Below are 71054 nucleotides of genomic sequence, written 5' to 3' on the forward strand. Positions count from 1 at the left end.
ATTCGCCTAACTTGATCTATTTATATTTAATATATATTTAAATTTTAGAAAATATATTATACAATTTTGTTATTTACTTTTTTGCCCCTCTTCTTAAATAAAACATAAACCCTAAGTTCTTATCATATAGTTTTGTTTTGGTTTGGTGTTATGCTCAGGATTATTTGGTTAAAAATTGACTCTTATTATCCACTTTTAATGGTTTGGCTTCACGGGTAGCCATGTGGATTTTGCACAACAGAAGGAACCAAATGGAACACAATCTTCTGTTTTAAGGAAGAAAAACAATAGAGATAGGAGAAAGTAGTTTCATGTAACATGAGGAAACAGAAGCTCATTAAAACAAAGAGAATAAAGGAGTTGCAAAATAAGGTGTCTACACCTATTTATCGTATTTTCTCTTACATTTGGAACGTTTCAAATATAAAGGATTATTTATTTTAGTTGGGTTAGGTTGATTTTTTTTTTTTTGGGTTCCAAACCCACCACTCTGCCATATAATTTGATTTTGTTTTTGTTTTTTTATATGTATATAAAATCCAAACCTGTTACCTGTTCACCCAACTCGTTGAAATCATTCATGACCCTTTGGGTTTAATTGGATCAAACACATGGCTTGGGCTTGTGGGTTTAACAAGCCCTCCTAGTCCTATAATACTAAAAATCTAAGAGCTATCATACCATGAAAAGGGTTGACATAAGAGCACTATGATTAATGTTTATTGATTACAATTTTGAGTGGGTTTGATAATGCCTCAATCATGAAAAAAATGTAAAAGCATTTTCTTGCATTAGCAAGTATTGATTCAAGAATAGCTGTTAGGATAATGATGGAGCTCTCCTCATATCTCTCTCGATAAGAGCAAGAAGAGTTAGCACGTAGCAATAAGAAGGTTAAAGATGTTAGCTATGCAGGCTTCCAAGGAGGTCTAGATTCGGGATCTTCCTCTCCAAGCTGTGGACAGGGGTCATGGAGTAGGGCCATATCCTTCAAGGATAAGCTTGTTGGTGAAATACCTAGTGCTTTCACCTAGGCCTTTAATTTTGGTGATTGTATGGAAGACGATGAAGACTCAAATGAGGAAGTAGAGGTGCTCCGTGAAGGACTAGCTACTGTTAAGTTTTCTAAAGAATTCAAGCAACACATTCGCACTCCATGGTCCAAAGCAATCATTATCAAGGTCTATGGTAGAATGGTTGGGTTCAGCTTTCTACACAGTAGACTACTATCCATGTGGAAACCCGTTGGTAGGCTAGACTGTGTGGGTTTGGGGCATGACTTTTTCCTTGTGAGGCTGTCATTGAAAGAAGATTATGAAAATATCCTTAGGAAGGGTCCTTGGTTTATTGGTGAGCATTTCCTCTTTATTAGGCCATGGGAGCTGAATTTCTGACCAGCATCCACGAGTGTTACTTCAATAGCAGTATGGATAAGACTCAATGAGCTTCCAATTGAGTACTACAATGTGGAAGCTCTTCTTCAGATTGGGAAATCCATTGGCAAGTTCTCAGAATAGATACTTATACTACCTCTGAAGCTAAAGGAAGGTTTGCTAGGCTCTGTGTTCATATTGATATTGACAAACCTTTGATCACAGCAATTTTAATTGGAAAGTTTAAACAAACAGTATGCTATGAGGGTATTCAAAAGTTGTGCTTCTCTTGTGGAAGAATGGGTCATCGGAGGGAAAATTGCACGTACACAATCCGTCAATGTTCTTAAGTGCATGAGGTGGAAACGATGGTTGTTGGGGACAAAGGAGAACAGTCATGCAAAGAGCATGGTTTGGATAATGCCAAGTTAGGTGAGAGGTCCACCAAAGGCATGCAAGAAGACGTGCAAGACGGTAACCACGACACTATGTACGGGCCGTGGGTAGTGGTTGGCAGGAAAAAGAATGGGACAAAAACCCAAAGAAGTGGAAGGCCCCTCCTAGAATTGCCAACGACTACTCCAAGTAGATGCAAGGCATTCGTGGGAATGGAGTCAATGCTAGTACGGGCCTTGGCAAGGTGGAGACCAATATTGGGCCTAGCAGAGAAGCCAAATGGAAGTTGTCTCCTCCGAGAGTAATTAACAAAGCCCAATTGGCGAGCTCCCTTCAAACCATACAGACTGACACGCATGCTCAAGCCTAAATTCCTACGGATGTAAGCCCAAAGATATTAGACTTGGATAACATGGGTTTCCGGGTTGGAGATGAAGTGGTCCAGATTAAGCCCAACCTTAAAGCTTCAGTTAAGAGCAAAAAGGTCATTGCCCATGCCAGGGCATCCCAAGATTCTGTAATAGGCGCTATGGAGAAAGATCATAGTGGCTCCATAGTGCACTCCCAAAAGGAAAAAAGAACTCCTTTTTCAAGTGGTGACCAAGTTAACTATGATGGAGGAGGTAAGCCACGTTCAGGTGAAGAATCAAAACCAAGAGTTGCTTCTTAGTTTCAGCTCACAAGCATGCCCTGGCCAAAGGTGGGCTATAAATTTAAAGGGGATAGTAGTGGAAATTCCAAAGGTGGTGATCGTAGAAATTCGTGCAAATCTGATGCGAGTAATGGGGTGGTTCAACAGCAAATTACGAAGGGCATGGAAGTGGATATTCCCTCTGATAGTAGAAAGTGTGAGGAACGGAGGACTGCCATTAACAGACTCGGTATGGGCAAAGATGAGGAATCCATAGTGGCAATTCTGGCGGATGTACCGTTGATGGAAGAGGAGCGGCGAATGTATGGGAAACAATACTACAGATTTCAACAGTACCTATACTGTGTGAAGAGAGTCTTGCGGAATGTCTCTGAGAGCGAAGAATGCTAGAGAATCAACCAATCTCCACTTTCCTCATGGGAAACAAGAATACCACGAAGCAAATTCAAGTCTTTCAACCATATGTGATGTTCAGTTTGCTTGTAATGTCTCAAGAGATGGAGATGTGGGTGCTTCAGCACAATGTAACGTTAATTCCAGGGGAAAGACAGTCATTGGATATGCTGAAGCGGATAGGTTGGAATTTAAAGGAGGAGGCGAAGTTGATGCTTCCTATTGACGAGTGCCCCACACCCCAGCATCAGTTCATCATGAATATCATAGTATGGAATTATGGAGGCGCATTAGAGCCCTCCTTTCAGAGTCATATTCAAGAGCTGGTCCACAATCATAATCTGGCAATGCCAGTGGTCATGGAAACTAAGGTGGGTGGTGACAAGGCGAGGGAGATAACAAACAGATTGCCCTTTGATGGTGTTGTTCATACAGGCACTATTGGATACACTGGCAGGTTGTGGCTGCTCTGGAACTCAGATAGAGTGGAGATTACTCCTCTCATGAGCATGAAGCAGGAGATTCATGTGACAGTTAAGGTAAGAAACTCTAACCTAGACTGGTTATTTACTGTAGTGTATGCTAGTCGTAGAAGTGCTAAAAGACACATTTTGTGGAATAATCTTAATAAAGTTGTTGAACTTCATAATATGCCTTGGGTATTAGCTGGGGATTTTAATGAGCCTCTTCAGGCAGAAGTTAAATTTGGGGGAAGGGCTGTTAGTGTAAATAGATCCTTGTTGTTTAAGGAGTGCTTAGAAGCATGATTGACATTGGGTTTTCAAGGCCTCAGTTTACTTGGACTAACAAGAGGGAAGTTCAAGCTCTTATTCAGAAACGAATTGATAGTCTTTGTTAACCCTAGTTGGTGTCTTTTATATCCTGAAGCCAGGGTTGTGCACCTCACTAGGTGTCATTCAGATCATTGCTCGGTTATGCTCCAGGTGCTTCCTAGAGCCCCAAGGCAAGGGAATAGGCCTTTTAAATTCTAGACTTGCTGGTTGTCGGACCCTACTTTCCCTTATGTTGTTAGCCAGGCTTAGAGGCATCCGTATGCACTTGAAGAGGCTATAAAGCATTTCACTAGGGATGCCACCAATTGTAACAAGATGCAGTTTGGTAATATTTTTGCTAGGAAGAAGAACATCATGGCAAGGTTAAATGGCATTTGGCGTAAATTGTCATTTAGGCCATCCAATTTTCTGTTAAATATAGAGAATAATCTTCTGAAGGAGCTTGATATGGTGCTGAATCAGGAGGAGGAGCTTTGGGCTCTTAAGTCAAGAGTCAATTGGATGATACAATGTGACAGAAACACTGCCTTTTATCATGTATCAACCTTAGTTTGGAGAAAGAGAAACCAGATTGTGACAATTAAAGATGCAATGGAGGAATGGTTGTCGGAAGTGGATGAAGTCAAGGATTTTGTTAGGAATGGTTTTGACGACGTGTACACCACCTCGCCACTTAGTGCCAATAAGGCAGCACCTGAAAGGTCTCAATGCCAAGCTAGATTAACTAAGGTAGAGAAAATCAGCATTAGTGGAGCTGCCATGGAGGATGAGGTTAAATCTGCCTTATGGTCTCTTAAAGCATTTAAAGCACCAGGGTTGGATGGGCTACATGCGGGCTTTTTTCAGAGATTCTGGCTGATTGTAGGCAAGTCTGTTACTGAGGAAGTACAAAAGATTTTTATTGAGAGTAGAGTTCCGGAATACTTAAACAACACTCATATTGCCCTTATACCTAAGATTCAAGGCCCATAAACCCTAGGAAACTACAGACCTATAAGCTTGTATAACACAAGATACAAGATTGTAACCAAGATCATTGTTGTTAGGTTGAGACCTTACTTGGATAAGTTAATCTCTCCTCTTCAAGCAGTGTTTGTTCTGGGTAGGAAGGGAGTTGATAATGCCATAATAGCTCAAGAAATCATCCATACGCTAAGTAAGAAGAGAGGGAGAGCTGGGTATAAGGCATTGAAGATTGATTTGGAGAAGGCATATGACAAGCGAGAATGGAGCTTCATAAGGGAAACTCTTATTAGAGTTAACCTTCCTTCGGATCTCATTGACATCATTATGAGTTGTGTATCCATGGTGCCTACGTCGGTGCTATTTAATGGTGAAGCTCTTGACTCGATATACCCCTCAAGAGGGATAAGACAAGGAGATCCCTTATCACCGTACCTCTTCATTTTGTGCATGGACTTCCTTGGCCAACTAATTGAAGAGAAATGCAGTCAAAATCTTTGGTAGCTTGTTAAGGCCTCTCGAAATGGCCCGGCCTTTTCTCATTTGCTCTTTGTGGATGATCTTGTTTTCTTTGCCAAAGTAGATTATATTAATTGTTCAGCCATTAGAGATGTCCTTGATGACTTTTGTAACTTATCAAGCCAATCAGTGAGTGAAGCGAAATCTAGAGTCTATTTTTCACCTAATGTTGATAGAGACACTAAAGAGTCGCTTTGTGATATCCTTGGATTTGCATCCACTCCAAAACTTGGCAAGTACCTTGGATTTCCTATCAAATAGCCCAGAAAGTCTCCTCAAGGCTATAATTTCATCTTGGATAGGGTGAAGCAAAAACTAGCGGGTTGGAAAGCAAATATGCTTTCATTGGCCGGTTGATCAGTTCTTATACAAGCCTCCTCAACCATGATACCTGCCTATGTTATGTAGTGTACACAACTTCCTGGGAAAATACTTGAAGGCATTGACCGAGTTAATTGAAATTTTTTTTTGGGCTCCTCAGATTTAGTCAGGAAAATGCACTGGATTAGGTGGAAAAAGGTGACCAAAGCTAAAGAGGAAGGTGGTCTTGGACTGCAAACAGCAAAGGGGCGAAATATTGCACTATTGGCAAAGCTAAATTGGAGGCTGGCTACTGAAAAAGAAGCTTTATGGGCCAAAGCTTTAAGGCAGAAATACTGCAATCAGCGAAGGATGAATGCAGCCAATGCAGATAGACTGCCATGCTCTCATATTTAGATTGCGATAAAAAAAAGGAAAAGAGGTGTTTAATAGAGGAAGCATGTGGACAGTTGGGAGGGAGAGTAATTTGAGTTTTTGGTCAGGGAATTGGACAAAAAAAGGACCCCTTTGGTAGCAAATTTAAGGGCCTTTAACTCAAGAAGCAAATCAGTGGGTAATGAAGGATATTATGGTGGACTCGGGTTGGGATTGGGATCGAATCCCATTTGAATTCCCTATGGATATCAAGTTGATGATTCAAGCTACTCTTATAGCTATGACAGGTAGAGGTAGGGATAGGTTAGTGGATATGGAGAATCCAAGGGGTGTGTTTGATCTTAAAAGTGCCTATAGTATTGCTGAAAATTCTGGTCTTAGTCCTCCTTTTGCCATGGGTTGGATATGGAAAGCAAAAACCCTTCCAAAAATAAAGACCTTCCTTTGGAGGTATGCTCATGAGAGTATTGGAGTTAAGGCATGCCTGGTTAGAAGAGGGATGGGCGATGATGAGATTTGTCCTATTTGCAGAGTGGAGGTGGAATCAGTTATGCATGCCCTTAGAGATTGTGGTTGGGCTAAGGCCGTGTGGATGCAGTTGGGTGTTTATAACACTAACCAAGCCTTTTAAATGACATATTTGCAAGAGTGGCTTATGCTGAATGGGAAGATGAACCATAGCTTACTGGCTGGTCAACCCCCATGGAAGATGATCGACCCTTTTGCAATTTAGAATATATGGAAAAGCAGGAACAATGTTGTGTTTAATAGGAAGAACCCCAATCCAAGGTTGGCAACAGACATCATCGCGCAAACCAGGGAGTTTATGTACTGTGTATGCGTATATAGAGATCCAGCCTAATACATTATGAAGGAAGTTAGGTGGGAGAGACCGCCAGAAGGGTGGAGCAAACTGAACACAGTTGGTTTAGTCTTGGGCTAGGTTGCACGGACACACCATTTTTGGCATCGTTTTCGACACGTGTCGGACATCGGAACGGGGACGACGTGCCAAATTCGGGTGTCTGGCGGTGTCCTTTTTTTTTTTTTCTAACACGGCTCCGACACGGCATCGACGTGGTTCCGACGTGTCCGACACACCAGCAGTGAAAAAAAAAAAAATCACAGATTTTGACGGTGGACTTACCAATACCATTGATTTTGTGATAACCCTAAAATAATAAAGCAAGTTTAGAGTCTCTTAGACTGAAAGTTGAAACCACATCTCAAGTTCTTCTCAACCCACCCTTCCTCTGTCGCTGCCGCTGCCCTTTGTCCCTCGCCGGAGTTAGATCGAGCCAATCGGCGAGCTCCGACGTCGACGCCGTGCCCTCTGTCCTCTGTCCCTTCTGATCTCTCTCTCTCTTGGCGCGGACCGATCTCTTGATTCTCTTCTCTGTTCTCTCTCTGTTTTTTTTTTCTTTCCGATATTAATTTTGGTGAATGTACTATTACTTACTTATTTATAATGCATTTTGTTTTGTTTTTTTTTTTTTAACTGCTGCTGTGGCCTGTGGGTTCCCTCTGTCCTATTTATTTTATTTTTTTATATTAGTTATAACTTATAAATTTGTTTTTGTGTGTCCTACTATAGTTTTATTTATTTATTAAAGTTAAATATTGTAGGTGATTTTACTAAAATGAATACTGAAAGTGCTTGAAGATTTTATGTGTATTATTGTACTACTTTGGGTGTTAGTTTACTTATTTGTAGTTCTTACATAATTTAAATTCTAGACATAAACATATTTTATGTCTAAAAATATTAAAAAATATGCCTAAATATAAAATTTAATTAATTATTTAACCGCCGTGTCGTGTCCTTATTTTTCAAAAATTGCCGTATCCACGTGTTCGTGTCCGTGCAACATAGGTCTTGGGCAGCACGGGTCTAGCTGGGTGTGGGGGAATTGTGAAGAACAATCAAGGTGGCTGGGTTGCTGGGTTTTCTAGACGTATTGGGTAAACTAATAGCTTTGTGGCTGAGTTGTGGGGTCTGCGTGATGGGTTCATCATGTGCTGTAATTTAAATATTACTTCCATTATTGTTGAGCTTGATGCAAAAGCTATTGTTGATATCTTTCAAAATTCAGACTATGAGAATAACATAGTTTCCCCTATTTTGGATGACTGCAGATAGCAGATTTGCAGATTTCAATGATTCCAATTTAAGCACTATTTCAACGAAGCTAACCGGTGTGTCGATATTCTTGCTAGGATGGCTGCTGATAGGAATTTAGACTTTATTTCCTTTGAAAGTCCGCTTGTGGACTTTGTTAATGTGTTTGAAAAAGACTTTCATGGCATGTATATGACCAGGCTTTGCCTGGAACATGATGTAGCTGTTTAGTTTCTTTGCAATATATTGTCTATTTTACCAAAAAAAAAAAAAATCATGAAAAAAATGTCAAACAAACAAATAAATATCTCAATAAAAAAAAAAGTGAAACTTATATGCATTTAAATAATTTTATCAGTAGAATGAAAAGAAAGAGTATCCCCAATTGAAGTCCAAAAGAACAACAAAGAAATAAATAGTAACCGTGACTATGAGTATTTGTACATGTTTTGTCTAGTTTAGTTATTATAGTTTCTTTGTTCAACAATGAAATTAAATTTTAAATAAATAACAAAAATAATACAGATTTATCTATTTTGAGAATGAAACAAATGAATTATAAATGATATATTCCACGTAACAAAATTTCCATTTAAGTCAACTTTATCATTTCTTATATATTTATTTTTTTATTTTTATATGGCGGCCGATCTTAGATGTCCAAATCACAAACAAGTGTATTATTATAGCTTTAACCCTTGCGAGCGCACACACGCATGCTGAAAACTACTTTGGAACTCTTTCATTAACCATGGAACATTTTTCTTCTGTGACGAGTGCAAGAAAATAACTTCAAATTTGTCACCTCAAAAAAAATTAGAGTGGTGTTAAAGATAATATGAATTTTAGGTAGAAAAAGTTGTAATATTTTTGACATATACTAAGAAAGTAGAGTGATATTAAGGATATTATAAATTTTAGGTAGTAAAAGTTGTAATATATATGGTTTTTTTTTTTTTTTGAACTAAAAAATTGGATAGGGAGCAATTTGAGTTGGCATCTTTCACCTGAGCGTAACCATAATGACACCTAACCCGATGGGTCTTGGTCTACGGGAGCAAAAGATCCAAATAAGTCATAGCTGTGCACCCAGTCTTATTAAAAACGCTAATAAGCATGAACCGAGAGTATGAAGTTATTTCCCGAGTGCTTCACATTACAGGATTCAATCTTAGACTTTCACCTCCAAAAAGTTGTAATATTTTTGACATATTTAAAAAAATTATTGTATCATATTTTTGAAGGATTCTTCATAATGAGGTCCTCAAGAATTGTTCCAAGCGTGCAGAAATGAAATTCATAGACGTGGATTTGGGTTAACTTTTATTATTGGTTTGAGTTTTAGAGAGATTGCAAGCCGTCGACTATTAAAGCCAATTGTTTACGTGGAGAAGCACAAGTTCATAACTATAGCCTTTTCTATCCTTAATGATACATCTATCGGCGAAACGATCTCTGTCTTTCTCTTTCTCTGTCTCTGTCTCTGTGGCACGTGTTTCCAGTGGGCTTGAATTAAACAATCTTATGATTTCCGGTGGGCTTCATTTAAATTTTGACTTTTATTTGATAACATTACATGTTAACAACCCAAAGGAACATATAAATGCAGGTACAACAAACAGGAAAAAACTCATAAAATTTTGCATAGACAAAGTAGGTAAGCACGTACATGTACATGTTGGGGAGAGAAATATTTTAGGGAGACAGTTTAAGCTGTTAATATAACATATAGAGACACTGTTTAACCCAAAAGGTTTAAATCCAATGGGTATGAGTTCAATAACATTATATTAACTATTTATTTTTCTTATTAGTATTCAAGATGAGATTTCATTATTAAACCAACTAAACTACTCGCACACATATATATTCTAACAGTACAATCAAATACAATGTGGTGTATATGTGTGTGTGTGTTTTTTTTTTTTTAACAAATTGATAGCTAGGGGTGAATGAATAGAATCCTAAATGTTTTTTTTGAAAGCACTAAAATGCCAATTGAACTACAAGACTTTTAGAAAACATTAGAATGTCAATTGAACTACAAGACTTTTGGTCCCATTTATTTGATTCTATTTCAAAATACAATCTCTCTCTCTCTCTCTCTCTATATATATATATATATATATATATATATAAATTGATAAAAGAAACACGTGGGAGTATATTATTAGATGTGGACAGTTAAATAGGTCAAAGTAGCATTTGTTATAGTTAGCAAAAAAAGTTTACTTTTAGTTAAATGACCCGTGTGTTGAAACATACAATAAAGAAGTATGTGAGAGTATAAATGTGTGTGTGTATATATATATATATATATATATATATTTGACGCAGTATAAATGTATAATATTAGATTGTGGGAAGTTAACTAGTATTTATTCTAGTGAAAGTTTTTAATTGATTAAATGGTCTGCGTGTTTAAACATAAACATAAAGAAACACGTGGAGGGACAGGAACCAATAATCAATAATCAATGTATTGAAGTATTTTTTTTTTCGCTGAAATGTATTCAAGTATTCATGACAGCTACGTGTGTGTAATGGTATAACAAGTGAAAATTCTTAAGGGATTGGTCTCCATGAGATCATGAGTTTAAAACTCTTAATTGATATCTTGGACTCAGCCCAAGTCAATTTTTCATAAAATTAATTTGTGCGTGTGTGATGTGTAGATTATACATATTTGGGAGAATAAATCGTCTCTCGAAGAACTCCAGACACCCGTGCACGTAAAAAAAAATGAAATTATTTAGCATACTCAATATACATATTACATTTTTCTTTCATATAATAATAAAGGAAAATGCTAACGGATACCCTTAGAGTAATGGTTAACAATCCATTTAGAGAAAATTTATATGGGAAAAGGAAAAAAAAACAATTTAATATTTTGACAACTTTTTTCATTTCCTAAAGTGGTGCCTAAACTTTCTTAAAATGAGTTGTTAACCATTAACCCCCCCCCCCCTTTTTTTTGTTGATACAAGATAGAATTTCTACTCTAACCTAATCTAAGGATTTGTTTGGTTGGAGGGGTGGAAAAGCGAGAAGATAGAAAATGGTGGGAGGATGGAAAAGTGAGAGGATAGAAAAGATTTTAATTTCTTTCCTTTTTGTTTGGTTGGGAGTGGAAAAATAGAAGAATGAAAAATGTGAGTTTGTATAAATTTACTCATATACCATTGTTAAAAAATGATAGCCAATTAAAACAAAAAAGTGACAAACAACCAAAAAAAATCACCCAAATTATTAAAAAATAAAAATCATGTCCAAAAAAAAAATAATGTCTAGTTAAAACAAAGAAAAAAAAAAGAAAAAGAAGAAGAAGAAGGCAACGCCTAGGAAATCCAAAAAGAAAAAAAAAAAAGAAAAAAGAAAAAGCCAACGTCCAACCTAGGAAATGAAAAGAAAAAAGAAAAATAGGGAGGCAAAGTCCCACAGCACCCAAAAAAAAAAAAAAAGAGGAAGGAATTGGACGAATTTCCATGTGCAAAAGTACATAGGCAGTTTTGTCCGTTAAGTGGCCTCATTTTCTCTTTTTAGTTTTCTCTCCAATTTGGGAAAAAAACATTTAGTAGGGCAGGAGAGAAAACACCTGGGCCCCACTATTTATTTTCCTTCCTACCCACCCAACCAGACACACTCTAAAAAGTTTTCCTTCCCATTTTATCTTCAAAGTTTTCCGTTCACTATATTTTACCTCCAAACAAACATACCTTAAGTGTATATGTGTGTGAAACTCCCTTCTAGAGATTTGAACCCTGATTCTTATCTCCCACACCTCATACCCCACAAGTATTTATATTTGTAGAGTGACCATCGCACTAAAGGTGTGCGGTGGTGATTGTTAACCATTACCCTAAGAGTATTCGTTAGCATGACCTAATAATAAATCACATTTATAAGGCTTGTACAATAGAGACTACTCAAAATTATTCATTGGTGTATGAAATAATTTCTGCTTATACATTATTGTGGTAAAGGGTTAAAACTTGAGAAACCTAAATCCGGATAAGGGAAAGTAAGTATGAAGCTTAGGATTGAAGAAGAAATGGCCAAATTGGATATATTGTCTACGAAAACAAACCCACACGTGAAGGTTTAATTAAGACTAGAATTAAATGAAATGAAAAATATATATGAAATCAAAACAAAGTAAAGATGCTCTTTGGATATCTATGTTCACACTACTGTGTTCTAGTAGATGCTCCTTCTGATCCATTTCACACTTAAAAGTCAAATCAGATTAGCAATTAATTAATTTTTTTTATAGGAATTAGCATTCCATTTCTTCTTGAAATGAAAGGTAGACGGTGCTATTTGGTCAACCAACCACGCTATTAGATAGCCACGTCATAGCTGTCTTCATATAATCCTACGTGTGCACATCTTCTTTTACACGTAGTAGTGGTTTCTTGGAACCTAGATATATAGATAAAACTTCAATGAAACTCAAACACCTATATATATACCAAACCTCTCTATCTTTCAATCTCTTCACACAACAAAGAAATATACAAATTGGTTTTCATCACCAAAAGAATAGAAAGAAAAATTACAAATTTGTGAAAAACCCAAAATGGGAAACTGCTTGAGACGTGAATCTAGTTCAATGGTATGGGCTGGTGATGATTGGGGTTCCCTCAATTCTTCAAAGAACCACCATGATGCAATGATAGCTGAAGCTGATCATGACCATAAAGGCAACAACATGGAAAGGCATAGGCTTCTTGGTAACATGTCTTCCTCTTCTGCAAGTGCTGGTAATAATCATGCAAGAGAGGTGAAGATCAAGATTACAAAGAAGGAGCTGGAAGAGTTGGTAAACATGCAAGGTTTGTCTATGGAACAAGTTCTTGCTCGTTTAGCAGAAGCTGCTGATGATGGTAAATATGAGTTGGAACGTCAAAGGTCATGGAGGCCAGCCCTGCAAAGCATTCCAGAGGTTAATTAATAGCCAATTAAGCTCATCACTGTGCATATATGTCATTTTATGTAGAGGTTAGAATATCAATGTATTCAGTGGGTGAGAGGGAGAGGCATTTATTATTATTATTATTATTATTTTTTTTTTGAGAAGCTAGAGGCATGTAAATAGTTAAGTCTGTTGCATCTAACTTTCATTGTATATATATATATATTTTTTTTTCTGATAGGAATTTTCATTGTATGTTGAGATTTCAGGGATTCAATTCCTTAATTTACATTTAATTGGATTTGTATAAAACCAGTTTTTCACAATATGATGCATCTGAGAAAAAAAATTAGAATTTTCTTTTTCATTCGCTAATTATTAATTTCGAAAATCATAGGCAAACTGAAATTCAAAACTTAAAAGCATACAAATTTGTGTTTGATTCTTTTTTGCTGAGAATTGGTCTTTGATTCAGATTCCCAACGCGTCTATATAATTATTTTGACTTTCTCAATGACAACACAAGACATAGAAAATCTATAGGCATTAAAAAAGAAAAGGAAAGCAGAGAATCTACTTAAAGTGATTAAGTAAGATCTTCCACTCTTGTCTATCTTATATTAATTAAAGAATAAGAGGACAAATTAACTTTCATAAAGAAGAACAAGGGAACTTTTTGGTTTTTTTTTTTTTTAATTTAACACAATTCATGCTTACTTTTCTCATATCTTTAATTCAAATTCAGTGTAGTAGAAAAATATTCTCCCAAATACTTCAAGCTACCAGGTACCACCTTAAAATAATGCTCTTCATATAACTGTAAAAACTACTAAAATAATACAGTAATAATAATAATAAACCCAAATGAAAGTAGAATTAATGACACACTGGATATATCTTTATTTATTTATTTTATAGTTCATAATAAATAGCATCTAGAAAGCACATAGAATTCATTTGAGGGTGTAGTAACGTGTCAGACACAGGACACGCCTAGAACACTTTTGCACATATGTCCCAACTATGTCCTTTATTTTAGCAAAATTGTAGGACACAGTCTAGACATTTATCTTTTATTTATTTTTAGTTTAATCTTGAATGCTTATCTAGTTATTTTTTGTTTACTCTTTTAGATTTTTTTTTTTTGGTTCTCTTAGATCTTATTCTTTAGTTTTTGTATTCTAATTTATAAATATCATATATTAGTTATGAATTCACTTTATTATCCTTTATTGCTCTTAAATTGATACAAGTCTAGCATTATATGAAAAATAAATAAATGCTTCACAATATTTAAAAATAAACATAAAAATATTTAATAATCAATTTATATATGTATTATCATCATACCTGTGTCCTAATTTTTGTAAAATTGTCATGTTATTATGTCATATCCATGTCAGTGTCTGTGTCTACTATAGTTTAGCACATTGAATATATCATGAAGCCTATCCATTAGCACCTATAGATTAAGACTTGACCAAGTATTATTTTCACGTGGCTATACTTCTTCTTCTTGACTAACCAAATGGTGTGTGCGAGAATAAGAAAGAAAAAGCCACCACGAAACTTTTCATGCACTAATCCCGTGGGGGCTCAGTCTGATTATCAAATGAAAAGTTCAACCCACGTTTATCAAATGAAAAGTTCAACCTGTTCCAAGTCCAACTTCAATTTTGGTCTTAAGCTTCGAATAGTCAGCCCAGCCCACTAAACCCATTAATTTCTGACCAAGGCTAAGCCGCCTCTTGTGGCCTAGCCCAATGTTGTATTATGTATGGGCTTGTCTTATGTTTAGTGTTCCACAGTCCAAAAGCATTTTCATGCGAGATGGTCCCTTCATCATCATATATCTGTTTTTGCACTGATAATTATATGATGCAACTTAGCTTGCATGCCTGGTCCAGTTTGCAAAAACTTATTGAATGCAAATCATGCAAGCCTGACCTTTGTGTAATAATCAAGCAAAGGGCAAATCCATCCATGAGAAAAAAGCAATATAAAGATGGATTGCAAATTTATTGGGTGCTAATTGAACCCTTGTGTGAAGTGTGATACTCAAGTAGAGCATCAATAAACACCCCAAAAAAAAGAAAAAGAAAAAAGATAATATATATATATATATAAGCTTCTTTATATAGACTAGGAGGAGCTTAGGATTCTCTAGAAAGAGCTCTGAAGATTCCTGAAATTCTGGGGGATAATTTGCTTTTTCCTTGGGTGAAAACTTTTTCCATCGAAAGTAGACGAGACCCGCGAAAGCGCAGCAAAACTGCGTGACGGTTCATGTTTTGTATTTTTGTGTTGATTGGTACTGTTTTTGTCTTTTTGTGTCGGCTGGTACTGTTTATATATATTATTTTTATGTATTTATCAATAGTGTGAGTTTTAGTTATTAAATAAAGTCTAATGTTATTAAATAAGAGATCTGGAAAACTCAGCCTAAATAAAAAAACCATTTGTTGTCTTGACCTCATAAGTGAGTTGAGGGGTTGAGGCTAACATCTTAGAGCATTCACATTGGGTATTGTATATGCCATATGTTGGTAATATTTCATATTAGTGCCTCAAAACCCCCCATTACCTAGTCTTGCAAAGTCTTACAATTGCAAAAAAATTTGCAATTGTGCTACAGTGCCATCTTATTTTTATGATGGCACTGTAGCAACTTGTATACATTTTTATATTGTTTTTTTCCCTAGTGATGGTGGGTGGGTATTTTTAATTATTTTTTTATGAAGAGGAAGAGAGAGAAAAAAAGTTGGTGAAATTAGGGGTATGTTTGGTAACTGTTTTTTCCCTTTATTTTCTATTTCTAAAAACAATTTTTTATTTTTGAGACTAAAAAATTTGTTTGGCAACCTAGAATGGAAAGAAAACAAAAACTGTTCTCAAAACTCAATTTGTGAAGGAAACTGAAAATATGCAAAAGACCGTTTTCAGTTTCTAATTTTCAAAAGTCAATGAAAACATGCATTTAATTTAATGAACCTGTCTCATTTAATGAGTTAGTATTAGAGTTCAAATCCTAGTAACAACATATTTTAGTATTTTTTTTTTCTTCAAAAAACGATCTTTTTAATTTTAGTTAACCAAACATGTTTTTGATTTCAAAAATACAAGAATATTGTTTTTTCTTTATATTCCCCAAAACAATTTTTGAAAATAAAAAACAAAAACTGTTACCAAACATAACCTAATATTTTAATGAATAGATGAGATAAATAAGAAATGTGATATTGGGTGTATTGTAAAATGGTATGGTATAATTGATAATGTAGTTTTTGAGATGGTAAAAGAGAATAGTTTGAAGATTCCGGATGCGAATACTCTTATAACCAGCCTTTAAAAACAAAGGATATTGGGTACACATATTCCATCTTTGAGGGTGATTCCAAATTTGTGGTGGAACTATGGAAGTTGTTTTGAAACAAAACTATGAAGCAATTGAAAAATTGACAAGTTTGTTTTGGACGAAGACACCTTTTTTTGGGGTCTATTCGGGTACACTCCAAGATCAAACAATACTTAGCCATAATTTGGCTTCTTGGGCCGCATCCAACAAAGCTTTGGAGATCGTTCATCACTCCAATTTGTCATCTTTCTTCTTGGTGCCCATTGTTATTCTTTTGTTGGTGTAATAAAAATTTTAATCCAGGATCTTTTTTTTTTTTTTTTTTTTTTTTTCATTAAGATAGAGAATTTTGGTTTTGTGATTTTTAGACCGCCTGTAATTTGTGATTTTAGTTTTAAATTCATTTGCCGACACTTTGGAGTCACCTCTAATAATTACCTAGGTATTTGGATAGGAGGACTTTAAACTATTTTACTTAGAATATATATGCACATTGGTCGATAATTCGTGTAATGCACATGAAACTTTAGCATAATTTAATATGAATATTTTTTTTTTTTGGGTTTAAATATGAATTTCATAATAATAGTAATTATAAATAAACATTTATCATAATTGTTTTTGCATATAAAATTTTATATTTTAGTTTTAGGCATTTTATGATTGTGTTAATATATGAAATTGTATATTCTACTATTTAAAGAAAATATAACATACCAAAAGACTCTAAGTGAAAATTTAAATATAGAATATAATTTAATTTAATTAAAAAAAAAATATATATATATATATATATATATATATATTGTGGAGTCCAAATGATTTATGGGCCAGGCCCATCTACCCGGGGAGAATCCAAAGGCCCAAGCCGAGGAGGGCTATGGCCCAAGCTCGACAAGATAGCCTATGGATACCGCCGAGGGCAGTTCAGTTCTCGGCAGACCCAAAGTCCCCCCAGAAAGAGGGGTAAAAACGGTATAGGACTGAAACTTGGAAGAAAGATCTAAAATATCTAAAATATCCAGGGAAAGCTGCCCTTACTGCCATTCAATACTCTGCACCCGACAGAGTATTACTCTCCAGCTTTTTCAACCACCCCCAACCACTCCGGGTATGGGCTGATGGGACAAGTATCAGTCTTGGAATGTCGATCCTACACGTGGACGAAGGATAAAAAAACACAGGCTAGTATAAAAGGAAAAGTAAGTAATTCATAGGAGAGGCTGGGAAAAATGGCCAAAATCCAAAGCCTCCCAACCCACCTCCAGGAGAAAGACTCCAGGGGTGAAGGAAACATAACTATATACGAACACCCCGAAAAACCCACCGCCTGGTGACTAAGGCCTAGCCTTTCAAACCCACGCTCTACAAATGATATTGTTTGGGCCCTTTTTACGTGCAAACCTGACACTGTTACGGTCCGCCACGAATCGTGTCCTTACAATTGGCGCCGTCTGTGGGAAAGGCTTGTGTGTTGGTATAGGAGGTGGGTCGATAGAGTTTCTTTGTTATTTCTAACCGTTGGTTATAGAGTTCTAGTATAAAGTTCTGCTAGGGGCTACGTTTCTTGACTAGGGGTTTGGCTGAGGAGCTAACTCCCTTAAAGCCAAGGTCCCCCGTAAAGAGCAAACTAGGCACTTGGTAGCGTTAATCGTAGGGATAAACTCTAGGGGCTTGACTGAGGAGCTAACTCCCCTAAAGCCAAGATCCCACACAAAGAGAAAACTAGGTTTTGGACAGAACCAAGGCATTGCATGGTCCACGGACTCAAGTCTATGGGGAAACCAACTACCTAGATGAGGAAAACTAGGTTTTGGACAGAACCAAGGCATTGCATAGTCCACGGACTCAAGCCTATGGGGAAACCAACTATCTGGATGTGGAAAACTAGGTTTTGGACAGAACCAAGGCATTGCATAGTCCTCGGACTCAAGCCTATGGGGAACCAACTACCTGGATGAGGAAAACTAGGTTTTGGACAGAACCAAGGCATTGCATAGTCCTCGGACTCAAGCCTATGGGGAAACCAACTACCTGGATGAGGAAAATTAGGTTTTGGACAGAACCAAGGCATTGCATAGTCCTCAGACTCAAGCCTATGGGGAAACCAACTACCTGGATGAGGAAAACTAGGTTTTGGACAGAACCAAGGCATTGCATAGTCCTCGGACTCAAGCCTATGGGGAAACCAACTACCTGGATGAGGAAAACTAGGTTTTGGACAGAACCAAGGCATTGCATGGTCCACGGACTCAAGCCTATGGGGAAACCAACTACCTGGATGAGGAAAACTAGGTTTTGGACAGAACCAAGGCATTGCATGGTCCACGGACTCAAGCCTATGGGGAAACCAACTACCTGGATGAGGAAAACTAGGTTTTGGACAGAACCAAGGCATTGCATAGTCCACGGACTCAAGCCTATGGGGAAACCAACTACCTGGATGAGGAAAACTAGGTTTTGGACAGAACCAAGGCATTGCATAGTCCTCGGACTCAAGCCTATGGGGAAACCAACTACCTGGATGAGGAAAACTAGGTTTTGGACAGAACCAAGGCATTGCATAGTCCTCGGACTCAAGCCTATGGGGAAACCAACTACCTGGATGAGGAAAACTAGGTTTTGGACAGAACCAAGGCATTGCATAGTCCTCGGACTCAAGCCTATGGGGAAACCAACTACCTGGATGAGGAAAACTAGGTTTTGGACAGAACCAAGATTGCATAGTCCTATGCCAACTACCTGGATGTCCTCGGACAGCCTATGGGAAACCAACTACCTGGATGAGGAAAACTAGGTTTTGGACAGAACCAAGACCTTGCATGGTCCTCGGACACAAGCCTATGGGGAAACCAACTATTTAAAAAAAAAAAAAAAAAAAACTATGGCACATAAACCTCAAAGTCCATCCGAAGAGAACTCCTCGTTAACAGATGGGTTAATCCCTTAATTGCACGGATTCCCCGGTCTACCCTCGGATCCCCAGTACCAAAGGGGTTGATGCGATACGGTGCAATATATTACCCAAAAGCACAATCAAAGTCCCTCGCTACTCGGCTACCCTCTCGGACGAATTATTTAGGGTTTATCGTTCTCGGACATTGGTCTAGCATGCATCGCGCAGCACTCAGCAGTTATCCCGGTTAGTTCCAAGAGTTTAATTTATTGAGGATTAACTTTGTTATACTTGATAATATTTGCGAGTTTAAACCAGTAGGAATTTGTGTTAAGGCATTTTTCTGCCTGGAATATCATTAGGGGCAAGCTTACATTTAATATTCATGCACCAAGTAGTTGTTGCAGAGAAGAAAAGTATGTATAAAGAAATAAACACATCTTTTATTAAGACAAAGGAACAGTACAATGTACAATGAAAAGCTGAAACAAGCTTACATTAAAGCTAACTACGTAAGTAAAGAAAAATACAAGAGAATGAAGATAAAGCCGAGGAGGTAGCACAGAGGAGAGTTTGGCTACTGCTTCGAGACCTTATTCCTCCTCAATGCTTTTGCACACCCATAACTCAGGCAGCAAAAGAACCCAACTTGAGCCTCACACCGCTGAAGGAAAGGTGCAGGGAGCCGGAAGTTGAGAAGCCTTCACCAAAAATTTGCCTGCAACAAGGCAGAGGTGCTGATGGCGGAGAATCTTTCTTCTGACACACCAAAATTCTGGCATGAACAGAACCTGTTTCGGATTTTGACTAAAAGGGGGAGAAACACCCTTTCCCCTTTGTCGAAACGGAATGTTCCCTTGAATTTACGCCTCCTTTGCCCGTACCTCACTACTTTGAGTCTCAGAAGGACACGGCGCCTCCGTGGCGGATAGAGTTCCTTTTCCCCAACCCTCGTCACAAACATGATATACTAAGGGAGGAAACTGAAAGATTTGCGTACAGGTAAGGCAACTTTCTCTCCTATTTATTTAAAAAGATAAGGTGGTGGCATTTAATTCACGCAGCGTCCCAAGGAACGCTACAGACAAAATGTCTCCGGCTCGATTTCCCACGCCATCTGCAACCATGAGATTAAAGGAGTCTCGTGAAGGCGCACCTCGAACACTGGGACGCCAAAAAGTACCGCGTGACCAAACACTACGGAAATACCTCTTAATTTGTGGGCCCAGTAAACTCGCGACCCAGGCCCGTTCTGCATGGGGGCCTAGGGACAGAACCAAGGCCTTGCATGGTCCTCGGACTCAAGCCTATGGGGAAACCAAATACAAAAAAGAAAAATTACAAGTTCTGGACAGAACCAAGGCCTTGCATGGTCCTCGGACTCAAGCCTATGGGGAAACCAAGTAAAAAAAAAAAAAAAAAAAAATTATTACAAGTTTTATAACTGCTTGGATGGGAAAAGTCCCCGGCTCAGATACTGTAAAATGTTAAGGCCGAATTAAAGGAGCCATCATAAAAGCTCGGCATTACCAAAACCCCCCTTTCCAACCAAGAGGTTGGACAGCCGGGTTTTGAGGGGCTATTGTGGGGCCCAAATGATTTATGGGCCAGGCCTATCTACCCGGGAAGAATCCAAAGACCCAAGCCGAGGAGGGCTATGGCCCAAGCTCGACAAGATAGCCTATGGATACCGCCGAGGACAGTTCAGTCCTCGGCAGACCCAAAGTCCCCCCAGAAAGAGGGGTAAAAACGGTATAGGACTGAAACTTGGAAGAAAGATCTAAAATATCTAAAATATCCAGGGAAAGCTGCCCTTACTGCCATTCAATACTCTGCACCTGACAGAGTATTACTCTCCAGCTTTTTCAACCACCCCCAACCACTCCGGGTATGGGCTGATGGGACAAGTATCAGTCTTGGAATGTCGATCCTACACGTGGACGAAGGATAAAAAAACACAGGCTAGTATAAAAGGAAAAGTAAGTAATTCATAGGAGAGGCTGGGAAAAATGGCCAAAATCCAGAGCCTCCCAGCCCACCTCCAGGAGAAAGACTCCAGGGGTGAAGGAAACATAACTATATACGAACACCCCGAAAAACCCACCGCCTGGTGACTAAGGCCTAGCCTTTCAAACCCACGCTCTACAAATGATATTGTTTGGGCCCTTTTTACGTGCGAACCCGACACTGTTACGGTCCGCCACGAATCGTGTCCTTACATATAATATATATATATATATTAATATATAGAATAGTGACATGTAAAATTATGAGACCTCAAAATTTTATATGACATGGCTTCAAAAAAAAAAAAAAAAAAAATTTATATGACATAATACTATGAGGTCAACTAAAAGTCTAACGACTTCGGTTATATGTATGTATGTATGTATGTATGCATGTATGTGTTACAACTATTTTTAGTGAAAAAGGAAATGATAAAACTTAAAGACTGCTTTTCTTAAATTTTGTACTTAAGAATTTTTCAATTGATTCAGCCATATATTTATATTAACCAATGCTTCTTCTTCTTCAAATAAAATTAAAAAAAAAAAAAAAAAAAAAAAAAAAACGTTTTCTCGGCCTCGCTTTCTCTCTGAGAAACTAGGCTAGTAGAATCTTGATTATCTTCCTCGGAATGATATCCCTCTCCCTCTGTTAACATTGTTCGCAATAGGGCTCGTTGGTTTTTCTTTTTCATGGGTTTAGGGAAACACATCTCACCTTTCTTTCTCCCTCTTTCCATCCTTCCTATACTACTCTCTTTACTCAAACCATGGACGAAGTTCTCAGTGCATGGAAAAAATTGTCCCTTACTGCTGAGGAAAGTACAAAACTTAGCCTGACAAAATCAAAAAATCTGAGGGGAAAAGAATATGTCCTAGCAGCGAAGTTTCTAACAAAACGTGCCCTTAACGTGGAGGCTATTGGGAGAACTTTTAAACCATTATGGAGGGCTAGGAATGAGTTCAAGATTAGAGAAGCATTAGACCACATTTTATTATTTGTTTTCAAGCTTGAGACAGATGCGGAACGTGTATTAGCCCAAGAACCGTGGTCGTTTGATAAACATCTCGTTCTATTCCAACGATATGATTATTCGATCCCAGCCAAACACCTACGCTTTACAAAGATCATGTTTTGGGTGCAAATACATGGTCTGCCTATGAGAATGCTAGACCCCGAGACTACCATTGAATTAGGAGAAACTCTTGGGGAGGTTTCAACCAAGGAAACAGAGAAGGAGATGGTGGGGCGTGACTTTGTCCGGGTTAGGGTGAAGATAGATGTCTCAAAGCCATTAAGCCGAGGTCGAAGAATTGTATTGGATGAAGACATTGAAACTTGGGTATCCTTCAAATACGAAAAGCTCACCAACTTCTGCTACTGGTGTGGTATGGTCTCTCACGAGGAGAAAGAGTGCGAGAAATGGCTTGCTGGGAAGGGATCAAATTCTCATAAACAACAGGAATATAGGGCATGGCTGCGGGCCATCCCTTACAACCCAGGGAAGTCTCCCTACACGATTGTGCCAGGTATGGGCGATGGGCTTGGGGGTTTCACAATGCAGCCTTATGCAAACAAGATTAGTGTGGCAGAGGAGCCATCACCGGCGACACCACACGGCGAACCTGTCCCGGTACAATCCAGCAACGTCCAAGTAAACGCTGATTTCCATCAAGCTTCTCAGATGGATATTGCGGATTTTACGGAGGATTTGGTGCAGATTTCACGCCCGAATTTATCTCCATTTAATCAGGTAATAAATTCTATTCCAAACTCTTCTCCATCCCATATTCGTTTACAAGATTTTGAGAACCAAATAGAAGAAATTGATTCGGCTTTAATGAAATTTGACTCCCACACACCTCCAATAATCAATAAGCCAACTGTAACCCCCACACATGCAAAATCCGTTGGAGACAAATCAAGGGATATTATAGATACTCAAGGAGATGTGGCAAATAGTAACCCCACTCACGTGACCATTCAAAATAACACACATGATAACCACGCACTTCACACGTGGAAGAGATTAGCTAGAAATAACATTACACCTGAGACTCCAAATAACCACTCTGTTATTCACAAACGAAACAGAAAGTTTGAAGAGTGTGACCAGCCTGAGTTACCAAAGAAGAAGTTCTTGGTTTCAAAAGATGATACGAAAAATTCATTGGAGGAGGCTGCTACGCAGCTCCACCAAGAGCCATGAGCATTATAGATTGGAACTACCGTGGGCTCGGGAACCTACGGATAGGAAAAGAGCTTGAAGTAGTGATTCGAGCAAAAGTTCCCTCCGTCGTGTTTATAGCCGAAACGTGGGCAGATGAAGCAAGGCTACAGCAGATTAAACGGAACATTGAGTTTGATAATTTATTTTTTGTCGAGAGAAATAACAGGGATGGGGGTCTAGCACTCTTTTGGCGAAATTCTGTTGATTTGAGTGTTGATTCTTTCTCACCAAACCATATAGACTCCATCATAAATAAAGGGAAGGAAGATGTATGGAGGTTCATCGGCTTTTATGGTGAGCCAGTGACGCATAAAAGAATGGAATCCTGGAATAATCTTCGACAACTTCATAACAAATTTAATCTCCCTTGGCTGTGCGCCGAGGATTTTAATGAGATCATTAGAAGCTCTGAAAAAATGGGAGGGAGTAGCAGAAGCCAAACTCAGATGCAACAATTTCGGTATGCAATGGATGAGTGTGGATTTATCGACCTTGGTTTTTTAGGTCCCTGGTATACATGGCAGAAACACTTTTCTGCAGGTCACTCAATATGGGAGAGACTCGATCGTGCTTTGGCTACTAACGATTGGTTGTTGAGATTTGCAGGTACCCATGTCCACCACCTTAAGTCAAATACTTCGAACCACAGTCCACTATGGATTGATATGGAGGGTCATAATTTTCAATCCATCTCCAAACCTTTCTGATTCGAAGAGGCGTGGCTGTCTAATCATACATGCTCGGAGGTCGTTGAAGCAATCTGGGAAGCAAGGGAAGTGACCGATCCAGCAGCTAGAGTCATTCGGAAAATTGACAAGTGTGGCCGAGAATTAAAGAGATGGGAGAGAGATCACTTCGGCAATATAAGGAACACATTGAAGGAGAAAAGAAAGGAGTTGGCTGAAGCAGAAAAAGAGGCGTTACGCATTGAACTAAATTTTCGAATACAGGAACTAAAAAAGGAGATTATGGATTTGGTGGACAAAGAGAACAGATTATGGTTTCAAAGGTCCAAGGTGCTGTGGGCAAAACAGGGAGACCGAAACTCTAAATATTTTCACAGCTGAGCCACTCAACGATGGCACAAAAATACCATCCAAAAGCTTCGGTCATCAAGTGGACAATGGAAGTCTAATAATGCAGAGGTAGCTGAGATTCTCATAGGCTACTTCCAGGAGCTGTACACCTCGGCCAACCAGACCCTATGTGATGCAGCCACAATGTCCATTGAAAAGATTATCAGCTCGGATTTAAACAACCAGCTTGGACAGGAATTTACTGCATGGGAGGTTCAGAAAGCAATAAAAGAAATGGCCCCTCTCAAAGCCCCTGGTCTGGACGGAATGCCTCCATTGTTCTATCAACATTATTGGAACACAATGGTAATGATGTTACACAATCTGTTTTACATTTCCTTAATTCAGCTTGTCTTCCTGAAAATCTCAATCACACTTTTATTACCCTTATACCAAAAAAGAATTCTCCCGAATATGTTTCTGATTTTAGACCCATCAGCCTTTGCAATGTTTTATATAAAATATTTTCAAAGGTCCTAGCCAATAGAATAAAAAAAATCCTTCCAAAGATCATTTCGGAACATCAAAATGCATTTACCAAAAGCAGATTAATCTTTGACAATATTCTAGTTGCTTTTATGCAGAAACATGTGGGAAAGGAAGATTATATGGTCATCAAATTAGACATGAGCAAAGCATATGACAGGGTAGAATGGTCGTATTTGGAATCAGTCATGAGACGCGTGGGTTTTACTGAAAGATGGATTACTCTCTTGATGCTATGTGTCAAGATGGTCTCTTATTTTATTCTAGTGAATGGAGAGCCAAAAGGGATGATTTACCCCACACGAGGCGTCAAGGAGACCCTTTATCACCTTTCCTTTTCCTACTTTGCACAGAAAGATTAAATGGTCTCATCAATATGGCAGCAGATAAAGGCAATATTAAGGGTTACGCCCTTTGCAGAAATAGCCCCAGACTAACCCATCTCTTTTTTGCAGATGATAGTCTATTATTTTGCAGGGCTACAATCCAAGAGTGCCAACAAGTTTTGAATATTTTGGAGACTTATGGCAGGTTTTCGGGTCAACGAATCAATAAAACAAAAACCACCATCTTTTTCAGCAAGTCTACTCCTGAGGAAGTCAAAAACCATATCAAATCGGCCTTGGATGTACCGGTGATCCTGCAATATGAGAAGTATTTGGGGTTACCTTCATTGGTGGGGAAAAATAAAAAGGCCAGCTTCAATTACATTAAGGAGAGAGTTTGGAAAAAAATTCAAGGGTGGAAGGAAAAACTTTTGTCTCAAGCAGGTAGAGAAATCCTTATTAAGGCCGTAGTTCAAGCAATCCCAACTTACACAATGAGTTGCTTTAAACTCCCCTTGGGTCTTTGTGGAGAAATCGAAAGTCTTATAAGGAAATTTTGGTGGGGCCAAAAAGGAGACCGAAGGAAGGTACATTGGGTAAAGTGGGACACACTTTGTAAGCCCAAATCGGAAGGGGGCATGGGATTTAAAGATTTGGCAAATTTCAATGATGCTCTATTAGCCAAACAAGCATGGCGATTACTTCACCAAAGAAACTCTCTATTTTATAGGGTTTTTAAGGTGAGGTTTTTCCCACAATCTTCTATCTTAGAAGCCCTTTATTCAAGCACGGGATCATACGCATGGCATAGTATTTTGAAAGGGAGAGACTTAGTGTTGAAGGGTGCACGATGGAGAGTGGGAAGTGGTGAAGCCATAAATGTGTGGAACGATGCTTGGTTGCCATCCACAACTCATCCGAGAATTGAAGCTCATGTGGTATCAAGTTTTGAAGATATGAAAGTTTCTGTTCTCATTGACCCAGCCACAAAGAAGTGGGACCTTAACATGTTGAATGGACTCTTCACTACCCAGGAGGTAGAGTTGATCTCAAGCATTCCTTTGTGTCCCAATGCAGTGGAGGATGTTGTTGTTTGGCCCTTTACTCCTTCAAGTACTTACACGGTAAGATCAGGCACACGGTTCCTCACCTTTAACCAAGCTCCTTATTAACCTGTGGTCACTACCCAGCCCGAAAAAGAAGTGTGGAAATTGATTTGGAGTCTTAACGTGCAAAGCAAAGTCAGAAACTTCCTATGGAGGTCCTGCCACAATGCTATTCCGATAAAACAAAATCTGAAACAACGGCATATCCTAAATGAAGATGTATGTGAACTGTGCAAGCTCGAGTCTGAGTCAGTTATCCATGCTCTATGGGGATGCTCACAGCTCACACAGGTGTGGGGCTCAATTCTGTCATTTTCATTTCGGCAGACACAAGTTTTTTCCTCCATCCAAGATGTGCTCACATATACACACAAGAAATAGGAAAATACGGAGCTACTGGCATCAATTATGTGGTCACTTTGGCATTGTAGAAACCAAGTACGAACATCTTCCAAGGAGTATCCACTATCACTAGTAGCTTCAACAGTGTCGCAAGCACTAGCTGACTTCCAACGGGCTAACTCCTCTGATGTTCCGCAACCCAGAAGCTTTGGCCAATCATGGACTCAATGGACTCCACTGGCAGAAGGAGAAATCAAAGTAAACTTTGACGGAGCCCAGTTCAGAGATTTGGGTAAAGCAGGTTTGGGAGTCATCATTCGGGATAGCAGAGGACAAGCGCTTATGTCTCTGTCTGAGCAAGCACATCTGCCTTTCTCTCTAGAAATTGTCGAAGCTATGGTAGTAGCTAGAGCTATCTCCTTTGCACAGGGTCTTAGCTCCACCTCCTTCGTACTAGAGGGGGATTCGGTGAATGTTATAAAAGAAATGCAGTCTGATGATGAGTCCCTTTCTCCATATGGTCATATCCTCAGCTCGGCAAAATCCATGGTGGTAACAGGAAGTAGTATTAAGTACTCGCATGTGGGTCGAACTGGTAACATTGTAGCACACAACCTAGCTAAACATGCTAGACATGTTAGAGGTTTTTCGGTGTGGACGGAGGATGTTCCTCCACACCTTTCTCATGTAATTTTTGCCGACCATGGCTGATTTTATTTAATAAAGTTTCAAGATCTTGATTCTCAAAAAATAAAAAATAAAAAATAAAAAAATAAACCAACGCAACAATAATAATGTTATTTATATAAGGATAAAATCGTATTTTACCATGTAATTGAGTAATTCATTAGTTAAATACAATTTAAGTATAAAAAAAAAGTGCAAACAAGATACAAATTATATGGAGGAATTTTCCTTCAAATTGATTGAGACAAAAAAATTTCTATCAACCATTACAAGCCATCATAAATTGAAGAAGAATTTATTATTATTATTTATATATAATAAATCGAGCAAGATACTAATTAATTTTTTATGTTGGATAAAATATTTTATTAGTTAAATTAATTGAAACTAATTGAAATCCACAAGTAATGTGGGATACAGAAGTTTAATAAAGTAATAGTGCCACATGTCATATCCGAGGCCGAGGGGACCGATGTATGTTTGAGGAGTCGATACCCTTGGATGACAAGGCCAGGGAAGCAAGTCTTGGCCACATCAACGGCACATTACTAGAGGATGTCACACTGTAATGGAAGAGCTTCTGAGAGGAAGCTAATCCTAATGTATCTGAAGGGATGGTAACTGCCACCATATTTAATGTACCCCACTAAACTTTCTGGCCTTCATTTATGTGGAGAAGATCCCTAAACAGTGTCGTCTTAGTTGCTGCAACTCATAGAAGATTTGACAAGGCGTTTGATGGGATAAGTACTCGAGTAATAACCTAAATGATCAACAAATGGAGAACAAAGATCAGCTAAAAAAGAATATATAATGTAAGAGATCCTCCTGAAAAATGAGAGAGTTGATGAAGGATCTCAAAGAGAAAAATACTATAGCAAATCATTCTTGAAATCAAACTAATATAAATATCTGCCTTTGGACCTTAGCCGAGGACTAGTATTCCTCATTATTCCTTGTCTTTTTCTTCTACTTCAAACTGTACTAGGTTATTTGGTTTAAGTTCCCGTCTCTACAAATACATTATATTACGTCAAACTCATTTTTGGCACGGACAAGTAAATCACTCTAGAAGAAAACTGGGTCCAAATTTTATCATCATTGCTTATTCTGCAGGCCTTAAAAAACCCACTAAAACCAGCACCAGAAAAATCAATCCCAATCCCAATCCCAATCCCAATCCCAAATCCGCAGTGACGAAGAACAAGCAATTGGGCAGAGGCCACGTGTCCCCTTACACGCATGAGAGCTCTAGATGTGAGTGTGAATGACACGCTGAACACGCAAGCAAAAAGTGGGTCCCTCAAACACGTGTCACCCGTGCGAGACACAGCAGTTTAGCACTCATACTCATACAAACAAAAGTGGGAAAAGGCAATTGATGGCGTTAATGCACTGGTTGGTGTTTGTCTCTGAGTTTCTTGCTCATGGTGGGCTCTACCTCTCTCTCTTACTCATTCAAAGAGAGTGACTGTGTGTGAGTGAGGACAGCTAGCTATTACTCTATACTGCTTTCTAGTCCCCACACACTTTGAAGCTCATTCATGGCTTCTATATACTATTGTCTCTTTCTCTTTTCCTTTGATTATTATTACTCACATACCAGCCAACAACTTCTTCAATTCCCAGCCTGATTCTTGTTAACCACTCTTTCTCTTTTGCTTTCTTTCTTGCTTTTTTTTTTTTTTTTTTTTCATTTTTTGTTTTGTTTTTGGCTCTACTGTGTTTGATACAAGTGTCAGGCATGAAAGGGAGGGTTTTTTTCAAGCTCGGTCTCAATATCATTCTTCTGGAAGTGTTCCTATTAGCTCTCTGTGAGTATGCAAGCACATTTACTTGTTAATTCCTGTACTGGGTTTTGGTTTATTTTTCATGATCTGTGTGTTTTTATTTTAGTTGGGTCATTTTTGAATTGCTCTATTTTGGAGGAAATGTAGGTGGGTTTAGTGTATATTTTTTTGCTGAATTTTGGGGTTTCATGAAATGGGTTTTGTGGAATTTCATTATTGGTATGAAAATATGGTGTTCTAACTTCGAAGTTCCCTCTTTTATTTTTTGGGTGGAGGTCTTGAAGTTTCATTTTTCAACTTTTGAGAATATGGTGCACTGGCAACCAATTAGCTATGCATATATACTCTTGTATTCATATTATTATTATTATTTTTTTGACAAAATATACTCCAGTATTTTTGACACATTGAGTTTACTTGATGTTTGCTATTAAGTAATCTGTTTTTCTTATGGTTCAGACTGATGTCCCACTGTTCCAGATTGATGCTAGTGTTAATGTTTTGGGATTGATTGGTGTCATTAGTTTAGGTATAGAGTTGCGTTAAATGTTAATAGCTTGTTTCTGTGATAGCGCCCGGGCCACCATTGTTGCACAAGTAGTACTTGTAATCACTTTGTATAGATTGAATAATGGGGCACGCTTGCTTTTCATGGAACTGGTGCTAAGAAAAACAGCATCTTCTTGGGTGAGACTGAAGACTGTGTACTTAGTACCAATTTCCGGAGAATTACATTATGAACAAGGGAGAAGTTAACCATGTCTGTTGGAAATTCCTGTCTTAGTACACTACTTAGTAGTTAGAACCAACTAAATTAGTGGCTGATGAATAACCAACTCAGTATATCACTACTATTTGTTTTGTTTGATAGAAGGTAGAGCCTCCAATTAATGATTCAGTTTCTTGTCAAATTTTGTGTTAAAGGTTAGTGTGATTCTCCAAATAGATTAGATATTGGATTGGATTAAAAGAGTGTGTGTTGCACACTTGCATGGGCATGAACTGAGTTCCACATCGGACGTTTACTAAGTAGATCTAAGCGATTATGAGGAATCCTAATTGTTACTTGACTAGTCCTTTTAGGTTATAGCTGCAAACGTAGCTAGTGATTTCCCCACCTTGTCTTGATGAGGATGTTGGGAAGTGTGTGTTGCACAAGCATGAGTTAAAGCTTCCATTGGGTGTTTACTAGGTAGTCTTGGCCATGGAAGCTATTACTAGGAGCCTTAATTCTAACTTGACCAGTCCTTTTGGGGTATAGTACTGCACTAGCGCTTCCTTGCATCATGCCAGTTAGAACTTCACTCTGCCACTATTTCCATTTCTACGTTGTTTTGCTTGAATCATATAATTGTCTCTTCAGATTTTTATGAGTTAGTATCATAATTCTAAATTGAAGCTTCCCATTTATTTATTTTCTTTTTTTGGTTGTTGAAGAGTTTCAGTGTGTAGGGACAAAGGTGCAACCCCACACACAACCACCCCCCAAAAAAAAAAAAAAAATCCCTGTATTGGTGAATAGAGGCTTCAAATGTTACATTTACTTTCTTTGAATTCACAAGATGTTATCCATTCTCAAAAAGGTTCTAGTATTCCACAATGTTTATTTTTACATAACTCCCTTTGGACCCTTTCTCAAGTATATCTTCTGACATCTCCTTACTTCAGCACTTTGACTTGTCCATGCCCATGTTCCCAAAACTTCCACCAGAAAAAGCTGGTCTTATCCCTGTTAAGTATTGCTGAGTCCCATGCAATAAGAAAGGATGGGTTAGGTTTGAGATTGAGGGAAATCCTAATTGGTCGGTTGTATTGTTGTTCAATGTTGGAGGTACTGGTGATGTTTCTAATGTTAAATTTAGGGCTTTAATCCCGATTGGATTCAACTATTGCGCAATTGGGGCCAAAATTGGCAGGCTGGCACAGAGTTGATAGGGCAAAGCTTGTCATTCCAAGCAACTACTAGTGATGGGAAAATGTTGCAGTTTGATGATGTACTGGGTTTTGGTTTATTTTACTTGATCTGTGAGTTTTTTCAGTTGGGGTTCATTGTTGAATTGCTCTATTTTGGAGGAAATGTAGGTGGGTTTAGCGTATTTTTGCTGAGTTTTGGGGTTTCATGAAATGGGTTTTGTGGGACTTTATTATTGGTATATAAATATGGTGTTCAAACTTCAAAGTTCCTTCTTTTATTTTTTGGTGGAGGTATTGAATTTTCATTTCAACTTTAAGGAATATGGTGCACTGGCAATCAATTTGCTGATGCAATTGTTTTGTTTACACTATCAGTTTACTTGTATGAGCTGGGCATTAGTATTTGCTATTAATTAAAATTGTTTTCTTTAAGGTTCAGACTGATGTGCCAGTGTTCTAGATTGAGGCTAGTGTTAGGATTTTGGAATAAATTGTATCATTTATTTAGGTATAGACTTGTGTTAAATGTTCAATAACTCGCCTCTGTGATAGCACCCTGGCCACCATTTTTGCCACAAATAATTGACACAATCAGTGCTCACTTCACATGGATTGATTTCTGGCAAGGCTGCTTTTATGGAATTGGTGCTAAGAAATTCATCATCTTCTTTGGTGCGTGGGAGGACTTTGTACTTAGCATCAATTTCCAGAGAATTGGTTTCCAACATACATTATCAACAAGGGAGAAGTTAACCATGTATGTTGGAAATTCCTATCTTAGTACTCTACTTAGAAAATAAATAAATTAGTGGGTCGATGAACAACAAACCCAGTATATCACTACAATTTTTTTTTTGTTTAATAGAAAGTAGAGCCTCCGATTGATGACTCAATTTATTGTCAAATTTTGTGTTGAAGGTTAGTGTGATACTTCAATAGTTTGGATATTTGATTAGATTAGAAGAGTTTGTCTTGCAAGGGCATAAGTTGAGTCCCACATCAGGTGTTTACTAAATAGATCTAAGTGATAATGAGGAGCCCTAATTGTAACTTGACTAGTCTTTTTAGGTTATAGCCTCAAATATTGCTAGTGCTTTATCGCCTTATCTTGACAAGGTTGTTAGGACATTAGTGTTGTATAGGCATGACTTAAGTCTTACATCAAGTGTTTACTAGGTAAATCTTTGCTATGGAAGCTATTGTAAGGAGCCTTAATTACAGCTTGACTAGTCCTTTTGGGGTATGGCAGTGCACTAGCGCTTCTTTCATCGTGACAGTTAAAGCTTACATACTATCACTATTTCCTTTTTCTAGGTGGTTTTGCTTGTAGTTACTGTTTCATTTTTGGTTAGTTTTCTTCTTGTTTTTTTTCTATAGAATTACAGAATTGCCTCTACAGATTTTTATGAGGTATTCTTATGATTTTAAATTTAAGGTTCCCATTTCCATTACTTATATAAATAAAAAAGCTTCCCATTCCTTTTTTTTTTAAAAAAAAACCTGAATTGGTGAATGGACGCTTCAATTGTTACATTTTAATTTCTTTGAATTAGCAAGATGTTATCCATTCTCAAAAGGTTCTAGTATTCCACTGATATGTTAGTTTACATAACACCTTTTCTCAAGTATATTTTCTGACATCTCTTTGCATGCATGCCTATAGTATTTCTAAGCTTTAAAAAATTTATTGTGTAAAACATAAATGAAAGTTTTTCTGATATCCTCATTTTCCTTATGCTTTTGGTACAGGTTTTCATGAATCTTGCTGCAGCCAGTTAGATCATCTTACGGGTCCTGTTTTGATGGATAAAAGAAGGGATGCTTTTTTGCCCAAGATCTCTCCTAGTGGGTCTCCTCAGCCATTTATTCCTATGCTTGCACCTTCACCATTGATACCCTTCACAAATACTACCACTCCAAAATTATCAGGTCTATTTAAATATACTTCTTAAAAATTATAGTAAAATCTTTATTTACATTGCATTCTTAAAGTTATATGGATTAAGAAGTTTGATCACATGTTGTGCTTTGTAATCTCTCTCTCTCTCTCTCTTCTAATGCAGGACTCTGTATGTTAAACTTCACTGCTGCTAAAAGCTTGCTGAGTACAACATCAGTAGATTGCTGGTCCGCTTTTGCACCGTTTCTGGCTAATGTCATTTGTTGTCCGCAGTTGGAAGCCACTCTTGCAATTATCATTGGTCAATCGAGTAAAGAAACCAATGTCCTTGCTTTAAATGGGACCCTTGCCAAATTTTGCCTCTCAGACATTGAGCAGATTTTGGTTGGTCAGGGTGCTAATTTTAATGTGACACAGATATGTTCAACTCATGCCTCAAATCTCACTCAAAACTCTTGCCCGGTCATTGATGTTAATGAGTTTGAGAACACTATAGATACTTCTAAGCTTCTGGCAGCTTGTGCTGAGATTGATTCTGTGAAAGAATGCTGTAACCAAATTTGTCAGGGTGCAATATTAGAAGCTGCTACGAGGATTGCATTGAAAGCTTCTGAGCTATTGAGCGTTGATGGGCCCCATGTTTTACCTGAGCACTCAACTACTATAAATGATTGTAGAAGTATCGTCCACAGATGGCTGGCAAGTAAACTTGATCCTCCTCTTGCGAAGCATGTTCTCAGAGTACTATCAAATTGCAATGTTAATAAAGGTGAGTTTGGGGTAAAACATGGATGTAGAATAACCTCTCCAGATTATGTCTAGGTTTTTGTCTAAGACACCTTCTGACACTTAAAAGTATCCACAAAAGAATTGAGTACTTGTGTTAGAAGCATATGATTATGTGTGGGAGTACGTGGAGTATAACATACTTTTGAAAGTCACTATGCATCCATTTCTTTAGAAGATTCTTTTGTTAGTGCAAAGTCCAACTTTGGGTTCATTTCCTTATTCATGTACTGGATTGTAAACTTATAGACAACATTGATAGCTCCTAGATGGTCTCTTCTATCTGTCCTTGTGACTTCCTCACTCCTTTTATCATGGAAATTTATTAATTCCACATTTTTTTGTGTGGTAATTCTTGTTTGCTCTGTTTCTTATACATGTTTGATTTTTTATTCGTATGCCAATCCCTTCAGGTGGCCTCATCAATCTCATATTTCTTCTCTTGTGATTGTGCATCAGTTTGCCCCCTGAATTTCCCTGACATGAAGCATGTCGCAAAGGGCTGTGGGCATGGGATAAGTAACCAGACAGCATGCTGTAGTGCCATGGGAAGCTATGTCACCCACTTGCAAAAGCAGAGTTTTATAACCAACTTGCAAGCTTTGGATTGTGCTGCATCATTGGGAACAAAGTTAAGGAAGTCAAATATTACAAAAGATGTATATGGCCTCTGTCATATAAGCCTCAAGGATTTCTCCCTTCAAGGTTCATGTTTTTTCTGGGTTCCCTTTTCATAATTAAACTAAATATGTTCTCTGTCACATTGACTTTAAGCTGATTCTGATACATGATTCTTTTTTCATTTTTCCATCTCGAAACGCTATGGAACAACAATTCAATGTCTCAGTTGGAACTCAAGGTAATGTGCATAATTCATATGCATTGTGGAATAATAAACTAAAGACAAAGAATCATTTAGTATGGTGCAGAAATTATTCATTTCCTTCTTGCTTATTTCCTTTCATTCTTTATTATGACCTTTTTTCTGCAAAAGGTTTGCAAATAGAACCTTTAGTTTCTAATCTAGATTTGTGTGAGTGAATGGATTAAATGTTATTACTTTCTGATTTCAATCTTGTAATTAGCTTGCATTTCTTTCTCCTTTTTGCTGAAGCAGAGGCTGGATGTCTTTTGCCTAGCTTGCCTTCTGATGCAACATTAGACCCGACTTCAGGAATAAGCTTCCTTTGTGATTTAAATGACAACATTGCAGCTCCATGGCCCACTACATCTCAAGTGCAAGCTTCTTCATGCAATAAAAGTATGTCCTGGCTATTATATTTTATTCATTTATATGGAATACCAAGTCTTTTAAATCTGTTACTTGTTCCTTCTGAAAATTAAATTGCTTTTTGCTAAAGGCTTATTTTGTTTCTGTTATATTTATCAACCTGACTTATTGGAATTTCAGCTATTAAAATTCCTGCACTTCCAGCAGCCACATCTGCCCAAAGTGGTAAGCACCCCTTCTTTTTTTTTCTTCTTTTTTTGGGGGGGTGGGGAGGGGGGCAGGTGTGGTGTAGCTCTCAATGTGAGTTAGATTTGTGCAATCCTAAGATGTGACTAACCTGGAATGGATGCCTAGGTTCATGGTTTTTTAACTTACAAGGATGGTAGAAATTTAATAGGTACAGCTGGTGGAGTCTGCCCGTCACTTGCATGGTGATGGCGTCCCTGCATGGGAACCATGGATGGGGTCCACCATCACGTGAGTGGAGGCCAGACGCCATTCATTGTATATCTTCAAGAATGGGAGCTGTCTTAATTGAGGTAGTTGTCATACAAAAAAGTTAGGCATGTATGCCAATTTGGTCCTATCAAGTGGGTTATGAAGTATCAATTCCCGTCTACTTCATGAAAAGAACATGTAGAAGAATGGAATGGACAGTGTTGTGAAATCGTTTTATTCCAAAGTTTGATGGGCACCATTCTCCCTTAAATGGGAGCTAAACCAAGATAGAGACCGAGAATTCCTGTCACCCAATTTCTCTATCCTTACAAACACAAAGAACTTATTTAGCTAAAAACTTGGAGGAAACTCTTCATAGTTGAAAACCAAACTTTTTGCATCCAAAGCTAAACATACTTTGTTGCTTTGAATTGTGGAACACAATTAATTCTCTTTTTGGTCACTAACCCTCCTTAACTTCATGCTAACTTGCTTTGCAGGACTTTATAATGACGATGTCATGCTTTTTCTGCTCATTGCTTCCTTAATGGTCCCTCTAATGCTATTGTATTCTTAAGAAGCTTTTTCTTGCACATTGCACCTTGTCAGAGTCTTCAAAGAGAAAAGGATAACTAGATGAAGTTATTTCCAAGAAGGTTTCTCTTGATCTGATCTGAGCCCTGTCAATTGAAGACAATTGTTTATTGGGCAGAGAATCTTGATTTTAGGTAATTTAGGATTGTGTTTCTGATCCTATTGATTCTTGATTCTTGTTTGCTGGTGTAATAAAATTTTTGTAAAGGAAATTAGGAAAATGAGGAAAGTGATATTGTAATTACCAATATTGAGATTGCCATGTAAATTTAGGTTTTAGTAGGAAAAAGCTCTTTTGCAACTTGTAAGTACTTTTTTCTAATCTAGTGTCCACCTTATATGACCAATGCCTTTCTTGCCAGTGCTTTTAATAATGCTGATCTATATATCTCTTTCACATTTAAAATGTTTTGTTATCTTCTAGAGTTACTTGAACCTGAAATGCTTAAGTGCTTAAGCTGTATCTTCTTTATGATGAAATTAATTTTCAAAAGAGGGAAAAAGTTTCTATAGAGATTGAATTGAATGGGCCAAGCATGGGCTTCCATACAACCATCACAGAAAGTCTGGACACAACTCATGTCACAATTGTTGTCACAACTCTATCGTGGTTTTGAGTGATGAAGAACAAGCGGTGGGTTCATATAAAAGTGTTAGACAATCATTCATATTTAGTGTCTGTTTGTTTCAACGTTTTCAACCCAAAAAGCCCGTTTTGAAGAAAGCTGGAGTGGAAAGCCCATTTGGTTCAACATAAAACGCAACTTTTTGGAAAAAGTTGCGTTTTGGGCCAAGGCTGAAAACGCGCAAGCCATTATGGAGCTTTGGAGGTCCATTTTAGAAAAAGTTCATGCGCATTCTCAGCTATCCATTGGACTCTTCGGGCAATTACCAAATTACCCTTCAATAAATCATGTTAATTTCCTCAGTTCTTATGCCTGTTTCTCATTCCTCTCATCTCATTTCTCTGTTTTTCCCTTTGCCCTGAAGCTCACTCACGCCTCTCTACTCTACTCTCTCCGTGTTGCTACAAACATAGCACCATCCAACTATCACCGGTCTACCACCACAACCCATTTCAACATTTGATAATCCAAACACAAAATCAACAAAATCAAACCAAAAATAACTCAAAATCAACACAAAAGTACAAAACAACTTAAAATCAACTCAAACCCCATTGGAAAACCCATTCCAAACCCAAAACAAAATCAACCCAAAACAAAATCAACTCAAAATCAAACCCAAAATCCACAGAAAATCAACTCAAAATTAAACCATTAACTGAAAACTCATAACCCAAACCCAAAATCAAAATCAAGTACAAATCCAATGGTGGCAGAGACTTGAGGGATCTGAGAATTAAGGAGAGATGAGGGATTTCCTTATATTTCAATCCTTCATCTTCATCATCATCATCATCATCATCATCTTCTTCTCTCTTCCTTGTAACTTTCGAATTGTCAAAAAAAAAAAAAAAAAAAAAAAAAAAGATGCAGAGACTTTGGGGGATGAGAGAGGGGTGGAGATTGTGTGGAATGTTCTGGGGGGGTGAAGTGGTAGGGAAAAAGACAAAAGAAGGAAAAAAGTAAGGGCACGTGTGTGGAGGAAGTGGTAGGGAAAAAAAGGAAAGAAGAAAAAAAAAATTAAACCATTAACTAAGAATTAAGGAGAGAGATGAGGGATTTCCTTATGTTTCAATCCTTCATCTTCTTCTTCATCATCATCATCTTCTCTCTTCCTTGTAGCTTTCGAATTGTCAAAAAAAAAAAAAAAAAAAAAGATGCAGAGACTTTGGGGGATGAGAGAGGGGCGGAGATTGTGTGGAATGTTCTGGAGGGTGAAATGGTAGGGAAAAAGACAAAAGAAGGAAAAAAAAAAGAATAAAAATAAGGGCACGTGTGTGGAGGAAGTGGTAGGGAAAAAGAGGAAAGAAGAAAATAAAGAAAAAAAAAAAAATAAGGGTACGTGTGTGGAGGAGAAAAAAAAGAGGGAAAAAAGAAGAAGGAAAAAGAAGAAGGAAATATGGATAAAAAATAAAATAAAATAAAATAAGGGAAACATAAAATAAAGAATGAGAAATTAAAATTGAGAAATACTGTCACAATATTTTTACAATGCTTTCACAATAAATTTTAAGTGGTAGGTTATTATTAGTTAATATTGGTGAGAAAAAAATAATTTTTTTAGAAAAAGAAAAAAATAATTGTAATAGTATGTTCAAATTAAAATTAGTATAAATTATCACAATAAATCTTAAGTGGTAGGTATTAGCTAATATTGGTGAGAAAAAAATAATTTCACAATATTGATTTAAGTATAAAATAAACTTCCTTATATATACATTGTCATTTTTGGTAATTTATCTCTCAAACTGTCACTTTTATTAGTGCTAGCTGTAAGGACTCAATTTGTAACGACCCCAAACTGGTTTATTGGGTTCGAACGTTAAAAGCCCAAACAATAAATTTGTAGAAGTGGGCCAAAGGCTAGGCCTTGGTCACTGGACGGTGGTTAGTCATGGTGTTCATAGTGATAGCACAAGGGTCAACCGCGCTTGCCCAAGAAGGTTTTCTCCTCGGTACGGTCTGGGAGGCTCTAGTTCTTGGCCCTCCCCCCTTTCTGGATTGCTTCCTTCTCCTTTTTATACTAACCTTTACCCTCCCTTCAACGTCCACGTGTAGGTTCAGTTTTCTAAGGCTGATACTTGTTCTATCAGCCCATACCCAAAGTGGTTGGGAGTGGTTGTAAAAGTTGAAAAACATTACTCTGTCAGGCGTAGAGTACTTAATTGCAGTAATGGTAGCCTTTCCATTGTCCTTTGTCACCACACTGTTCAGGGGTCCTTTTCTCATCAATGCGGAGGTGTTTAGCTTTTCTATGCACCGCTCCTATACTGTACTCGTCCTTTCTTCTAAGAGTGCTTTGGGATGCGGAGGACAGAATCATCATCGGCTATATCTAGGCCATTTGGACTTTCGTTATATGTCCTCGATAATGTCTCTCCTCGGCTCGGGCCTTGGGCCTTAATGTAAAGTGGGCCGGGATCACAAATTCTCTGGCCCCACAATAGCCCCTCAAAATCCTACTGTCCGGCCCCTCGGACGGGGAGGAGGGTTTTGGTTATGAGACATTCCTTTAGTTTTACTCACGTCGCGTTCCTACCGTTTCGATGCACGAGGCATGTTTTTAATAAGTTTTCTTTACGAGGCGACGCAAATCCAACGGTTGAAGACGGCGTTGGGAGTTGAGCGAGACTTATCTCGTTTGTAGCTTTTCTTGGAGATTTGTACAGATTAAATGCCACCAGGCTTGCCCCCCATATAAGAAGCATGGTGGGGGGTCGTTTTCTTTATTTGTAGTCCCTTTAAGCCTTTCAAATCCCTAACCCTCCAGTTGTGCCCATAGTCCCCATTACTAGTGTGACTGAGCCCTCGAGGGTGATATGGTCAAGGTCAGGATGGGGATGAAGGGACCACACCCTCTCCAAAAGCATTGGGTTTCCCAGAGACTTAAGATGGCCTAGTCAGGGCAAGGGAGACAAAGACTCAAGACATTTCTTCCCCCTGATAAGGCAGGAAAGGAGCCTCTTCTTCCTTCAGCCAAAATCCGAAGCAGGCGGAGGTCGCATCAGATTTTTGGTGCGACAGCACTAACGTTTCTCATTGTCGGTACCATCCGCTCTCTCCCGAGTGCTGTTAATATGACACTTGCTTGATGGGAGTCAGAGCTGGTACGGGGATTAGGCATCCCCGCTTCTTCCTCTCTTCCATCACTGGTGCCACCTAGGTGCTTCCGCTTCTTCTTTTTCTTCCATCACTGGTGCCGCCTAGGCGCCCCTGCTTCTTCTTCTCTTCCATCACATTTGAAGGATTTATCGTTTCTCTGTACCTTTTTCTTTTTGCTTTTCTTTTTGCTTCTGTAGTTAGCTTCTGGTATAGACTTGTTTAAGCCTCTTATTGTACGCTGTACTATTTCTTTATCTAATAAAAGATGACTTTATCCCATTTTACGTGTTCTTTCTTTTTTGCAATAATTATTTTGTGAGTGGATGTGCTAGTGTCCTTTTCTTTTAAACAATACTTAGGGCCGAAACCCTTGTTAACAAAGAGCTATCACTTTGAACTTATTAAAACTAACGGGCACAATAATGCCGACTTGAAGTAGGTTAACCAGATAAGACTAGCTGAGATAACAGCTGAATGCTTTGTATTGCATATGGGGTGATCATCCGAGGATGGGTAACCTAAAATAAACTATTCGAGAGGGTCAACGTGCACTAGGGTGCTTTGCCATGTTCCTGACAACATTCATAGCCCTAACTTTTTTTAGCATCCGGTTCGAGGACCGAGATATGACTGTACCAGGTGTAAACACTCGGTTGCGTTAGTTTTCTTAGAGCTGGGGATCCGAGGACAGCACGGGATCCCCATTCCTTCTAGGTCTTAAGCCATTTTTTAGTGACTAGTTTCCCCATAAGTTTGAGTCTGAAGACCACGCAACACCTTGGTTCTGTCTAGCACTTTCTTTTTGTAATGGTTCTTTAAGTAGTTGGTTTCCCCATAAGTTTGAGTCCGAGGACCATGTAAGATCTTGGTTCTGTCCAAAACTTAGATTTTTTCTTAAAGTAGTTGGTTTCCCCATAGGTTTGAGTCCGAGAACCATGCAAGATCTTGATTCTGTTCAAAACTTAAATTTTCTTAAAGTAGTTGGTTTCCCCATAGGTTTGAGTCTGAGGACCATGCAAGACCTTAGTTCTGTCCAAAACTTAGATTTTCTTAAAGTAGTTGGTTTCCCCATAGGTTTGAGTCCGAGGACCATGCAAGACCTTGGTTCTGTCCAAAACTTAGATTTTCTTAAAGTAGTTGGTTTCCCCATAGGTTTGAGTCCGAGGACCATGTAAGACCTTGATTCTGTCCAAAACTTAGATTTTCTTAAAGTAGTTGGTTTCCCCATAGGTTTGAGTCTGAGGACCATGCAAGACCTTGATTCTCTCTAAAACTTAGATTTTCTTAAAGTAGTTGGTTTCCCCATAGGTTTGAGTCTAAGGACTATGCAAGACTTTGGTTCTGTCCAAAACTTAGATTTTCTTAAAATAATTGGTTTCCCCATAGGTTTGAGTCCGAGGACCATGCAAGACCTTGGTTCTGTCCAAAACTTAGATTTTCTTAAAGTAGTAGGTTTCCCCATAGGTTTGAGTCCGAGGACCATGCAAGACTTTGGTTCTGTCCAAAACTTATAGGAATTTGGTGAATCGGGCTACTGGACCCGCGAGGATTAGCCCCTTGACAAAGATGTGTGGGGCATAAACTTGATGTTGGAAGTCCCTAGAGTTGCCCGCGCCACTGGCACTTCGAAGTGCAGCCTTGAATGGGAGCTAAGTTAGGGCGACAACCCCGTGTTACTGAAAACGATGGGGGAACCTCCGCAGACCCTTGTCTGACAGGAGCTTGATCCTACCATGACTAACCGCCACCTGTGCCAACGCACAAGCCTTCCCACAGACGGCGCTAATTGTAAAGACTCAATTTGTAACGACCCCAAACTGGTTTATTGGGTTCGAACGTTAAAGACGCAAATAATAAATTTGTAGAAAGTGGGCCAAAAGGCTAGGCCTTGGTCACCAGACGGTGGTTAGTCATGGTGTTCATAGTGATAGCACAAGGGTGAACCGCGCTTGCCCAAGAAGGTTTTCTCCTCGGTACAGTCTGGGAGGCTCTAGTTCTTGGCCCTCCCCCCTTTCTGGATTACTTCCTTCTCCTTTTTATACTAGCCTTTACCCTCCTTCCAACGTCCACGTATAGGTTCATCTTTCTAGGGTTAATACTTGTCCTATCAGCTTATACCCAAAGTGGTTGAGAGTGGTTGTAAAAACTGAAAAATATTGCTCTGTCAGGCGCAAAGTACTTAATTGCAGTAATGGTAGCCTTTCCCTTGTCCTTTGTCACCACACTGTTCAGGGGTCCTTTTCTCATCAATGCGGAGGTGTTTAGTTTTTCCATGCACCGCTCCTATACTGTACTCGCCCTTTCTTCTAGGAGCGCTTTGGGATGCCGAGGACAGAATCGTCATCGGTTATATCTGGGTCATTTGGACTTTCGTTATATGTCCTCAGCAATGTCTCTCCTCAGCTCGGGCCTTGGGCCCTAATGTAAAGTGGGCCAGGATCACAAATTCTCTGGCCCCACACTAGCAAAACATTCAACTTTTAAAAAAAATATTTTTTAACAGTTTTTACCAAACACTCAGTTTTTTGAAAAAACACTTTTAAATTATGCACTTTTTGAAAATTTCACTTTTTAAAAAACATTTTTTCAAAAAGTTTAACCAAACTCAACCCTTAATCATATAAGAGGTGTGATAAAAGTTGTGGCATAAAAGTTATGGTCTTCGAAGAACTACAACCGTTAAGGAATGGGTTAGGGTGAACAACATCTCTTAGGACACAATAAATTTCATAAATTTCACAACTTTTTCAAAGTTGTTAATGTGACAAATTGTGATTGGTGTATTAAGTTACGTGGGATGTTTCACCTAAAATTCAAACCAAATTGTTAGGCATCAAAGTAAATGTTCATTATTCTTATTCCAATTTCTAATCCAGAAATGTTCCAGCGTCACTGATTAGATCATCCCAGCATGCTTGACTATAAGGCTATTGACAATTGGCTATTTGGATATCTTTCTTACTGAAGTGTTTGTATCACCCAACACTGAAATTGATAGTTCTACTACTCTTTTTTCATTTTTTTTTGCTATGTACTTAAAATTGATACTAACTTTAGCATTTTCTAATTTTTATACATACACCAAATTTCTAATTTTTTATACATACACCAAATGTCAGATACTAAGTCAACATGCGTTGGATTAATATTGAAATATAAATTTCTGTATAGTCTGACACTATGTACAGCTTAACAATAATATGTCAAGAAAATTTTAACACAATTTAAGTCCCTCTGGTGGACTCTGTCCCCTCTCATATGAGCAAGATCTAGAGTTTAAAAAGGTAATTTCATTTAAAAGCTTAAAACTAGTGCAATGTTAGAGATAATCTTATTTATTTTCTAACAACTTATTAAAATGATAAATTTTGATTAAAAAATATCGCTTTCACGTGGATCTATTATTAATTCATTGACATGTAACAAAAACAATATGTTATATCCACCGATGAGTAAAAAATTAAGAAAAACTTTCTTTTCCTACTTATTATAATTAATTATCTTTTATGCACAACTCTTTGTGTAACTATTATTAACTTTACATTTTTGTAGTAGTTTTTTTTTATTTTTTTTTATTTTTTATCTACAGTAAAATAATTATCATGACTGGATGTGTTTGGATATTGCTTATTTGCTGAAAACTGAAAACTTATTGCTGAAAACACTATAGTAAAATAATTTTTAAAAGTGTTAATAGTGCCGTGAGACTCAGCCAAAAACGCAAACGCTGGAAATGCACACATAGTCTAGTATGCGTTTAACACAACTTATTTTAATATTATTGTGTAAAAAATATATTGAAACTTAAAAAGAAATGAGGTTTTAAAAACTATTTCTAAAAAAAAATTAATTAATTTGTTTTCATTTTTAACTTTAGGTAATCGCATACAGTGCCCACTTCACCGCCTTTAATAATGATTCTGAGTTCTAACAAAAGAATCTTTTGTATATTTCGAAGTCATCAATTAAAATTACTAAGTTAATTCTGTAGTCAAACTATGCAATAGATTCGATTTAACTACATAATTTAGCTTAATTATTGGGAGTAAGAGATCTGAGCATTGTGAATTAAATAGTCATGTATTTACACAATCTTCACAGTAAATGACTGGATCCCAACAATGAAACAGTTTGACAAAAGGTAGGAAAATAAATGTTGTTGTAATCTCTTTCATGAATACGTACGTACCTACTATTGGGCTTTATTCAGCCAGAGAGCTGGCGAATTATTATTATTATTTTTTTAAATATGCTACAGTGCCGTTCTATTAGTAGAACATTATTGTAAACATAGTATGTTCTAAAAAAACATAATATTTGACATTCGGAACATTTCATGGAGTATGTTATTTGGTGTTTGATGTGCGAAATGCTAGTGCTCTAAACCCCTTTCTCACTCTCACCAATATTTTAGTATTTGGTGTTTAGTATTTGATGTGCGAAAGTTTCAAGTGCTGTCCTATCGAGAACAACACAATATGCCTTAGCTTATCCTAAGTTCTAACAAAGGATATATGCCCTGTTAAAGGAAAATTGATTCGGATTCCCTTGTTCTGTTCTGTATAGGAATTGTTGCTGTGACTACTCACTAATAACTTCTTGGATCAAAATTCCAGTTACTGACCTTTAAATTGACTATACTCCATTCATTGTAAAATAATTCTTTTAGTTTTGAATATTTATATGAGAAATGGTCATAAGTTATATGTTGCACATGAATCAGTCTTCTCCAAAATTAGATGTCAAGTTCCCTATTAATCATTTCTCATATCTTACAGAAACGAAAGTTTTATACAAAACTCACAAACTTTTATTTTAGTTGTGACATAATCTTTTCAAAAAATCTTATTGGGTTTCGAAAACAAAAAGGTAATAACATAAGAATTTCCTGTTAAAAAAAAAATCTTAGGATGTCCTAATTAAAGAGGAAAAATATAATTAAATTAAAAGTATCGGGTTGATTTGTTACGTAATTCATTACGTAATGCTTAATAGCTCATTCTATTTTTTATATCTTATAAAATTATTAGGTTGATTTGATTCTTTAGTGCAGATCGCATAAACCCAAAAAGTGAAATTATATACATACAAATATTTCCATCTGGTTTTGTTATTTTTATCTAAGAGTTGTTAGAATTCTTAAATCTGTTAATTAATTAGGCATATCTTAACCCTTCAAATTATTATTATTTTTCCTTTACATGTTTGTACTCTAGTATTTGTTTTTCTTTTTTTTTTCTTTTTTTTTTTTTTTAATCCCCTTTGTGGTGTAGTTCAAAGCTCCATCCCAACTTTCAACTTTTCAAAGGGCCTCAAAACCCTCATCCATGTTCTAGTGGATGTCCTTCATCTAGAAAACCCTTACTATATATACTAATTTAAACAATTATAATCATAGGCAAACTGGTTATACATATAACTAGCTCTCACAAACTCAGTGTTCTTCGTTTAGAAACCCCTTTGTATCTTATACATCAAGCAGTATAAAAAAAGGGTAACTTTACTAGCTATCACAAACTCAGACTTCTTTGTGTGTGAGTGTGAGAGAGAGAGAGCATGGACACCATTGACAGTGAGCTCCATGAACCCATATTACAATCAAAACCACCAACACCAGAGACAGTGAGTTCTGAACTAGAAGAAACCCTATCCAACACCGAGATTTCAAACTTTAGCCGCCTAAAATCCGGTACATGGATTGAACTGAAAACTCTCTTTCGCCTAGCAGCACCTGCGGTAGTGGTTTACTTACTCAACAATGTCACTTCCATGTCCACACAAATCTTTTGTGGTCATCTAGGTAATCTTGAGCTCGCTGCTGCCTCTCTTGGTAACAATGGTATCCAAATATTCGCCTATGGCCTCATGGTACGTATACCTCAACACTAAGTACTATAACCTCATCTCAATTTGTACATATTTTTGTTACACTTATAAGATATTACAACTTTGATAAAAGTGAAAAAGCAAGTCATATGCGATCGACACTGATTAATCTATTGATTGGCTAGCTTGGAATGGGAAGCGCAGTGGAAACACTATGTGGGCAGGCTTATGGTGCTCACAAGTTTGAAATGCTAGGCGTATATCTTCAGCGATCAATGATCCTACTCATGTGTACTGGGGTCTTAGTTATGTTCATCTACATCTTCTCCAAGCCCCTCTTGCTTGCTTTAGGTGAATCAAGTTCCATTGCATCCGCGGCTGCAATTTTTGTCTATGGTCTTATCCCACAAATCTTTGCCTATGCTGCTAATTTTCCCATACAAAAGTTTCTGCAAGCACAAAGCATAGTGGCACCTAGCTCGTACATCTCTGCAGCTACGCTAGTTGTGCATTTGCTATTGAGCTGGATTGTGATTTACAAACTGGGCTGGGGATTGTTGGGTGCGGCATTGATGTTGAGCTTTTCATGGTGGATCATAGTGATTGCGCAGTTTGTGTACATATTGGTGAGTGACAGGTGCAAATACACATGGACTGGACTTAGCTGGCAAGCTTTTTCTGGGCTCTGGGACTTTTTGAAATTATCTACTGCATCAGCTATCATGCTATGTCTGGAGACTTGGTATTATCAGATACTTGTGTTGATTGCTGGGTTGCTCCAAAATGCTGAGATTGCTTTGGACGCTCTCTCCATTTGGTAAGAAAAGCCCTACTCTTTTCTTCTTGACCCCACTTGTGTGCTTGTGACCACTTATGTGCTTCTGTGTGTTGAGGGGAACTTAGAATATGCCCACAGTTTAGAGTTTAGTAAAAACACATTCAATTAAGTGTGTCTTGGATTTTGGGAGTAATTCTATCCCGATAATCACACTTTTTTATATAAAAAAAATTATTTTATACTAGCCTTTGCGCGCATGCTCAAAGACTCTTCTATTTTTTTGGTAAAAATTAATAATTTGTATTTATTATAATTTGGAATTACTATTTTTTCCAATCACAAAAAAAAAAAAAAAAAAAAAAAAAAAAAAAAAAACTAAGGGTGTAATGAAATTTTTTTAAAAAAATTGAAAAAAAAAGTAGGACAGAAGAAACAAATACATCGTGATGAAGTAAAAAAAAAAAATACGTAGGGTGAGTTTTGTAGATTAAAGGAGTTTTAAAATTATCAAAAGAGTAATCCTATTTTGTAGGTAGTTAGTGAGTAGAAGTAGAAATTTAAATCAATGTAAAAGTAAGAGTTTATTAGAAGTAGAAAGACATTTATGTAGAAATAGAAATTTATTATTTTTGTCAATTTACTATTTTAGCCCCATTTTTAAGTTTTAGGTAGGGGTATTTTTGACAATAAAAAAAACAATAACTAACTTTCTTTTTTCAATTTACTATTTTAACCTTATTTTTAAGTTGTTGGTTAATTAATTTAAGGGTATTTTTTGCAGGAAAAAAAAGTAATAACTAACTTTCTAAATCTTCTTAATATATACAGATACAAATAACAGATTATAAATAGTTATCTATTACTTTTACATAAACCACTCCTAACGGCTACATGATAAGGCTGTGACACAATAAAAAGGTTTTATCATGGACTTTTTTCGTTTTGGTTCGGACCACCAATTTTGGTCTCTTTGGATTTTTCGGATAAGGAGGACAAAGTAAAGGGTAGAAGATAGATCATGTCGAGTGTAATAATAGAGAAAAAGAGGTTGTTGGTTGGGGGTCAAATAGATCCGCTAGCTACCCGAACAACAAACAGTCAACTAAGAACTTTCTAATTTCTATTTATTCGGCTACCATTCCTTCTTTCATTCTTCTTTTTTTTTTTTTCCTGACTTGTTCACGTGAATAGAAAGCAGGTAGTGTTTCACTTTTGTCTTGTACCCTATCACAATCATTTTTGTCTTTTCCTTAAAAAACAACCAAATTTAAGGAATCACTACGAATAAGACAAATGATTTTATATATATATATATATATATAAAATATTAATGTGAACATAATTAGGAACACAGAAAGAAAGTAGTGACTGATTGGTCTGTTAGGTTTTTATATCTATGTATAATTAATGATTTTTTTTTTCACATTTATTAAGTGGTCTATTATGGTTAATACATAATCAAAGTAGTTTTAGTGATTTGTACATATGAAAGTAATGTTTCTTCAATATTCACTACTTATCACTCAACAATACTATGAACACAACAAATTTCACCAACTTTTTTCACAATATTTGAGGTGGTAGATTGTGATTATATAATATCAATTTTAAATGGGATCATAATTGATCTCACTTTTATGAATAATATTATAGGTACTACAAGTTTTGCTACATTGGTTCTACAAAATAATGTGTCATCAATTAGAAAAAACAATTCAGAATTTAATTATGAGGTAATTGAAATTCACCAATTACATTCATTACCACATCAGTTTATAAGTTCTATATAGTAAAACTTATAATATTTTAGTATTTTCCCACTTTTATTATACACTAATAACTACTTACCATCTTACTTTATCAAATTTTACATATGTATTATAATGTATATTCTTATGGTTTAGATTATCAAAAAAGTATATACTTTACAAGAAAGGTGAAAAAGATGGTCTAAAGGCTAACGTGAAAATTGAATGGGATAGTAGAAATCTAAAACATGCAGGCTTTTGAGTTTTGAATGTAACAAATTAATATGCACTTTCCACAAAAGAAGTTTTACTGTGAGGTCAATAAAAAGAAAATAAAAAAGAAAAAAGAAAAGAAGAATATGATAGGTACTAATGAGAAGCATGATTTTGTGGTCGCAGCATGACCGTATCAGGATGGGTCTACATGATATCAGTGGGTTTCAATGCTGCTGCAAGGTTAGCATCTATGTGGTTTTGTGACAAATATTGTTGCATATATAGTAACAACTAACAACATTAATTAAAAAATTGATATTTAACTGTACGTTTACTGCAAAATATATAAACAATATACTAGTGTAAGGGTGAGCAATGAGCTAGGAGCTGGACATCCAAAATCTGCGGCATTTTCTGTGGTGATAGTAACACTAAGTTCTGCCGTCATCGCGGTGATCTGCGCCATCCTTGTTCTTGCCTTGAGGCATGTCATTAGCTATGTATTTACGAGTGGTTCAACTGTGGCTGATGCTGTCTCAGAACTCTCTCCCTTCCTTGCCATATCTATCATACTCAATGGAATCCAACCCGTTTTGTCTGGTAAGAATTTTGGTCTCTCCAATAATAAATTGCTTGTAACTAGTACTTTACCATTAATTCTTGACTTTCTTGTGTTTGGTAATGATGTTATTCTCTATTTTTTTAGTTAATTATTTTCTTGTACTTGTTATTATATAGCTACAGAGCACATTAAAGGGTGACAACCTAGCTAGCTAGCAGTGCCAATAGTACGATATACCATAAAGAAAATAGAATTTTTCTAGCTACCACTTTGCTAAATCATTGCAGTTGAAAAATGCACACGCGTGACAATTTTTGATATTACTACATGTGGTCCATCAAGATATATAGGGTAAGCACAAAATTAAGCTGAGAACCCTTTAATCAAATGTATACGTAATACATATAGTAATACCTGACTTTTGTGAGTCACCACGTAGGTCATGCCTAATTGGAAACCCTAATAATTGAAACAGTTTTATGATCTATATGGTGACTTTTGGGTAAGTGTAGTTCCTTTGTTCCACATACACACAAGAATACTTTCATTGAATAAGACCTAAAACCCTATTTCAAAAAAAAAAAAAAAACCAAAACCCAATAGACCAACCAAGGTTATGTATGTACGATCTTGTCTTGAATTTTCCAATCTAATAGTCACTTTGGAGTGTGGTTTGTGTCCAATGAAAGTTATCACTGGACATGTTGGATTAAGAACATGTGTCCAATCTTAAACACGTATCTGAATTTTGACATAGTGATAACTTTCAATGGACAAAATCCCTTCCCGTTACTTTGTCATTGCTATTAGGAATTAAATAACCAAGTTAGAGCTAGCTTTTGAGTACTCCAAGAAAAAATTGATGAAGTGTAGTTTTCAAAGCAATAAAATACTCCCATTGAGGGAAAAAAAAAAAAAAAACTAGAGTTCAAGTTCGTTTTTGCTAGGTAAGACAGTGATGTTTTCAATTCATTTAATTGGATCACCACAAGCAGACAAATCAGTAAGTTCAATTGGAATCAGTGCGTAGCTAGTAGCTAGGCATCAAGTATGTTTGTTCTACCTTACTTTTATCTAACTAATAAAAAAATTTGACTAAGTGACTAGAATACGAGATTAGGTGTTTGCTTGCATGCATGAGCATATTTTTATCAGTTTATTTTGTTTTAAACAAAAGTTGAGCATAAACAAAACAAGTTTATATATATATAAAACTCATCCAAAACAAATTCCGATGAGATTGATAATGTAAAGACTGCATGCATGACAGCTTTCTCAGGTTATTCAGAGTCAATTAGCTTTAGACATGATTCTAGGATGCAATGCAACTTCAAACTTGCACTGACCAACAAGCTGTACAAATTCTTATGCTATCTTTGTTATTCAATGAAAATGTTCTTGTACTCTATTGTCTGTCCTTTTCTCGACTGAGTGATCTACATTTTACAGGTAAACAGCCAAAAATACTCATTTAACTAACACAGATAATGAAGAAATCTAATAGTCAAGTCTTTTAATGGTAGTGATGGACTAGTTGTTGAACATCTCTCTCACATTGCTGGAAGTTATCTTCTAATTAAAGATGGTTATTATTACTAATATTATTCCTAAGAGTAATGCTAAACAATCATTAAACTAAACTTTATTGATAAGCAAGGAGGCATCATTGATGAGGCTAAAAGAAATAAGTGGCTCCAAATGTTGTGAAATAAATAATTCATGTAAAGAGGGAAGGTAATCGAGCTGCACCTGAGCTGGATGGATATGCTGAACATAGGACTAGGAGTGCATGCCACATGGAATATTTTGTGTAAGATAAAAGTTTTTTTTTTTTTTTTGAATTTTTATAATTTGATAATTAGGGAGGAGGGAGTTAAAGTTTTGAACCGTCAACATTTCCGATAAAAATACTAAAAAATATTAGTTGAGTTATAAGATTTATTAAGAAATTGAGACAATGGTGTACATTTAAAATGTATATTGTTGCATACTTGGCATGTCAAATGTGAATAACATATAGATGTCAGGAATTTTTTAAAGATATATATATGATATAATGGAGGTAATTAGTGCCATTCTAACATATTAAATAATTATTTGAATAGGTTTTTTTTTTTTTTTTTTTTTGGGTGTGATTAGTGACACATTTAGGCTGTGTTTGGTTGCCGTAAAACGTTTTCTGGAAAATACATATTTTCCGGAAATGTTAATTTCCGAAAAAGGAAAATATTTTTGTGTGTTTGGTTGTATTTCAAAAAATTTTCCGGAAAATATTTTCTAGTGTTTGGAAAAGAAGGAGGAAAACACAAACCCAGAAAACACACAAGCCACAACCCAGAAAATACATCAAATCCGGCGAAACGCTCGTCTGACGAGCGTCCGACGAGCGTCCGACGAGCGGCGCTCGTCGATCGACGATCGCGATCGATCGACGATCGCGATCGATCGACGAGCGCGATCGACGAACGATCGCGATCGACGAACATCGCGATCGTCGATCGACGATCGCGATCGACGACGCGCTCGTCGATCGCTCTCGTCGATCGACGAGGGACGAGCGCGCTCGTCGATCGCGATCGTCGATCGACGAGAGACGAGCGCGCTCGTCTGTGCTCGTCGATCGCGATCGTCGCTCGATCGACGATCGCGATCGTCGCTCGATCGACGATCGCGATCGTGCACCGCGCCGCTCGTCGGCGCGGTGCGATCGTCGGACGAGCGGCGCGATCGTCCCTCTCTCTCTCTGATCTGGGCTCTCACTGAACTGGGCTCTCTCTTTTCTCTCTCTCTCTCTCTCTCTCTCTTTTTCCGGAAGTCATTTGAAGTGAAAACAAAGACAGAATTCATTTTCCGTGGTCAAGGCTGAAAATTTCGGTCAACCGGAATTCAATTTCCGGAAAATAACGTTTTCCGTCACAGCCAAACGCTCCATTTTCCGGAAATTGATTTCCGGAATTCGTTTGAAGTCGAATCAAACGCAGCCTAACTTGTAAGACTTATATAGTAGAATTTTTAATATCCCTAACATTTAAATAATCTTATGACTTACCCTTAAAATGTTATATAATTAATTTATATTATCATATATCCACAAAAATTGGGTATGTCAGCAACTATTTGATAAACTAAAAAAAATGTAGAAAATAGAAATGTAAATAGTTTTCATATTTTTCAAGGAGTGGCTGTCGGCTGTGGATGGCAAGCATTTGTTGCGTACGTTAACGTGGGGTGTTACTACATTATTGGTATCCCATTGGGTGCAGTACTTGGCTTTAAATTCGACCTTGGAGCTAAGGTATGACCAATTATTTACTCTTACTATTACCTTTATTTTTGAGTTAACCGTTCCTTTATTTACTCAATTATGTTTTTGGTGTAGGGCATTTGGTCTGGGATGATAGGGGGCACTTTTATACAGACTCTCATTTTAATTTGGTTCACATTTCGGACAGATTGGACTAAAGAGGTAAATTCAACAACCAAAGTAATAATCACATTAACATATACAATATTAAATTTTAACTCGTTTCTTTTTGATAATAATTAACACAACTTGGGTTTTACTACAAGCCTACAAGTGAATAGTGATAATGACAAGTAATTCTAAAACCAGTCCAAATTTCGGCGGACTCATAATGACAAGGACTAACAATGATTTACTTATCAATCAAAGGGGAAAAAAATTAATTATTTGCTTAGTGGAATAATTATGATGATGGCTTCAAATAAATATATAATGAAAGATAAAGACTCAACTAACATTCTTAGTTTGACTAGTTCGTTAGTTGCTCAAATCTTGGTAAAAAATCCAAGACTTTGTAATTCGGTTGACATTGTTTAATATTCTAATATAGACATTTGCAAATTCCCTCTCTACTGTTGTAGTTATTGAATTATTTAAATTAGCAAGAAAACATTTATTGCGATGCTGATTAATTATTTGTATTTTTGACAAGTAGGTAATTCAATTTTCCAAATTGGTGATCATTTGTATATTGAACTCTAAAAATTTTCAGGTTGAAAAAGCAAAGTTGCGTTTGGATAAGTGGGAAGACAAGAAAGAATCTCTTTTGACGGATTAACCCACTCTTTTCGCATCAAGTTACAAGCCTTTGCGTGCATGGAAAATGGGATCTTTTCCAACCGATAACCATCAAAGTGTTCAATTTTCAATTTCAATAAGCTCATCATGATGCTTCATGAGGATCCTCACCAAATTTGGTGCCACTGGCTTAGTCAGATTATTAACACTGCATTGAATTTCAATTTCTGATTTTTTTGTTCTTTTTTTTTTTTTTTTTGAGAAATCTGATTTTTTGTTCTTGAATTTCAATTTGACTCATTATTAGTCGTTTATTCGAGCTGAGAATTTGAAGGACAAAGAGGCCAGTCATTAAGGAAAATGTCCCTCCAAAAAAGGAAATGGCGTTTACTGTGTCCAACTGACAAAAGTGATAGAAGTGTCCAACTAACTTAAAATGGGCTCTAATTAACAACCCAGCTACATTAAACCTTTCCAAATATGTGAGTTACAACATCCACAGTCCAATTTTTATATACAACTAAAAATTTTTATAACTCCAATTTTAAGAAGTTATAATCTCAATTCGTATGTTACAATGAATCCTAAATAAGGTAAATATAGGAATTATAATCTAGGATTAGAGATATATTGGCTGAATAAAATAATTCTGCCTTTTAGGCCAATATACATAAATCTAATATCTTTAATATTGTCATAAAACGTCATATTCAAATTTAAAGATTAATTGTATCATAATATATTTTTCCCATTTCTTTGAAAAAAGATTTAAGAATACTATATATATTATATTGTTTACCATAGTCTCTATATATGCTGTATTAATTTTCTAAGAATGTATTGTGGTATTGATATTTTATAACGATAACACATGTATAAAAAAAATTACGAATATATATTATTTCAATAAGTATACACAGATTTTTTTTTTTTTAACTGTTTGGTACAGTCATGTCGTGTGAGAAGGAAATACGACATCATTTGAACACCCGCAATATTATATAAGTACTCTTCCAACAAAGTGAGTTAAAAAATAAGCTCCAATAAGCTTATAAACCTTTGGCTAGAAAAATTTGCAATTGCTACAGAAACTCTCATGGCATCTCCAAACCATATTCGATATTTTTGACACAATTATTCTTATTCTCTTTCTTTTCTCCTTTCTTTTTCTCACTACCCCACAGAAAAAAAATAGAAAGCCTGAGCTCAATATGAACAAGTGGCCTTTGATGGGTGTCTTAACTCCAAAGCTAGCTTTTCTCCTTTCTTTTTCTCACTACCCCACAGAAAAAATAGAAAGCCTGAGCTCAATTTGACCAAGTGGCCTTTGATGGGTGTCCACTGTCCAACTCCAAAGCTGAATAGCAAGAAAGTGTGAGCAGGGTTAAAAAAGAAAGAAATATGAATAATGACAGAGAGCCAAATGAACCAATCTGGCAATCTGTATAGGTAAGAGATATTTTTTATAAATTAAAAAAAAAAAAAAAAATCTTAAGAGACAGAAAGGAAAGGTTCTTAGAGAGAAGAAAGGGAATAAAAAAAAAGACCTGAAATGGAGAGAATAAGAAAGGTTGTTGAAGAATGTATTTAAAAATTGAAGACTAGAAAAAACTATTTTTTAAACTAAATTTGATTGAAATTTTGAGTGAACTACTAGAAATACCCTTGCAGATTACAATGATGGGTTCTAGCTTTTGGAATCCCATTCCGACAGGGAAAAAAGGACATGATAAGAAACCAAGAATCTGTCTAAGAGAATAAGAAGACAAGAAAAAAAAAATATATATATATATATGGATAATGGATTTGATTGTATGGGAGAGGAACGGAGACAAGAAGTAGAGAACAGCCAAATAATTTTTTTTTAATATTTATTAGGCACATAGAAACGATCAAAGTCAAACGGATTATAAAGAGTGATTTCAAAAGCATAAATTTGGTGTAATCTGTGTTTTCTTCCAGTTGGTTTGATTTTATCTCATCCATTAATAATTAAAAATAAACCACAGTTTTAGTCATATTATCAATGAAAATTGGCTGTTGTGCATCTTTTATGCAATTTTTATATACATATTCTTGGTGTGTTTTGTTAATAACATAAATGATAGTTTTTTTGTTTTTTTTTTCTTTTTGAGGGGGAACATAAATGATAGCTAATTGAATATTTATCCTGATATTAATTTGTTTCATTGGATGAGAAAAACAATAAAGTTTATGGATTAATGGGATCTTAGAGGTGTTTCATATTTTGGTAAAAAATTTGATTCCCAAACCAACAAGGAGAAAGTATTAATTTATAATTAAATTAAATAGATGTTATCTCTATATATTAAGAGGATTCAAAAAATTATTATTATTTTTATTTTTTTTTCAAAAATACCCCTAATTTAATTAATTTATAATTATTCTTAAAACATAAAAAATGAGGTTAAAACCGTAAATCAACAAAAATTGAAAACAAAAAACCTACTCCATGTTCTATAAAACTACCCCATGTACACAACCAAAACTACCACATATTCTATATATATAAAAACTACCCCAAGTTCCTATTAAAAAAAATAAAAAATAAAAAAGCTAAAAAAAAAAGAGTCTCATCTCACGCTTAAAGCACATGTGATGAGGAAAAATTATAAATTTTTAATTGAATAGATGTTATTGGGTTATTAGTCGTTTGGCTTAGGATAATCTTTTAGGGACCTAGAATAGTTTGAGGGAATGTAAATGCTTGTGGAAGTATGATGGAATCTCTATATATTAAGAAGATAAAAAAAGTTAGTTATTATTATTTGTACTTCCAAAAATACACCTAATTCAATTGACTTATCCTTATTCTTAAAACACAAAAAATAAGGTTAAAACCGTAAATCAACAAAAATTAAAAACAAAAAACCTACCCCATGCACACAACCAAAACTACCTCATGTTCTATATATATAAATAAACTACCCCAAGTTTTTATTTAAAAAAAAACTACAAAAAAAGAATCTCATTGCATGCATGAAGCGCATATGATGAGAAGAAAGTATTAATTTTTAATTGAATAGATGTTATTGGATTATTAATCATTTGGCTTAGGATAATCTTTCAGGGACCTAGAAAATTCCCAAGCTTTCTCATTACTCGTTAGAAATAGTTTGAGGGAATGCAAATGCTTGTGGAAGTATGATAGAATGGTGCCTAATAACAATTTTTAGACTTCAAATAGCATCTTCTTATTTTTCTTTTTCTCTTTTAATTTCCTCATGTTAGGATTTAATTTTAATTATACATATAATTAAAATCCTGCTTCTTTAAAAATTATCATTAATACTTGTACGCACGATACATGTAACTTAAATAAATAAATAAATAATCAAAGCAATATAGTTATGATCGTAAGAAACTAATGTTAAAGAGATGTATCATGTATGTTTGTTTTCACAAATTCAATCCTTATAATATATATAATACTAGATTTTATAAGTCATGATAATCTAAACATTCTGCCCATATTTTTTAAAAAACAGTAACAGAGCAACCTATTTAGTGAGAGAGTACCTATTACACCAAAACGATATCGTTTTGTTGCAATTGGTTGCCCTTTTCTAAGTGAGGGATAAAATCCTCCCTTAATCTACTTATTATTATTATTAGTAAAAGGTAGAGATTTTACATATAGCAAAAACAAAAATAAAAATACACTTCTAGTTTGCGCAATACTATTGTTAAAAGCAAAAACAAAAATATGTTTTTTTTTTTATAGGAAAAACAAAACAAAAATATGTTGAGAAAGAGAGAGGTGCATGGGTGTCTTCCACCAATGTTTTTGGCACTCCACATGTGCTTCCAGACAAACTTTCCCTCCACAATTTTGTGCTGGTCCAAAAGAGTATAAAGGCCTCTTTCTTATCATGAGTCTAGGGCTGTCATTTCAAGTGTCAACGCTCTGTTTAATGCTTTTTCTAGATGCTCTCCACCTTGATGGTGTTACTGTCTTTTAACTTGTGCTGCAAAGAAGTTTCATGAGTTAGAATAAAAAAATAGATAAATCAAACCAAAAATTAAACCAATTATTTTTTTTTATAAGTTTAATTCATATTTCTTGTAAAAAAAAAAATTCACATTTCTTATCGTTTCTAATAGATATGTCCATCATTCAAATTTCCCTTCTATAATATCTCACATGCTTCAGCGACAAAAAAATTTATTAAAAAAATGTAGTAATTAAGAGTGTGTTCTAATTAACTTAATTGGTAAAAATTTTTATCATCGAATAAGTAAAGGTCATCAAATAGCCCATGATTCATGGATTGGCCCAATAGCTGCCGGCCCACCAAGCTCATGGGCAGCTCGGCCCGAAAATATTGAAGTCCGAGGGCAGCCCAGTAGCTCAATGGGATAGGCTATGGGTTGATTTCTTTACCCATGGGTGCCTGGTGGGTTGGCTCATTAGCCTAGCCCATTAGCTCGACTCGGTAGCTTGACTCATTGCCCAAAATTCATAACAAAATAATTTGGGGGTTGGGGGTGTGAGGGATTGAACTTTAGAAACATAATTAATTAATGTTTTTTCTTTAACGCAATTAGTGTCTTAACCATTTATTTTAGAAACAAATACATGTACATACAAAGGAGAGAGAGAATAAGATTCTAATACAAAACTACACCACGAAATCTACTAAAAAATCATGGTAACTTTTAAGAAATAATGAGGTAAGTTATATTACATACAACTTACTCCCTTAATGTTTTAACTTGATAATAAATAATAATATCACATAGTAGACGTCGTAGGCCCCTCACAATGCTTTCCCAATTATTTTTCTAATAAAATGATGTTGGATTTTTTTTTTTTTTTTTTAATGTCACATAGCAGATGTCCATGGATTCCTAACAATTGGTATTAGAGCCAATCACCATGTCGAGTAATTGGACGTAGCTCATTGAGTATGAGATACCATCAGGTTAGTATCGCCAGAGTGAGCTGTTATGGACGTCAGCTGAGTGTGGTGGTATGTTATGATTCTAATATCCCACTTGGATTAAATATAAACTTAACCATGTGTTTATAAGTTCTTGGACACCCTCCCCTTGCAAGCCCCTTTTCAAGTGTGAGTTGTACCCATAGGTTCCTAACACCCATTTTTTCCCACTAATTCAAAGTTTAAAAACACTACTTGTTTTGTGGAGAACTGCACGCTTAAAACTCTAGGCATCACTGGTTATTTAGCAGTTTCCTGATAAAACTACCACTCTCCAACCATCCTTGGTTATTTCTCCTTTATCTAGATTCAAGTTACACGGAGTTAGATTTTTTCCATAATGATATAAATAAGAATATTAGTATATCCAATATTTTAAATCGTAGCCAAGGATTCCCATCAAAGGTTACTTTCTTTGCACCAGGTTAGGATTTTCTTATCGTGTGATTTATACATGTAACATGTGGATTTATCTTTAGTTACGTGTTCACGATTGACTTCACATAGTTCGCTCAATAAGATCTTTTAGATTTCATTAATTTATACATGTGAGTTTATCTTCAGTCATGTGTCCAAGGTTGACTTCACATAGTTCACTCAGTAAGATCTTTTAGGTTTTTTTTTTTTTTTTTTTTGGTATTTATTTTATTGGGTAAACAATTGTGGGGTCTTTTCTTTTTACTTTTTTTTTTTTTGAATTGTGATGAACAGTTTATGAGTGAGATTGCTTTGCATTAGAGTCCAATACCCTTTAAATAGGGGTGCCATTTTTTGGGTAGTCTATTTAGTTTACTGTGTTAAGAATTGTTGGATTTTTTGCTTTTTTCTTTTTTTCTTTTTTTCTTTTTCCCTTTCTTTTTTAATTAATTTTGATGAACAGGTTTTGAGTGGATTGCGTTGTCATTGGAGTCCAATATGCTTTATATGGGGAGTAAACTGTAAACAATGAAATTGTGGGGTTTGTGCAGGTTGTTATCTACCTTCTTTTTATTTTTCGGTTTATCGTATATTTTTCATTTCAGTTAATTTGGTTTGGATGTATATATTCATCTTCTACATTGGCAGTTTTGAAGTCAAATATAAAGGAATCACCCGCTGATGCGATTGTGTTTATTTATTTTACTTCATTATGAAAGTGAATGGAAATTATAATCTGAAAAAAAAAAAAGAAAAGAAGGAATCTTTGAGCATGCATGTGTTCAGATGCTAAAATAATATAATATAATAGACAAAAGTTTGCAACTGTCCTTACGTTCATTCTTTGATTGGCTAATCAACAAATACTCGTTAACTTGAATTATAGAAATACTGGAGAGTTGTATTGTATTTTTTAATGATAAGTGCCTTTATACAGGAAAAAAAAAAAAAAAGTGTACTACAAGACATTACCAAATGCATTTCGGATTGATCCATAAACGTGGTTGTCCTGTAAAATATTGAACTGGACAAAGTAGTGTCATCAATAGTATTTTTTTTTTTAAATAAATAAACTCAGATTATTTTGAATTTGATTAAATGCAATTTTTTTTAATTCGATTAATTGCAAATTAGCTGTATTATCAAAGACGCAATTAATTCAAAATTAATTCTAAATAATTCTCATTGTCAACTATTTTATTTTATTATATCCAATCATTTTATTTTCAATTACTTTCTTAACAAGAAGAGAGGATTAAAAAAAAAAAAACACACATTTAAAATTTGCAATTTTTAAACCGTTTAGATGATATATTTCTTACACACTTTCATTCATTGAAAAAAAAAATGAGATGTACCTTAATTACAAGCAATGATTTTTTTTTTTAATAGGTAAGTGGGATTTGAAACAAAAACATAAAACACTATAAAATGTCACTATTATTAGACTATTACTTAAATAAGTTAAACCCCATTAGTATACCATAATTTGATCTTGACTCTTGAGGCTTTGAAAAATGATTTGTTAAAAATAATCAAAGATACTCACTAGATGAAAGTGCAAAATTTATTTTTAAAAGAAGCACCTGTAAGATTCAAATTTTATTATATTATATTTTATTATTAATATATACAACATTATATAATTAAATCATCAAGCAAGCTTACAAAAACTGAAAAAAAGAAAAAAGAAAAAAAGAAGATAAATAGTAGTAAATATTCTCTTATAAAAAAAATAAGTATTCCTGACATGAACAGCTGCATAAATGGCATCAGTAAAAAGCAACACTTCATAGCAAACAATTAAAGCCCCAACGACCAAAATATTTATTCTCAAGTTCTCTATTCTTTGGATATAAAAGGTAACATGACAGCGATCTCATTCCATGCATCACATTCTTCCAACCCCTTCTAATCCTCTAACAATTATCTCTCTCTTTAGAATCCTCACCACTTTCTTCACTAAACTATGGCTTCCCAAGATGAGCTTCAGCAACCCATATTAAACTCCGACCACTCAGCACCACAAGAACAAGAGCAAGAACACATATCTTCGCCTGTGCTTCATGAAGTAGACTCTCGGCTAGAGAAGGTGTTAACGGATACCCAGTTACCGAGAATCAAGCGCCTCCGTTTGGCCACATGGATCGAACTCAAGCTGCTCTTCCGCCTCGCCGCCCCGGCTGTGTTTGTTTACATGATCAACAATTTCATGTCTTTGTCCACACGAGTTTTTGCAGGTCACCTTGGCAATCTTGAGCTCGCCGCTGCCTCTCTTGGCAACAGTGGCATCCAACTCTTGGCCTATGGACTCATGGTATGTCATTTCGATATATATATATATATATATATATATATATAGATAGATAGATATTTATGTATGTATGTATTTATATACTTACACATACACAAGGACCTCTCTCTCTATATGCGTCTCTATGCAACAGTGACATTCATTAAAAGTCTTGTTGCTTAATCCTTGTCCATACCAAGAAAAATGCTAACTCAACAAGGATATCCTCTAAATTATTTTGAGTAACTCTGCCATATAGCTCTTAAATTTTATATATTCATTTTAAAATGTGTGGATCTAATTTTATCACATCATCACTAATTTACCACATTAATGATGAAAATCAACAATTTTCCTAAGCATTAATAATATTGTGCAATTCATAATAAAATATTTATTTGAACCACGAGCCTTGTAATTTAAAACTGACATATTATGATATTTCCAACAAAATTATAAAAGAAATAATAGAGTTACCTAAGAATTCTGAAAGGATCTAAATTCTAGGTTTGAAAAAAAATTGATCGGTCATCCCTAAAATTATTATCAATTCTACTAAAATATATTTTGATGTGACCGTAAAATAGAATTTGTCAATATAATAAATGAATACATGAATAAAAATGTGTGTGTGGAAAATAAAATTGAGGACAATCACAGCATTCAAGCCCCAGAAAAGAACAATCGTCTACGACAACTAGGGCCTAGGATCACTTTTGTTTGAGGAAAAACTGACAAAAACAATAATTAGTTCATGTATGAATGTTTTACTTGCAGTTAGGTATGGGAAGCGCGGTAGAAACTCTATGTGGACAAGCTTATGGAGCCCACAGATATGAAATGCTAGGAGTATATCTACAAAGATCAACGGTTGTCCTTACTCTAACTGGGATACCCATGACTGTGGTCTACGTATTATCAGAGCCAATCTTGCTCTTACTAGGTGAATCAACGGCTGTGGCATCTTCAGCTGCAGTTTTTGTCTATGGTCTAATCCCACAAATTTTTGCTTATGCTGTGAACTTTCCCATACAAAAATTCCTCCAGTCTCAAAGCATTGTAGCCCCAAGTGCATACATATCTGCCGCTACACTTGTGGTACACTTATTGATAAGTTGGTTGGCTGTGTACAAATTGGGATTGGGATTGATTGGTGCATCATTGGCTTTGAGCTTATCGTGGTGGATCATAGTGGTGGCTCAGTTTGTGTATATTTTGATGAGTAGTAAGTGTAAGCACACTTGGACTGGTTTTAGCTTGCAGGCCTTTTCTGGGCTTTGGGAGTTCGTGAAATTGTCAACTGCATCGGCTGTGATGCTGTGTTTAGAGACTTGGTACTTTCAGATACTAGTTTTGGTTGCTGGGTTGCTCAAAGACCCTGAGCTTGCTTTGGATTCTCTTGCTGTTTGGTAAGGAAACTTGGCCCCTTTCATCTTGCATGGGATCCATAGATAGTTGAAACCTTGAAAAGCTCAATACCAAATAATAATGCATCATGATAAGTTTTTGCTTCACATGTATCACATTCACTGAAGAAAGTAGCACTGCAAAGGTTGTGTACATATATCAACTTTCTTCTAGACTTTTGACTAGTAGAGAAAAGTTGCCTTCACTTTATTATCATTTTAAGTTTTTGTAAAATTACATTTTACACCTTAAATTTTTTTTTTTTTTTTTTAATTTAAACTAAACCTTACATTTTTAAGTATTTGAAATAAACCTCCAAGATTAAAATTGTTACAAATTAAACTTTATAGTTTCACTAGTTTCAAATTGAACCCCATACTTTTAAAGTTATATTAATTTAAACCCTAAACTTTTTTATTTTGATTTTTGGGTTTGATTGGGGGTTCAAATTAATACAATTTTAATTTAACTTAACTATATGGTTTAATTTGTAATAGCCAATTTTAGAGTTTAATTTGAAAATTTTGAAATTATATGGTTTAATTTGAAAATACTCCTTAATTAGAGTTTAAAATGTAATTTTCCCTAATTTCTTTTTTCATTTGATAGGGTTGTCAATTATTTCATGTCTATAATTAATAATTTTATCCAAAAATTTTCTAAAGCAGAACCCCCTTAAATTTAGTTTAGACATCTTAAGCTTTTTCAAGACCAATAATATCATTGTAATTTGAGGAAAATGAAGTTTGGACATATTTACCTAATTTCTGTATTAAAAAAAATGTTATTTACATGTTTTTTTTCATACATTATTTTCCCATGAATTCTCAAAAGAAAATATAGTTTTGATAAGTATGATGTGAAATAAAGGATGAAAAGATGTATGAGAAGATTTGTCAAATAAAATATTGTTGTGGAAATTGGTCTTTTGGAAACACATTGGCCAATGGAGGACAGAAATAAAAAGATAGGATCAAATGATTTGTTTTTGATAACTTTCTACATTTCCATGTTACAAAGCAGATGGTGGTGGCATTCATTAGTATATTGACAAGTATGTACCGATGCAATTAATTAGGATTAGTTCCCTAATTAAATTTAGGCTGAAATTTAAGAGAAATGTTATATTCACAACATTTTCACAACAAATTTTAAATGGTAGGTTGTTACAGGTTGTTAGTGGTGGGACAAAAAAGTAATTTCAATGATAAGTTTAAATTAAAACTAATAATAACTAATCACCTATAATTCGTTGTGAAAATGTTGTGGATGCAATACTTTTCAAAATTTAATATAGTTTATTATCTTTTACTTTAATTGTTAAATTACTCTTTAAGAGCACTAGCAATGGGGGCTGTAAAATCCCCCCAGTTGCTATTTTAATAACTAAACCCTTAAAAGCAAGCTCCATCTGGGTATGTAAATCAAAAAAATTATCCATCCTCGTTACAGTATGGTTGCGAATTTGCAACCTTACTATTCATGAGGTTGTAAAGAAAAAACTACTTTTTTAATCTCTCACACATTCTTTCTTCCTCTCACTCGCTCTCTCTTCTTACTTTTTATTTTTTTACTAAGTAGTTTATATTATTTTATTGAGTTGTATGTAAAAATAAAAACTGGGATGTTAGGTGTATTGTTGGATGGGTTGGTAAAATAAATTAAGTAGTGTTTGAGGATGTAAAATAGATGTTTTTTTACATCCCATTGCTAGTGCTCTAAGATTTATTTATTTTTTGTCAATTTAATCTCCTGCCTTTTCAAAATGAAACAATATGATTTTTCTGCCCAAATTTATTAGCAATTAAAATGATTTAAACTTTTAAAAAAAATATATATATATTTATACTCACGCAACTACAAGATTTATTTAAACTAGATTCATAGTGGATTTAATCATGTATCTAAGCATGCTGGTTAATTTTGTGGGTTTGAAGTTCATGTCTCTATGGTCCTAAATTCGTTCTTTCTTACAATTAGTTATCTAGATCAAACCAATTCATTATGTGCATTAGGAATAATACTAGAGATTCAATATTTTTCATATATTTTTTCTTCACAACTTGTTAAATAAGTAAAGTCTGATCTGGGTAATATTACTTTTACATTAATCCATCAATAACTTATCACCTTTATTACGTACTAATCAAAATAGGTTAGTGAAAATTGTGTATCATTGTAATAATTGTTGTATGATACATAAATAACTCTAGATCTAAGTTTAATCTGGCATGTACTTGTGTGCATTTCTGCATGGAGTGATTATTGATAGATTCTAATTAGTAACCAATGATTTCATCCTATGCAGCATGGCAATTAATGGACTATTGTTCATGGTGTCAGTCGGGTTCAATGCAGCCGCAAGGTCAGTCAAATTGCAACTATTGTTTTCAACAATTTCTTTTGATGTACAATGCCACAACTTTGCTTTATCATTCAACGATGTCTAATGTAACCACTAAAGTGACTAAATACCTTTCTGTTAATATTTTTCACAATTTTATTTATTTATTTTACAATTTGTTAAGGTAATAAATTGAAATTAGAGCAATGTATCACTTTTATATTAGCCCAGGTACAATTGATATTGATGTTATATGTATCAATCACAACAATTTTAAATTTTTTTTAAATGTGACAAATTTTGTATTTAGGAATGATATTCAAGTTTTGCCTACATATATCATGCTTGAACCCAAATAATTGTTCCTTACTTTTAAGGCCTGAATAGAATTTGATTGAAACAGTGTCAGGGTGAGCAATGAGCTAGGGGCTGGTAATCCCAAATCAGCAGCATTCAGTGTTGTAATCGTGAATATAGTTTCTTTCATTATTGCTGTAATAGAAGCAATTGTTGTGCTCTTACTACGCCATGTCATAAGCTATGCCTTCACTAGCGGTGAAACCGTGGCTGATGCAGTCTCAGAGCTCTGTCCATACTTGGCTGTCACTCTCATTCTCAATGGAGTTCAACCAGTCTTGTCCGGTAAGTACTCTACACATAAAAAACTGGTTATTCAACATAATTTCTGATAGATATTGAGATTTTTTTGTATCAAGTAACATGTAATTATTCATAACTATTTACTTGATGTGTTGCAATTTTCCTGCTGCAAGATGTGATATATTATTATTATTATTATTGATACATAATAAAAGTGAGTAAGGTTAGTAATAGGAAAATGTGAAAAATGATGGTGTCTTTTCAAAAACTTTGGATTTGCTAACAGATGCATAACTTTGGATCAATTTAATAGTTTTTTTATTTACTCGTTAAGGTAGAATTTTATAATGCAATCGAGTCACTTTTATAGTGAGTCTATGTTTTTATTAAGTTTTGTTAGCTCCTAATACATACGGGACATTTTTAAAGCCTACTTAATGAGTGCATAAGGACACACTTGTTTTTGTTAACAGATGACCTAAAACGGAATAAATCTCACATGCATTGAGAAGTTATATCTAGTTACCACACAAGATACAACCTCAACAGCCAGCTAAGCTAGCCTTGTTGCTCTGGCTGCATCAGAGGAACCTGCACAGGACAATTTTTTCATGTGGTAACCTAACCAACCACCAGTCAGAATGAACCCTTATCGCCATAGCCTGCCCTGCCCTTCTCTTCTCCCAGAGAAAATAATGTTATTTTTTTTTTGTCTTCTTCTATTGTACTCGATTTGTGTGTAGCGGCAAGGGAAGGACTACTTGTTTAATGTAGTAACATGCATCATATAATTGTATGGCCCAAATTCACCCTTGGGATCAGTTGAAGGCTCTCTTTTCTCTGTATTTTCTTAGCTGCTGGGACAGGCGGACAGCCTTAGAAATCTCATGTTATCAAAGATGTGCATATTTCCTAGTACGGTGCATGGTACCACGTATTGCTTATTGTGTTGGTATCAATAAGTTTTTTTGATAGGTAGGGAGGTGTTTATTACACATTATTTATTTTATACAGTTATACATATACCAAGTAACTAAAATCACTGATTCAAGTTTGTGTGCAACAAGTTTAATCCAGATAATTAAATTCATATTTTCAAATGGAGAGAGGTTCAAGTTATAGTAGAGGCCTTGTAAGCATGTTACTTATTTACTCGTATTTATATTTGTTTTATGGTGCCTCACTAATGAGAGGATTGTTTTCCTGAAAGAAAGACTGACATTGTAGCCGGTTTTTTTTTTTTTTTTTTTTTTTTTTTTTTTTTTTTTTTTTTTTCCTCCCCAAATACAAATCAGCTACTAGTCTTCATCAGAGCTTCTTTTAATGCAAAAGGGCAATGTCTGAGTTTAATGTTAAAAGTCGTTTTAAACTCTTTATTATAATTAGATTCACTTTAAATAACATTTTTAAGTTTTAATTGTAGGGGTGGCTGTTGGATGTGGATGGCAAGCATTTGTGGCATATGTAAATGTGGGATGTTACTACGTGGTTGGAATACCTTTGGGTTGCGTTCTCGGCTTTAAGTTCGACCTTGGCGCTAAGGTTTACCAATTAAGCACCCTTCTTATATAATAAATCTAGTGTGCCAAATTAATATGATGCACCTTTATTAATTTTCATGCACTGATACACATTATTTGTCAGCTGAAAAGTATACATATATATATATATATATCATTTTTAGCTGTGACCAAAGAAATGATGCACTGAATAAAATTGCTTGACTGAACGAAACAGGGAATATGGACAGGGATGATAGGAGGAACTGTGATGCAGACCTTCATTTTAATTTGGGCAACATTTCGCACGGACTGGAATAAGGAGGTATGTTCTTCAATGAATAAAGAGGAATTGAACTTTAGTTTACTACTTGAAATTGAAATGCTTACTACGTATTATTTATGGCTTTTAAACACTGATTAATCAGTACCTCTATCTGCTAATTCAAATTTTGGGGCACACATAAAGAAAGAAAAAAGAAAGAAAGATAACCATAATGAATTTGATCATGGAATAACAAACACAAGCTCTTATTTTCAAAATAAAAATTGAGCATCTTAAATTTTTAAATTTTTAGATGTTCCATGAACCCATCACTGTATGATCAGAGACAATAATGGCTGGCCCAAAAACAAGGGTTTTGGTAGTTGGTACCGTTTGGACCAGTAAGGTACAATCAATTATTTTGGGCTGGAACCCATCTGACCTTCTTTGAATTGATTAGATGATTATAAATCGACCCTTCAGACCCCAAAAATATGACATATATTTAAGGGGAAAAAAAAAAAAAAGAAGACAAATGGTTAATAATGTGTATCACATGCGACTTCAAACTAGTTGCAACTTATAACTGAAATTCAAGTGATAGCTCATTAATAATAACATCCTTTTAGAGATGTTTTATGTAATTATGTCTATAATTCAAAACCACACCTCGTTCTCCCTCACTATCTATCGAAAATAACTAGTGGTAACTAGTAAACAAGCACTGAGAAGTTGAAATTTTTAGGTGGAGATTGCTAAGAAACGATTGGAAAAATGGGACGACACAAAGGAGCCTCTGCTGAAGAGCTAATGAGCTTGCCGACATTGATTCATAAGTATCAAAATTTTGGGCCTGGGTTGTAGGAGATGGACTCGCAACAATCAATCGTAGACAGGATTTGACCTATCGATCAACTACCAAAAATCTCTGGCTAGTTAACAAGCCTGCCCATCATTCTTGGACCATAGAAGGAATTGAGTTGTGGTGTGCTTTACCGGGAATTAGCCAATAATGTGGCCCATTTTTCGTTCTTTTTTGGCATCAATTTGCTCGGTGTGCTTTAAACTTCATTGATCTACATATTCTCCCAGCCTTTACAGCTGGACTAGTCGAAATTCATCCTAATAATTTATCATGAGTCAAATCTATAAAATTGATGTAGTCCAGAGGCTCACAGTTTACTTAATAGGGGACATACTGACATGCAAGCTTGTAGTGCAAATGAGCAAATTAATGTCTATCATGCTGATTTGATCCGAAAATTATACCTGACAGTGTTAATTTGCACATGAACATCCAACGATTGCAAACTCTCTAGTGGGCGAAAAAACATGACGGGACCTCATATTACAAACATATCAATTGCATGATGCGTTTGTCCTTTGAATTGTACCATTGATGCTTTTTTTCTTTTTTTCTTTTTATTCAAGTTACTGAGTATCTGGATCTAAATTCAGTAAATCATGAATTATTTTATTACAAAACAGGGGCCTTGGCCAACAAAATCTATATTGTTTACATTTACAAATTAAAGCACTCCACAATTTCCTTTTTTATCCTACACATTGAATTAGTAAATCGTAACGAATAATCTAAAAACAAGAAGCAAAAAGTTATATCCATGAGAACAAACAAAACCAGTGCTCACCTTCTGAGAATGTTTCGGCTGCTACTAGAAGTGGAAGATTTTACATCTGTAAACATGCAGAGAGATTCCGCATCAATCTACTTGCATGCGAATGCCATCTGGTTTGTCTCTTTGGTCTGAGTCCTCTTCATCCTCAAAACTGGTGGGAGAAGCATTGGATCTCATTATGTGCTTGCATGTTGTAACGATCCGTGGAGGCATCAGGTTTAATTTTAAAGGTGGACAAAGCCAAAAGAAAAAGATGTAATGGAAAGAGCAACAAGATGAAAGATTACAAACAAGCACAAATTGTCAATGAAAAGAGAAAAGAATACACAAGTTCCATAAAAATTTCCATTAAAATTAAAGTTAGATAAAGGCAGATGTTTGCAGGATAGGATCTTCACGAGACCAAATCTACTAGCGTTTAAGTACAAATATATTGAGTAATAAACTTCTTTCAAGGATTTGGTGTGGGATTGCATTTGTTGTGTTCTTTGATAGATCGAACATGAAGTGAAACTGAGAAAAATATCACGTAAAATAAAATAATCAAATAGTGAACCGTGAAGCTAGTCACAAAGACTGTCTTCACCACCAACGAAGCAATGGACAAGGATCATACCACATCTCTCACCGACAGGATGTGATTCTACAACCATCCGATAATTTGTGATGCAATCTACTAGATCCTTACTAGCTCGGGCTCGTGCCTCTTCCTCTTTGTATCGGTTTTCAATGGGATCAACCAGCTGTTACAACCCAAAAGTATCATTTAAGGGGAAAAATATACATAAAAATTGTAGAAAAATTATAAATTATTTATGTAAGGTTGAATTTAATCAACTATCTTGTTGGCTTTATTCCGTACCAAATTTGCTTGTAATTCAGCAACTAGTAACCCTGTATTTAGGTGGGATTGTTGTAAGGGTAGTAAGTAAGATAGTGTGATGAAATGCTTAAGAGTGTGTAAGAAAACAGAGACTCGCGACTGGATCTCGCGGGTGACTCGCGACTGCAAGCCGCTAGAAGATGCACACGTGCCAGGCATGCCAGAAGTTGAAGCATCATGTTAACTGGAGCTCTACAGGACAAAATAGAACAACTGGCCATTCTGTTATCTCGCAGTTGGATCTCGCGACTCAGTCAAGCCGCGAGCTAGCCCTGTTTTGAAAAACCTAATTCTTCACATTCCATTCTCACCCCAGTATAAATACCCCTTATACCCACGAAAGAAAGAGAGCTTTTAGAGAGAATTTTGAGAGAGAAACCCCAGTGTTCTTCACATAAGAGACTCTTCAAATTCCTCAACTCTCTTCCTCTCTATTGTTAAACCCTTGAAAGGTCTTTTTACCAAAACATTTTCTCATCATATCCATTACTATGAGAGGGCTGTTTGGTGTTCTGGGAAGCAGTTAGGAAGGAACGAATCTACATTGGTTGATGCTATGGTCAAGTAGCAGAATCCGAGAAGCTAGAAAAGAAATAGGTTTGGCGCAACCTCGTTGGAGCAAGAAGCTTGGAGGGTTCAGGTATACTGGGTAGATTAGGCTTGGAGGATCTATTACTGTTCATGTATCCCAACTACATTTTCTAATGGATTACTTACCGCTTGGAGGGTAGCGCAGAGGTTTTACACCGAGGGCTTCGGTTTCCTCTTCGATAACACATCGTGTGTTGTCCCTGTGTTTGCATCTTCCTTCCCTTAATTTTTGCCTTTTATTTTCTGCTGTGGATGTGTTCTTAATTGGCATAGATTGTTTACCAATTCTGTTTATAGCTTGTGTTCATTTTCCGCACACTAGTTCTTTGTCATGAAGCTTGAATTGGTTATTTTGTTATTGGGGATCTAAATGTTCAAGGGTGTTTTATACACTATTTGAACTTTCAATTTATCACCTTTTTAAGATACTCCAGCTTTTCAGTATAAGCATCTACAGATTCATCAAATCCATCCTCGTAAAGCCACTCTTTTGTTTGTTGAAGATTATAGGATATACCTTCCCTCTCTGACTCGGTGGAAAAGTCACAGTATGTATGTAATATCTATTCACATAATTGCGTTATTCTAACATCTGGAACAAGCAAGTCTAATGAAACAGCCCAAATACCTAAATTCAATTTAGTTATAATTTAAGATTCACATATGAAAATTTAGATATGGGCCTTGACAATGCTGGACTTGACATGAACAAAATTTACCAGGACATCATGACAGGATACAGATATGGGGACCCTGTTCAAGTCACATCCACTTAGTTGAAACTTCTTAAGGTCACCAATGATTCAAATTCGGAGATTCAATCATCAGTCAAAAATACGAGGAAAATTCATAAGAGCATCAGCATTAGGAAATGCTACTCTATTTTATTTTATCATCTCAAAAAACTATTTTATTACTTATACCATATCATTTTACAATATCTCCAGCATCCCAAAACTCTATTATTTTACCATTTTATTAAAATATTATTTTTTAAGTCCAGAAGCAAACATAAAAAATAGTTTTTTGGTTTGATTGTGCTCACTTCCTCTCTCTCTCTCTCTCCTGTCTCACTTCTCTGTTACTTATCTGGGTTTGATTGTGCTCCGGTCTGTGCTCCGGTTGTAGATTGTGGGTCGTGGATCGTGAATTCGTGATATGGGTTTCACCATGCTCCATGGTTGTGATTTGGTGGGTTTTTGGGTTTCGTCGTGCTCGATGGCATCGTCATGTTGGTTTTGCTGTGCTCGATGGCATTGCTGTGCTC

The 71054-nt window shown here is 35.9% G+C and overlaps 6 protein-coding genes across 7 annotated transcripts; all 6 read left to right on the top strand.

The window, feature by feature from the left end:
- Positions 1-12385: 12385 nt before the first annotated feature.
- LOC115992995 lies at positions 12386-13086 on the top strand. The gene has a single exon (XM_031117257.1). The coding sequence runs from the start codon at positions 12488-12490 to the stop codon at positions 12860-12862; it is 375 nt and encodes a 124-aa protein (XP_030973117.1). The 5' UTR covers positions 12386-12487; the 3' UTR covers positions 12863-13086.
- Positions 13087-23286: 10200 nt separating this feature from the next.
- On the top strand, positions 23287-25235 carry LOC115991098. The gene is made up of 4 exons (XM_031114844.1): positions 23287-23917; positions 24026-24327; positions 24487-24693; positions 24972-25235. The coding sequence occupies exons 1-4, from the start codon at positions 23287-23289 to the stop codon at positions 25233-25235; spliced, it is 1404 nt and encodes a 467-aa protein (XP_030970704.1).
- A 14-nt stretch (positions 25236-25249) lies between these two features.
- On the top strand, positions 25250-27358 carry LOC115991099. Its single transcript, XM_031114845.1, has 3 exons — positions 25250-26323; positions 26523-26596; positions 26737-27358. Exons 1-3 carry the CDS (start codon positions 25250-25252, stop codon positions 27356-27358), a joined length of 1770 nt encoding a protein of 589 aa, XP_030970705.1.
- A 1355-nt stretch (positions 27359-28713) lies between these two features.
- Positions 28714-36334, top strand: LOC115991545 (uncharacterized GPI-anchored protein At1g61900-like). 2 transcript variants are annotated; one of them, XM_031115318.1, is made up of 8 exons: positions 28724-29148; positions 32788-32967; positions 33102-33707; positions 34184-34429; positions 34572-34583; positions 34842-34985; positions 35136-35180; positions 35894-36334. In XM_031115318.1, the coding sequence occupies exons 1-8, from the start codon at positions 29079-29081 to the stop codon at positions 35968-35970; spliced, it is 1380 nt and encodes a 459-aa protein (XP_030971178.1). In that variant the 5' UTR covers positions 28724-29078; the 3' UTR covers positions 35971-36334. The 2 variants fall into 2 exon arrangements, with proteins under 2 accessions (XP_030971180.1, XP_030971178.1); XM_031115320.1 differs by lacking the exon at positions 35136-35180 and having other exon boundaries at positions 28714-29148.
- Positions 36335-44998: 8664 nt separating this feature from the next.
- Positions 44999-53248, top strand: LOC115991810 (protein DETOXIFICATION 40-like). Its single transcript, XM_031115743.1, has 7 exons — positions 44999-45583; positions 45727-46358; positions 48467-48523; positions 48645-48883; positions 52022-52140; positions 52225-52311; positions 52862-53248. Exons 1-7 carry the CDS (start codon positions 45272-45274, stop codon positions 52925-52927), a joined length of 1512 nt encoding a protein of 503 aa, XP_030971603.1. The 5' UTR covers positions 44999-45271; the 3' UTR covers positions 52928-53248.
- Positions 53249-60051: 6803 nt separating this feature from the next.
- On the top strand, positions 60052-67863 carry LOC115991589 (protein DETOXIFICATION 40-like). The gene is made up of 7 exons (XM_031115397.1): positions 60052-60585; positions 61339-61970; positions 64277-64333; positions 64716-64954; positions 66336-66454; positions 66650-66736; positions 67422-67863. The coding sequence occupies exons 1-7, from the start codon at positions 60238-60240 to the stop codon at positions 67485-67487; spliced, it is 1548 nt and encodes a 515-aa protein (XP_030971257.1). The 5' UTR covers positions 60052-60237; the 3' UTR covers positions 67488-67863.
- The last annotated feature ends 3191 nt before the right edge of the window (positions 67864-71054 follow it).

The sequence above is a fragment of the Quercus lobata genome, chromosome 5 (genome assembly GCF_001633185.2).
Source record: "Quercus lobata isolate SW786 chromosome 5, ValleyOak3.0 Primary Assembly, whole genome shotgun sequence".
Lineage (NCBI taxonomy): Eukaryota > Viridiplantae > Streptophyta > Magnoliopsida > Fagales > Fagaceae > Quercus > Quercus lobata.

What these genes read in the sequence shown, in the direction of transcription:
- LOC115991545 (XM_031115318.1), top strand. Translation starts at nt 29,079, where the DNA reads ATGAAAGGGAGGGTTTTTTTCAAGCTCGGTCTCAATATCATTCTTCTG. An exon ending in AGTGTTCCTATTAGCTCTCT is followed by an intron (nt 29,149 to 32,787) that starts GTGAGTATGCAA and finishes CTTTTGGTACAG; the next exon opens with GTTTTCATGAATCTTGCTGC. An exon ending in AGCTTCTTCATGCAATAAAA is followed by an intron (nt 34,986 to 35,135) that starts GTATGTCCTGGC and finishes TTGGAATTTCAG; the next exon opens with CTATTAAAATTCCTGCACTT.
- LOC115992995 (XM_031117257.1), top strand. Translation starts at nt 12,488, where the DNA reads ATGGGAAACTGCTTGAGACGTGAATCTAGTTCAATGGTATGGGCTGGT.
- LOC115991099 (XM_031114845.1), top strand. Translation starts at nt 25,250, where the DNA reads ATGGCAGCAGATAAAGGCAATATTAAGGGTTACGCCCTTTGCAGAAAT. An exon ending in CTCCTTCAAGTACTTACACG is followed by an intron (nt 26,324 to 26,522) that starts GTAAGATCAGGC and finishes TCCTAAATGAAG; the next exon opens with ATGTATGTGAACTGTGCAAG. An exon ending in GATGCTCACAGCTCACACAG is followed by an intron (nt 26,597 to 26,736) that starts GTGTGGGGCTCA and finishes TTGGCATTGTAG; the next exon opens with AAACCAAGTACGAACATCTT.
- LOC115991810 (XM_031115743.1), top strand. Translation starts at nt 45,272, where the DNA reads ATGGACACCATTGACAGTGAGCTCCATGAACCCATATTACAATCAAAA. An exon ending in TTGGACGCTCTCTCCATTTG is followed by an intron (nt 46,359 to 48,466) that starts GTAAGAAAAGCC and finishes TTGTGGTCGCAG; the next exon opens with CATGACCGTATCAGGATGGG. An exon ending in AATCCAACCCGTTTTGTCTG is followed by an intron (nt 48,884 to 52,021) that starts GTAAGAATTTTG and finishes ATATTTTTCAAG; the next exon opens with GAGTGGCTGTCGGCTGTGGA.
- LOC115991098 (XM_031114844.1), top strand. Translation starts at nt 23,287, where the DNA reads ATGAGCATTATAGATTGGAACTACCGTGGGCTCGGGAACCTACGGATA. An exon ending in TATGGTTTCAAAGGTCCAAG is followed by an intron (nt 24,328 to 24,486) that starts GTGCTGTGGGCA and finishes GGCTACTTCCAG; the next exon opens with GAGCTGTACACCTCGGCCAA. An exon ending in AACATTATTGGAACACAATG is followed by an intron (nt 24,694 to 24,971) that starts GTAATGATGTTA and finishes GCTTTTATGCAG; the next exon opens with AAACATGTGGGAAAGGAAGA.
- LOC115991589 (XM_031115397.1), top strand. Translation starts at nt 60,238, where the DNA reads ATGGCTTCCCAAGATGAGCTTCAGCAACCCATATTAAACTCCGACCAC. An exon ending in TCTTGGCCTATGGACTCATG is followed by an intron (nt 60,586 to 61,338) that starts GTATGTCATTTC and finishes TTTTACTTGCAG; the next exon opens with TTAGGTATGGGAAGCGCGGT. An exon ending in TTGGATTCTCTTGCTGTTTG is followed by an intron (nt 61,971 to 64,276) that starts GTAAGGAAACTT and finishes CATCCTATGCAG; the next exon opens with CATGGCAATTAATGGACTAT.